The sequence below is a fragment of the Homo sapiens genome, chromosome 20, assembly GCF_000001405.40.
Source record: "Homo sapiens chromosome 20, GRCh38.p14 Primary Assembly".
In the NCBI taxonomy this organism is placed as follows: domain Eukaryota; kingdom Metazoa; phylum Chordata; class Mammalia; order Primates; family Hominidae; genus Homo; species Homo sapiens.
In genome coordinates, this window is record NC_000020.11 from 30,676,587 (window position 1) to 30,748,675 (window position 72,089).

General features: G+C 38.1%; 1 non-coding gene and 4 pseudogenes across 2 annotated transcripts; 3 read left to right on the forward strand and 2 right to left on the reverse strand.

Annotated features, from left to right (window-relative positions):
• Positions 1 to 4,625: 4,625 nt before the first annotated feature.
• Positions 4,626 to 47,330, reverse strand: ANKRD20A21P (ankyrin repeat domain 20 family member A21, pseudogene; annotated as a pseudogene). Its single transcript, XR_002958558.2, has 13 exons — positions 47,067 to 47,330; positions 43,293 to 43,466; positions 38,170 to 38,307; positions 35,493 to 35,548; positions 28,936 to 28,966; positions 26,198 to 26,267; positions 22,150 to 22,231; positions 19,330 to 19,358; positions 19,167 to 19,238; positions 13,163 to 13,233; positions 8,941 to 9,104; positions 7,378 to 7,571; positions 4,626 to 6,214 (listed from the first exon to the last, which is right to left on the reverse strand). The product of XR_002958558.2 is annotated as an ankyrin repeat domain 20 family member A21, pseudogene (transcript).
• LOC124904986 (U6 spliceosomal RNA) lies at positions 36,654 to 36,760 on the reverse strand. Its single transcript, XR_007067773.1, has one exon. It is a non-coding gene; the product is annotated as a U6 spliceosomal RNA (small nuclear RNA).
• Positions 47,331 to 48,909: 1,579 nt separating the features above from the next.
• Positions 48,910 to 53,031, forward strand: SOWAHCP3 (SOWAHC pseudogene 3; annotated as a pseudogene).
• MTCO1P32 (MT-CO1 pseudogene 32) lies at positions 68,392 to 69,445 on the forward strand (annotated as a pseudogene).
• MTCO3P32 (MT-CO3 pseudogene 32) lies at positions 69,750 to 70,345 on the forward strand (annotated as a pseudogene).

Below are 72,089 nucleotides of genomic sequence, written 5' to 3' on the forward strand. Positions count from 1 at the left end.
ATGCCCAGTGGCTATTTCACTTTTTACATTCTCTCAGGACTCCTAAAATCTCAAAACTTTGACCTAGATTCCCTAATCTATATTTCCAGCTCTGAACTTCTTCTTGAGGTCTCTTCCTTCTAGTACACATATTATAGACAATGTTCTCAACCACACGCTCATACATTGCTACTTGGTGCAGATTACTTTTGTAGATAGTGAATCTTGTCTATTTTATGTTGGCTCTCATTAATGTTACTTTGTTATTTTCTAATCTCAAAGGGGGACTATCTCACTGTTATGATACTAACCAGCATACTTTGTCCTTTTTTTCTTTCTTTCTTCTTTTTTGGACCAGTATACTTTGTCCCTTTTTTGTTTTACATTTTTAATTTTTTTTTTTTTTTTGAGACGGAGTCACACTGTGTCATGCAGGCTGGAGTGCAGTGACACCATCTCGGCTTACTATAATTTCCACCTCCTGGGTTCAAGTGATTCTCCTGCCTCGGCCTCCCAAGTAACTGGGACTACAGGTGCACACCATCACACCTGGCTAATTTTTGTATTTTCAGTAGAGACAGAGTTTCACCATGTTGGCCAGGCTGTTTTTGAAATGCTGACCTCAGGTAATCCACCCACCTCAGCCTCCCAAAGTGTTGGGATTACAGACATGAGCCATGGTAGCCAGCCCTCTTTTTCTTTTATATTGAAAACTTTCCCATGTGAATCAGATTATCAATTGTTTGCCTTTGTTTTCTTTTAAAGAAATTCCTTTTCCATAGAGATATGGCATGATGAAAGGTTTGTTCTAAAGTTTCTTTTGGGGGACATTTAACTATGTCATTGGGAAGCTTCAGTAAGTAGAGATCTCCCTTCTTCCCACTCAAGATTCTTCATCTCAAAATGGTGTCCACCAAATGTCTTAATCCAGGTTGTCTCTTGTTTAGAAATTCATGAAATAGGAACCTTCTCGAGAAGTTGGAGGCTATTGATTGAGATGGTTAAAGCTGCCCCTTATTATATGTTTTACTCCGAAGGTAGACATCAAAGTGGCTAATAATTCTATGTCTGATGTCTAACTCACTTCTATGGGAATCTATACAAAACGTTTTATTTATGAGACAGAGTCTCCCTCTGTTACCCAGGCTCGAGTGCAGTGGCTTGATCACCGTTCACTGCAGCCTGAATATTCCAAGCTCAAACGACCCTCCTACCACAGCCTCCCAATGTAGCTGGGACTACAGGCATGCAGCACCATGCCTCAGCTAAGTGTTTAAAAAAAAATTTTTTTTTAGAGACAGGGTCTCACTATATTGCTCCGCCTGGTCTCAAACTCCTGGACTCAAGCGATCCTCCTGCCTCAGCCTTCCAAATCCAGGTGTTTAACTGGAGACTAACATGAAGCACTTAGAAGACTATGTGGAACATAGTGAGCTACATAAAATATTTGCTATTAGCATAATAATTTTATTGTATATCTTAACAAAATTGTGTATTGTAGGCAGGTGGCATGCCAATGGAAGTACTCTCCTATAGCTGAACTGAATCATTCTTACCACTGAGAGTTGCAGCAAATGGGGGACATAATTTATAACTTACTTTTCTCTCTGTATGATTCATTAGTCAATGACTATGTATGTACTACAATGTAAACAGCACCTCCTGGATTGAATAGTACATAACTGACATGACCAGCAAAGACAGACTAAAGACACTGAGCTGAAAACCCTGGACTCTATTGCTAAATCAAGGCTCCTGAATCCGTTAACTCTGAGCAACTGTTGCTGTGGTGCTGCCTTCACAAGCACTCTGCTGAGCACTCAGATTGAGGGGCTGTGCTATCCGTCATCAGAGAAGCTACAGCCAGAACTGTTCAGCTGACAAACTGGTAACAGTCCAGAAATACAGTTCTGACTGCATAGTGAAAAAACGCCAATTTAGATTCTTTTTCATAGAGAGAAAAACATAAACACGTGATTGAATGCATCTCCTGTATTAGACTAATTGGTTTAGATTTGATATTTAATTGCTAAAAATACATTTAGAATATAAACTTTACTGTGTCAAGGTCTCAAAGCAGAAACAATTCGTATGGCATAAAGGATTGAATTGAATGCTGCAAACTTCTAAGCTAAAATATTTTCAATGTATGCAAGGATAGGTGGCATACATATTATATATTATTCCCCCATTAAGCAAATTTATAATGAGAGAAAATTATCTTCCATAAAAAAATAAAAGCCATGTAAAATTAAGGATTAAGTTTTTCTGCACAGACTAGACAACGATTGCTAACGCATAAAGTCAATGAGAGAACACTCAGAGAAAGCTTCATGAAAACAATAAATTGTCTGCCACGTCTGAATGAATGAGGCTAGATGAACAGAGACTGAGAAGGCAGAAAGGATAGCATAAGCAAGACAAGTGCTGATATCTGCCCAATTAACTCTGAGGATAAAGTCCAATGGCAGGGAAATAAAAACCCGTGTCCACATAATAACCTGTAAGTGAATGTTTGCAGCAGCATTTTTCATAATAGCTAAAAAGTGGAAACTAACCTAAAGGTCCATCAATCGATGAATGAATGGAAAACCAGTATAGCCATGGAATAGAATATCATTTAACTATAAGAAGAAATAAACTACCAAAGTGTGCTAAAACAGACATGAATTCTGAAAACATTATGCTAAGTGAAAAAGCCAGTCACAAAGGACTAAATATTGTATAACTCTATGTATATGAAATATGCCAAACAGGCAAACATATGGAGACAAAAGTAGATAGATGGTGGTTGCCTACAACAGGGGTAGGTGGAGGGACATGGAGGAAGGCTGCAGTCATGCCTAGGAGATGTGGGGTTGCTTTCCAGGGTGATGAAAATGCTGTGAATATACTAATAGATACTGAGTTGTACATTTTAAATGGTTGAACTCTCTGAAATGTGAATGTTATCTCAGTGAAACTGTTTTTAAAATCCAAAGGCAGGATCAAGATAATTTTCTCAACTCTCAATTTTTGATGTACATGCTATCTCAAATTTAAATATTTCTACAGTTTTATAGTATATTTTAAATAAAAGACAAAGAAAATGCCTAACTTTTCAAATAGTTTGTAAATTAACCTAAAACATGCACATTTCAAAGAATAGTATAATGGCCTTTCTGTACAAGTTAACCTAGAATCTGTGAAATAAATAGACACAGATTCTGTGTCCATTCACAAAAGTGAAGAAATAAGACAATTTTCTGGAACATTCCATGAAACATTCTCCTCTGATTTAATCTGGCCTGCCTCATCCGAGAAATACAAAAATTACTTAAAAATACTGTTTTAACAGGAAAAAAGTCAGTTTTCTATGAGGAATGATGTATAATTCTCAACTTTTCCAAGGGTACATATTGTAAGAGAAAACGTATGTAATGGTTTTTCAAAATGGTAGAATGAAAGTCACAATATAAAAAAAATAAGTACATTATAAAGATAGTAAAATGGAAATAATTCATTGTAATGAAAATAAAAAATCAAGCTTCTGCCAAAATTAGTATCCTAAAACATGTTATATAATTCAACTAGCTACAGAATACAGTTGACATGTTAAGCTCCATACATACTGACTTTCCACTTGAAATAATTTCTTCTTTGGGGCCTGTATCTCATCCAAATTAATGTGATAATGTGATATACCTTCCAGTGGAGACTCTAACATAGTTAATTTTTTTAAGCTGTCAGCCGCTTCTTGTTGAAGTTGTCTCACAACCACCTGAGAAAATATTTTTGTTACTAATTTTATAAATTGCCTTATTATTAAATTATGTTAATAATATTTAACTCTAACATACCTACTTTGAAAATTATCACCACACATATCAATTCACCTTCTTTTAATCACATGTACACATTTTTTATTTATTACTGAATTCAGTGAGGGATGCAGAATATGTTTTCTTCCTGCCAAATTGGTATTCTCTTACTTACACAACAGATTCATCCCACCATTCAATCATCTTAGAAGCTCAACTCAACCTCAAAGTTCCTAACATATTCAATCACCTGTTCAAATCCTTCCAACAGATTCCTATCTCAGAATAAAAGTAAAATTCCAATGGCCTTTGAGATCCTAGGTAAACAGGCCTTTACCTCCCTCTCTGACTTCAGAGCTCCTACAACTCCCTCCTGTGATTACTCCATTCCCACTGTACGTGAAGCCTGCCACCCCTCAGTCTGAACATAGGGATCTAATGCCTAACTCATAAATCACAGGCAGCTACAAGTATCTTTCTACTGAACAAAATTATATTCCAATGATAGTCATTGAGCCTTGAAATAAAAATTATCAGCTAATTATTAATATAAATATTCAAAGTAAACTATAAATACCAGTGGGAAGACTAAACCAAATATAGATTTTCTAAATATTACCACATGTATCCTAAATTATGATTTTATAACAAGTAGGTGCCTTTAAAATATTACATAGTCATAAAAATATGTAATTTGACATATTTTCAGATTTGTTAAATTAATATGAATAATAACAAAGATATACCAACTAAAATACATAAAAAGCTACTTAAAGCAAGGTATTACAAGACACAGCAATACACTTCAGTTCATCTGGGAAATCTAGAATTAAGTGTCGAAGAAAATCAATTAAATTTTAATTTGAAAATACTCATTTCAGGTGTAAACATTTCCATTTATACCTATATTATGGTCTTAACATGTGGCAACATAAAGTCATTAAAATTATTATTTCAGCAGTACAGAACTATCTACCTTAAAATATGACTTTGTGCCTAATAAAATTTCATAGGTGACACAATGTCTTTTCTCAAAGTAAATCATCTCTCACCTCTACCTTTTATTTCCTAGAAATGAGGCATGTTTCTAAGATGGCATAGTAAACACATTTTTCCTTTTTTTATTAAAACAGCTTTGTTGAAATATAATTTACATACTATAGAATGTATCTGTTTTAACTTAAAGTTAAAAGATTTTTAGTACATTTACTGAGTTGTGCAGCCATCTCTACAATCCAACTTTAGAGAATTTCCATCACTGCAAGATCCCTCACGCCCATTAGCAGTCACTACCAGCTTCCAGCCCCAGCCCTCTACAAACATTAATCTACTTTTTGTCCCTATACATTTATCTTTTCTGGATGCTTCATGTAAATGGAATTATACAGTATGGTAAACACACTTTTATCCATTGATTTTTATATTCCACTAAGTTCAACATGTATCCAGAACCAAATGTTTAAATTTTCTTTCTAGAAGTTTGAAAATATTTATCTTCCTTGATACTTACTACTCTTTCTGCTTTCTCTCTCTCATATTGAAAGAGACTTTCTTTTAAATGATCACATTCATTCATTAGCTTCTTATTTTTCTCTTCTAGCATGAGGTCTGTCTTTCCACTCTCAATAAAGCCTCTTTGGATATTAGTTACTATCTCTTTATGATCCTTTTTCTGATGAACATCATCTAGTTGCTGTTCAATGCATGGATTTTTATATTGGAGTTGACATATCCTGTCTTCTACAGAGCCCCACTTTCCAGTGGAATTACTCACTTTAGCTTCTGCATTTTGATACATCTCTTTCATTTCCTTTATTTGCTGCTGTGTTTGGCTTAGGTCGTTTTGGACAGTTTCTAAAGCCAATGACTTTTTTCTGAGAGTATCTCTTGTCTTACGGAACTTATCTTTTAAGGTATTGAATTTAATTTGTGTTTTAGAAAGTTGTTCAGTAAGAAACTCATTCTTATCTTCTACTTTGGGAATATCAGAACTCATTTTTACTTGTACGGAAACATCTCGTGTTCACTCTAAAGCAAGTTTTAGGTTTCTTTCTGTTTTCACACTTTCACTATGTTTACTTATAGCAGCAGCCAGTCTAGACTGATAAGATTCAATTTCAGCTTCCAGTCTTTTGTTGCTTTCTTCTTCCTTCAACAGTTTGGAATTGAGCCTTGTATTCTCAGCTTTGAGATCATTAAGCTCTTGTTGATACCGGAATGCTGTTTTTGTTATCAATTCCTCATTGAGTTTTATATAGTTTTCAAGGGCAGCATTTGTTTTTTTTAACAATTTTAACGTCCTTAAGATATTTATTTTCTTTTTCCAGGTTGTCATTTTTCATTGTGCATATTTCCTGTCTGAGTATAGCAATATCTGCCTTCAAAATGCAATTTTCATCCATCAGATCTTTTATTTCTTCGTGATTATGAAAATCCTAAATAAAACAAAAGAAACTTTTAGCTAGTACTCAATAAAATAACATATCATGATTACCTCTGAAGTTAAAGAATAACCTGCGCATCCATACACTAAAAAGGTTACTGTAAGTGGATGTCCAACTAGAGAAAAAGTTGAAGCAAAACTTTGAACCCTATAGAGCATAAATTCCAAAAAGTTTAGAAATTTATTTAAAAGTCAATGAATTTATAAAAGTAAACACGTATACACACATGCACACCAGAGAACTTTTAAGAATTTCAGAATTGGAAAAGCCTTTCCCGGAATTACAACAAACTCAAAAGCATAAATTAAAGCATTAACAAATTTGACTAAATTAAAATATATCAAAAAATTGCATTTACCCTTTGATATCTAACTCATACACCATCCTATAGTAAGAACCTTAGTTCACACGTATTTGGACAGATAAAATTTCCCAGAGTTATTACAGTTCTGTTTCACTGATAACATTCTATTTCAATTTGACTCTTTTAACACTTTTATACTCAGTTGTAAGAATTACATTTACTAAATCATAAATCTAGACATTATACTAGTCACTCCTATATACATTCATTGATGAACTCATCTAGTTACCACAATTTTGAAAAGAAATGTTGAAAATATAAGCAAGCTACAGAATTTTCCCCAGGACTTCTGACTCTACTTCTAGTTCTCTGACAGATCACAGTTACTTCTGTGGTGTAAATATATCAATACGAAAGAAAACTTTTATTTCAAAACACCAGTGGTAAATAAGATAAAATTTATAGAGCTCTTCTTAGAATATCATGAGATTATTTGTGATTGCAATAATTTGTTTCCTCTTTATAATATTAGGTACAGTAATCAATATGAAATAGGGAGAAGTACAAGGAACAATTTTACTGGGAACAAAATCTTTATCAATAGGTTATCACTAAGTATATATTATGGCATAATATTGTTTTCAAAAGCTCTTTGTAATAAAATAATAACCTACATGGATGCCAAGATTTATAATAAATATTAATAATTGTACCTGTAACTGTCATCATTCATTTTTTTAAAAATGAGATAACATTTCTGGTTTGTTTTAGACCTAAATATTACATATTAAATCAAGAGGATATTATAAGTAACATTGATAAAATAAAGTTTAAAATATAGAATTTTTACCAAAGATTGATTTATCTGATTTGGAGTATTTCTTGCAGTCTTCGGTTTCATCTCTAGTGATTGAACAGCTGGTTCAAGTTGTTTTGCTTCAACTTCTTTCTTATATTGTTTCTCTTTCCTTTCTAATTCTTCTCTATTTTTTGTACAGCATATTAACATTTGTCTTTTCTTCATTTTCTTGTCTTAAGATGCAGCTACAGATAAAGACATTTATCTGAAAATTCATTTTGTTAAAAAATAAAGAGATCATCCTGTGATCTACCTCTGCAGATGCTCTTTATCATCCTAATAAAATTTCTATATTCTGGATTATTTTTCCTTTGTAGTTCTCAGATATTTAATTTCTCACTTCAACATCTTCAAAAGAATGCATATACTTGAAAAGTAGTAAGGAAAGAATATTCTGCTAAAGTTTTTGTTACTAGTCACTCTAGTAAGTATTATAAAAAAGGATACTGGAAATAATTCAGTATAGTTAGAAGTTCAAAATTACCTTTTCAAATCACACAGTCATAATTACTCCCTGATTAGAAAAGGTCATTTACAATCAACTAAATTTTTAAAGTTACTATTTATTGACAAGCATATAAGTTCACTAGAAATAAATTTTTATCTCTATGAAATATTGCGGGTGTCTCTCCAAATGATTTACAGAGTAAGATGTCTCTCACACAAACTATATTTGCAGATGATTGTCATCTAAAACTAGGTTAAAGAGTCTAACATCTGTTTCCCCACACTTTTTATAATTCTTTCTTAATACTTCCAATTCACCTTCTTATTACATATATTTTATATATTTATTAAGCTATTGTTCATTATGTGTAATATATAATTAATGCCCTTAATGTGTGTATGTTTACACAAGTTATGTTTTCCTGTGAAATCTAGTCCCAGAAGTGGAGTTGTTGAGTTAAAGGGATGTCAGGTTATTTGAAATTTTGATACACAGCACTAAGTTACCCTTCAGAAATAATTTACCAATTTCATATATGAACAGTGTATGAGAATGCCTTTTTCCTCACATTTTCAATGGTAGTAATTACTTTTTCAATATCAGCATGACTTTACTAAATATATCTTATTTTATATTAATTTGCATTTTTCTGATTACCAGGCAGGGCTAAATATCCCTGGTAAAACTGTAAAACTTGTTAATCATAAGGAACATTAGTCCAATTTTGAATTAGTTTATAGCACAATGACAATTATCTGCTGAGAAATACTGCTATCGGTGGCTGGGCACGGTGGCTCACTCCTGTAAACCTAGCTCTTTGGGAGGCCGAGGTGGGCAGAACACCTAAGGTCAGGAGTTAGAGACAAGCCTGGATAACATGGTGAAACCTCATTTCCACTAAAAATACAAAAAATTAGCCAGGCATGGTGGCACATGGCTGTAATCTCAGCTACTAGGGAGGCTGAGTCAGGAGACTCACTTGAACCCAGTATGCATAGGTTGCAGTGAGGTGAGAACACACCATTACACTCCAGCTTGGGCAACAAGAGAGAAACTCCATCTCAAAAAAAAAAAAAAAAAAAACACACTGCTATAGGCTTACTCACCTATCGTGCTCTTCCTTCAGTTTCTTGGGAAATTGCTGAGGATACGTTTTCCCAATCTTTCTTTGTTTGGTTAATCTGTCAGCAACAGCAGAAGATGTACTATGATGTACATTTTCTGATACTTGTATTTTTTCACTTTTGTTTGTATTATTTCCTTCTTTGACCTCTAATAAAAGTAATATGAATAATAATTGTTATTATTTCATTCAATAAAAAACTTTTTCCCTGATTTTTTCACTTGATTCAGGTTAACTATCACCATTTTAATGATAAAAGTATTTTGTGCTTACTTTAATTTTATCATTATACATAATTATTATAATTATAATATACTCATCATTTTATCATTGAAATTTTTGTCAAGTCTTCTCATTTCTGTTTGTGTGAATGGAAGAATTTTCCAAAATTTCAAAAAGAGCTCTTCTCCATTTTGTGTTTTTATTCCCATCCACTCTTTGCTATCTGATATAAGTGTTTATGCTATCTGACTGGCAGAAACAGAGAAATAAAAAAACACAGGCATAACATATATCTTCTGTCATTGCCACCTGGATTTTACATGAAATAGCCAGATTAAGAGGATGTGATCTTGTAGGGCTTCAGGAACAGTAAAGAAGTTTTCCCTTTTCTGCACTGAGCTATTCTTTTCCCCACTGCCTTTTATCTCTCTTTTTTTTTTTGAATCCTGTGATATCAAAAAAGTGAAACTTCTCCCTGAACTATGGGAACCAAAGTTTGCCACAACAGAAGAAGCAGAGTGAAACTGCTGAGTTTCTAGTGCAGAATTCTGGAAAACGAGATGCTTCCCAGATTTCACATTCAATTACCACAAACGTTTATAGGTGGAAAACATACGGCACAGTTATCTACTTTAGTCCCATTATCTATTGAAAATGGGAGTCAAACCAACCAAGACATATGAAACGTTTCATCCAGAGCTCTTGAGGTGGCATTCTCTAGCATTTCATGGCACCAAATAACATGATACAATTCCATATTGCTGAATGACATAAATTACCAGATAAATTTATCAAATTAGTCAGATATATTAAAAGTCTAACTTGAGCAAAGCAATTTAACGCCTCAGAGGGTGGAAAAAGGCCTCATCTGCTTTTATTTTGAAAGAAGAAAATCTCTAGATTTTTGTCTATCTTTAGAACACAATGTACAGAACTCAACTTTCTACTAAAGAGTCAAAGGCTAAATTTTTAGCTAAGAAATTATGCTTCTTACATGATAAAAATCATACATGCCAAAACTTACCATACTTTATTAAACAACATAATGCAAGGTCTGATTCAACAGAAATATTGGAGTGGTGATTTTTTTAAATATGTGGAAATATATATTTGTTTTCAAAGTATTGGAAATAACCATGATGGAACTATAAATTCAAATAGTTTGAGCTAAGCAGATATACTTACATGCATGAAAACTCATTAAACAGACTCATTTGGCTGGGAATATTCATTGCAACCCTCAAGGCTAGACGTGTTTTTGTGGCTCATCTCAGTCATTGCTTCCCTCCCATTGTATCTCCATTTTATCATTAAATAAATGTAATTCATCTCTAAATGAATACAGAAAAAAGAATCTAGAATCTAAAGCTTATTTCTTTAGCAATTTCTTTATGTTGATCTGGTTCAGAACATCACAAGGTGTATGGCTGAATTAGTTTCCCAGCTCATATGCCACTTGGAAGACTGAGAGTGAGACTTAGGTTGATTAATGAACAAACATTATGAGAACATTCTCCAGAACCATTGTTTAGATAACAGGACTAATCTACTTAGACACATAATTACACATTTAGAAAATCCCACTGTAACTGTACACATGAGATTTTCTTGAATGGAAAATTTGACTAAATCAAATAATTGATAAAGAGAAAAAAGAAGCAGCAAGTGAACCTCTGTCTTTTTGAAGTTGGATTTTCTTTTTCTCCAAATCCAGGAACTCTACTTGTAACATGCCTACCTAATTCTTTTTTAGTATTATTATACTTTAAGTTCTGGTACATGTGCACAATGTGCAGGTTTGTTACATATGTATACATGAGCTATGTTGGTGACCTTGGAATATCTTGCTGTAAGTCTTCTAGCTATATTTTTGATGTTCTCTTACTATGTGGCAAAGAATAAGCCACATTTTATAATTCAAGATTCATGCTTTTGTAGTTATTAGCACTGGGACTGTCATATAGTGGCTTCTGGAATAAGCACTGTATTGGTTTTCTGATTTTACAAGTATCTATAGCAGCAGAAATCCTGTGGCTTTGTATCTGAATCATATGCTTCATTTCTTTGGGGTGGGTAAACCACAAATCAAAAAGACTTTCTGGATCTCTAGACTGAGGCCAATGCCTAATGTCTAATTTCCAATTAGTGATATTTGGGTTTATATTTTTTGCCATTTGCATGTCAAACTCTTAATCATCTTTCATTCCAATCATAATTACTGGGTTCCTTACTTTTCCAGTTTCTGTATCATAACAAAAATTTTCATTATCTGTATTAGAAACAAGCTATGTGTCTGGTTTGTTACCATTTTTATAGTCTGATTTATTTTAATTTAAATGAAGCTTAGAAGATAACTGGTAAGTGTATTTCAGGGACCTGCAGTGAGAATGGAATAAAAAGACATTTGACATGGGCTTCCTCTGTTCAGGCGCTGCCTGGACTGTCACAGAGTTAGATCCTCCAGATGCATTTTTCTCCTCACAATCAGGGACATGATTCATCAGTTTAGAGGGCACTCCTTTTTTGTTCATCCCTCTTTGGAGTTACTATGTAGGAGCTCTTCCTCAGGGCAAGCAGTAATTTTGGAGTTTTCAAAACTTTTACCAATATTCAGCTTGAATTTTTTTGTAATGAATTTTAAAGAAAGTCGTGAATATATAGATAGATTCCCTTTATCACAATTCTTACCCAGTTCTGGTTCTTGCGATTTTTTTTTTGGGGGGGGGGGGCAGGTGCAAAATGGAAAACAAATTTGCTTGTTTTGTTTCTCAGATGTCTTTTCTGTCAGAGTGCATGTTTTAAAATTAGCTTTAATCAAGTATAAACAAATAAATATTAGAAAATAATTAAATTTTAACTGTGAAACTTAATCTGTGTGTTGCTACTCTTAAATTATGGGATTGTAACTAAAAATTGAAAAATAATTTGCCTTGGCTTAACATAGGACAGAAACATGAACCAGCAAGCTGAACTATCAGCGTCTGTTTGTACTAAACTTAATGCAATATGTGTAAAATCTACCAGAAATGAATTCAAAGATGATAGGTAGTATTATAAAAGCTTCCTCTCTTACAAAGACTTTACCTCAGCATACCAGAAAGAGTGAGCCCCTACAATGCATGTTTGTTTCTGAAGATTAACTAGAGCACTAGGCAAACACTAAATTATTAAGAGCCAAACTGAACACCAATAAGAAAGAGAAGCAAAATTTTAAATTCTAATTCAAATGATATACTATGATAGTGTTATGTATCTAGATAGAATTTCTGCTTATATCCACTTCTAATATATTTTATGTTCCAGTAGTGACAAGGTTTGGATTTTTTAAATTTTAGTAATATTTACTATGTATTTATGTTGAAATAAAGTTATTGTTTGCACCCTGACACCAAAGGTCCCATTCTGCAAGGTAGGATTCTCTTAATAGGCAACTGGGTTGACTTTTATGACCCCATTCACTCCCTGAACACAGACACAGAAGTCAACTGGTGACCACGAAAGAGAATAAATCTTTAAACTCGGCACTGGTGACCAGCAATATAAAACTGCAACATTTGAACCACTGGCAACGATGACTCCTTTAACACTACTTTAACTCAGTGGACATTGTTGTTAAACTGTTCATAATTTCTATTCCTTAATAATATGACCCAATATTTCATGTTACCTTCTGTATTATGAGTAAGGTTATACAAATAAAAGAGCAAGATAATTCTGAAAATTTCTTGCCTCAATTCCAAGGGTAAAGACAGCTATGAGTTATTAGAGTTAGTAAGAATTACTAGAATAACTAGTAGTTACTAGAGATAGTAAGAATATTTTAAGTTTCATAACTGGTTAAAATGTTTTAAAAATTAAATATAAAATTATGATCTATTGGATTGTAAAGGTATAGTCTAAAAGGTCATATCATTTGGACTATGCTTTGTTACTAAAGCAAAAAAAAAACTAATATTAAACAAGAAACTTAAATTTTCATATACCTGTGGTTGCTTCTTTTCACTTCTTTCACACCTTCCTTTCTCTTCCTCTGAAGCCACTGGTAAGGCTTGTTCTGTTGACAAATTCACTGGTTTAGTTCAAATGAACTAAGAAGAGTTAGATAAAGACTATAATCTTTATAAAAATAAATAAAGAATAACATTTCTTTATATTTTGAGAGTTTAAATGAAGCTTAATGTTTACTGAAATATTTACTTCTGTAAGAAATACTTCTAATTATCCAAAACTTCAACAAATCACTTGGGGAGACACTAGATATCACCAGATTCAAACCATACAAAATCTCAGGGTCACTCACAAATTGTTCCACCCAACGTAAGTGAACAAAACTGTTGGAAACAAAACAGAATTTTGAAATACAGTCAAAATACACAATGTAACACTTTACTATACCTCATAACAGTATCTTTTTAACAAGATACTAATTGAGTTGGCAGTTACTAATAATTTGCAAAATTATCATTGTTTATATCTCAATTAGTGTGCACCCCATTTTTTACATCACAAATGTTTTCCCCTGCTATTCTGAAAAATTTATTTTCATCTTTTAAGACTCAGAAAGTAGGCTTGGCATAATAGCTCACATCTGTAATCCCAGCACTTTGGAAGGCCAAAATGGGAGAATTGCTCAAGGACAAGAGTTTAAGACCAGCCTGGGAACCATAGGTAACCTTGACTCTACAAAAAATTAGACAGGTATGGTGATATGTGCCTGTTGTCCCTGCTACTCAAGAAGTTTAGGTGAGAAGATCCCTTGAGCCCAGGAGTTTGAGGTTGCAGTGAGTCTCAATCATGCCATTGCACTCCCTCCAGGGTAATAGAGTAAGAACTTGTCTCCAACAACAGAAAAATAAAAGGCTCAGAATGCTATGTGAAGTATTCCTTGATTTTAACTATCTTTCTCCAAACAAACAGGTGTCTGCTTTGTTGGGGTCCCTTAGCACTTTGTCAATTTTTCTAGTGTCACTTTACCACCTGAACTGCACATCATGTCTTTACATGTTGATCCCCTTTGCTGCCAGACTGTAGAGGACAATCTTTTGAATCATGTTTGTATAAATAGTCTTAATTTTGCTAAATAATTAGTTATTGAGCTCCTGCTAGGTGTTAGGCACTGGGGAATAAGGAAGGAAAATAAAAGCTGTCAGGGATGGCTTTCCTAAAGATCATGCATGAGCTGAGACTTAGAGATGAGGTTAGCCAGATTAAGTGAGGCAGAGGGCAGGAAAGAGTGAGCACATGCCAGGAAGCAAAGAGAGAGAGAGAAGCCTCCAAGAGAGTACGTATTTCTCTGCAGAAGAGGAATGGTAAGGGGGCCATTACAAGCAGCTCAGTAATTCTAGAGAAAAAGGCAGATGGGGAAAGGGCTACAGATGGAGATTTGGGCAGAAATCACTTTCCTTTCTTTTCTTTTTTGGGACAAAGTCTTACTCTGTCTCCCAGAGTGGAGAGCAGTAGCATGATCTCGGCTCACTGCAACCCGGCCTCCCAGGTTCAAGTAATTCTCCTGCCTCAGCATCCTGAGTAGCTGAGATTACAGGCACGTGCCACTACCGCCTGCTAACTTTTGTATTTTATTAGAGATGGGGTTTCATCTTGTTGGCCAGGCTGGTCTTGAACTCCTGACCTCAAATGATTCACCTGCCTCAGCCTCCCAAAGTGCTGGGATCACAGACATGAGCCACCGTGCCCAACCCAGAAGTCAGTTTCTGAAATCCTTATATAAACCTTTAAGATGCTTGGACATTAGGTATTCAGGAGTGGTTCACGGATCTATTTGCATTAGGGATAATTCACTCTAAATACTGTGAGGAGCATAAAATTCTGAGGCATATAAAGAAATGAACAAAGATAAAATATAAGGCAATGTTGCAAAGATGATGCAGGCCTGAGGAGATGTTTTCAGAAATATTTAGGATATAGGTATCAGTGGCCATTATAAGAATGAATTTCTATTGAAAGAATAAATGTATATATCTGGGTCCCTGGAGAAATACACTCTGCTCATTACTTTACAAATTTTATCAAATGAGAAGTAAAATAATATACATAAACTCTTTCAGTTACTTGTATTTACTTTACACTTTTTCTGTTTCAGTTTTTTGGGTTTTGTGGTGGTTGTTGTGGTTGTTGTTGTTGTTGTTGTTTTTTGAGATGGAATTTCACTCTTCCTGCCCAGTCTGAAGTGCAGTGGTGTGATCTCAGCTCATGGCAACCTCTGCCTCCTGGGTTCAAGCGATTCTCCTGCCTCAGCCTCCCAAGTAGCTGGAATTACAGGCATGTGCCATCATGAACAGCTAATTTTGTGTTTTTAGTAGAGATAGGTTTCTCCATGTTGGTCAGGCTGGTCTCAAACTCCCAACCCCAGGTTATCTGCCCACCTCAGCCTCCCAAAGTTCTGGGATTACAGGCACGAGCCACCGCACCCAGCAACATATGGGGATTTGTTTTAAAAGTTCTGTTTCCTGGATCTACCAAGCTCATGAGAAAATAGAGCAAACAAGTCATTTGCATAGGTAAGAAACTTTGGATTTATAGCTTGTCATCACTACTCTAGAAGATTATCATTATGTTTTGCAAAACAAAATGTTAATTACAGACATAAGGGGAAAAAAATTAAAACTATAGGGGTGGGTGAAAAAATATTGCATAATTTATTACTGTTGACCTCATCATATGACTGATTAAGGGCACTGAATTTAACTTGTATGTGAAGTAGACCCCATATTAGCTGCAGTTAATCAGTAGACCAGGTGTTCTAGCAGAATTAAATTTGATGCTCCTGTGTTATCTTTAAATGACACAGCTTTTCTGAAAACCCATACTCGTAGTGCATGATTATCCATTAAGAAAAGGTGATGAAATATGTGAATACAGCTGAGGAGACACCACAAAGCAAATGCTCAATGGTTCCCATTAATATTGGGAAAATCCACACTATAAAACAGAGAGCCATAGACATTATTTAATATTTGGTTTTGGAAGGTATTTTTAGTGACTCTGCATACAGTTGTACCCAATAATTGCTAAATTAGAGACGTAAAAATAAAACAAAGGCACATTGTGTTTGAGTAGGAAATCTGTAGATATCTAGGTGGTTTTCCCATCCAGCCACAAAATTCTAAATATAATCATGGTACCTGCACTCAAATTTATGTTAAATACCAACCTCAATGAAATCACTCTTTCTTCTCATTCTCTTTGTTATTTATATGTTGTTTTCCTTAAGGGAAGAATAGAAATGCCTTGCTAAGAACCATTCTGTTTGGTTGTAGGCTGCATAAAGGGAGTAAACACAAAGTACATTTGACCAAAAAATGACTATTAAATGTCAGAACTATGGTAGCATGAAGCCAAACGAGGTAATCTAGAATAAAATTTTCTATGCTTCTTTCCCTTCTTTGCTCTCTTTCTACTCTAATAACTGCGATTCACACAGGTAATGAAGAGTGTAATTCCCTGATAGAAACACAGCTCCAAGATTAATCCTTTCTTTAACTATGAAGTTCACGTGTCCAAAATCTGTGGTAGTTGCTGTCTGATTTTTGATCACTGATGGTGATACAGATATTTATCATCAACTCACAACTTCCCAAATCTTTGAAAAGTCTTACTATTGATGATTCAACTAGTAGAAACATGATGTAAAATATCTGAAAATAAAGTTTTTATTTATTAGAATGTAAATAATAATACAAATTGTAATAAGGTGTAAAAGTTCTTTCTTCACTGAAGCAGTACCATGTTGTCCTGTACCCCACAAATGCACTACTCCCCCATGGTCTAATGTATTTTAAAAGTCCTGTAATTGCTATTAACTCAGACAAGTTTACTTAACTTGTTCTAAGCTTCTCGTATTTACTACAGTTTACTTTCAATCACTCAACCATCTCTGTTATATATGTTGTTTTCCATGAGAAATTTGTTTATTAGTAATTAAGATTCTTCAGGGATAAGAAAATATTTGAATAACTAAGTTTGTGCATAAACACATTAAGGTCAAATACCCATGATATTATTGTGTGTTTCTGTGTACTAGAGACAAAAACTTCAAAAAATATTTTAATGAATATACGTTAAATTAAAAACTGCTTTCATTAAACTGAGATAATCTTCCCTCAATGCATGAATACCTTCAGAATTCACATAGACCAAAGAATTGTATAAAATATAATAGCCTTAAAAATCTTATTTGTAGATGGCACAGTGGCTCCCACCTGTAATCCCAGCACATTGGCAAGCCGAGGTGGGCAGATCACCTGAGGTCAGGAGTTCGAGAGAAGCCTGGCCAACATGGTGAAACCCCATCTCTACTAAAAATAGAAAAATTAGCAGGGTATGGTAGCACGTGCATATAGTATCAGCTACTCGAGGGGCTGAGGCAGGAGAATTGCTTGAACCCGAGAGGCAGAGGTGGTAATGAGCCAAGACTGAGCCACTGCACTTCAGCCTTCGTGACAGAGCAAGACTCTGTCTCAAAAACACAAACAAACAAACAAAAAACCTAATTGTTCCCATATAAGTCTATGTTCACACAAGATCTGAAGAGCACACAACACCGTGAGACAGGACAGACATATATTTTAAAAGTTATATTCCTGGTTTCTGTAAAAATAAAACAGTTGAATTTAAGCTTTCAAGACAAGTCAAGGAAAAGAGCAAAAAATGCAAAAGTTAAACTCGAAAGGTCATTTCCCCGTCAAGGGCTCATGATCACTGGACATTCACAAACTATAGTGTTCAAAACATTAGTTCTGAATTTTGATCCGAGTATCCCTTTAGTAGCTGTTTCATTCAAGGATGTCCAAGAGGTAAAATAAGACAATATCATTTGCTATTTTCAGTTTTCTTTTCTGAGAACAGCCCAGCATTCTTTTTCAGAGAAATGAATTGTCCTAACTTCATAGGCTAAAGGCTCATGAGTCATAGTTCTAAGGGCATTAATAAAATATAGTGGTGCATGCTTGTATTCTGAACTTTTCAGGTTTAAACTCTCATATAGTAAATGCTAATAGATACAAACTGATTAAAGAAAAGCCCTCTTAATCTGACATTATTTTTATTTTTATTTCTTCATTTATCAGCAACAGGAGAGTCTAACTAAATGTGGTAAACTGGTATGAGGGAATACAATGAACAGTGTAAAATGAATTAAACCAGAGATAATCACACCAGTGTGGGTACAAGTGTAAAATATAATACAAAACACACCAAAGAAAGTGGCAGAAAGGTATATAAAGCGTATAACCACTCACGTACCATTTTAGGACACAAAAAATTCTGCATATTATTTCTGAGCATCACAATGTAGTTAAAGATTTCAAAAAGGCATTGAAATGAAAAACAACCAACTTATGATGTTGGTAGCCTCTATGCAATCATGTTTTAAAAACTTTAACACCAAAAAGTCTCAAAATTACCATTTTAAAAGACTGTGTCTACCAGTTATAAATGAATCATTACTTTCGTCATTTGTAATAGTCAAAGATGCCACAAATGCACGCATACACACACCTATATATACACCTACACACACAGTCTTGCTCGTTAGAACATCTGATAGGCTTCAGATCATCAGTGTAATAACACTAGCAACAAGCCTCTAAAGTTAAAACAGAAACTGACACTTTAAAAAGTAAAACTTTCGTCTAGGTAAAGATCAGAACTCCAACTAGCACTTAACTCACTGGAAATATCTTAAGAGTCTCAAAATTCACTGCTTTGAATCCCTGACAAGTATAAAAATTTTATACTGAAAACTTCATGCTATTCAAAACATTAAAACAGAAACATCTGACTTAAAGCTTACATTTTTAAAATCTTTTTTATGCTTCTAAATTTGTTTTTATTCAAATACGGATACCAACAATAACATTTATGTCAATGCCTTCTGTTCAATATTGAACAAATAGAATTAGGAATAAGAATAATGTGAGTACTTCCAATCATTGAATGTACTTATTTCCAGTATCCCATTAAATGTACCTGCTCTCAATGTCTGTACATCCTTTTTTGTACTGCTCCTTTCACAGCATGATCTTCCACTTCAGTGCTAGGCTGAATGGGTTTTAAAAGAAAATGATTCATAAATCATATATATTTTATACAACATGGAGTTAGTGATTCAAAAATATACATAATTAATTACTTTCAAGGAAGGATGTTTTGCAGGAGGCCCTACAAAGCAAAGGGGATATGTCATCAATTATATGTAAGTATGACAGGGCCAACCAAACATTCATGCAGTGTTACTATTGAGTTGAATTCTCAGGCATGGCTATAAAAATAATTACTTAAGGTTTTGAGGGTTCTTCTTGGCTTCTTGTTTTCATTGCCTAGGACAGCAACATGACAGAAACACAATGAGGAAAATAGGAATATAGGATTCCTAAAATGCACAGTTTACATTTCAGTAGTGAGATTATGTTTCAAATGCCTATACTTAAAATAGAAAAGCATTGATATAACCGTGAACACGTGGACTGATGAGGAGAAAAGGGACCATTAAACAGAGGGGCAAATCAAACCTGAGGGAATCAATGTCAAAGCTGATGGTGAATGTACAGAGTATTTTAACTCCACACACCAGAGGCATTGCTGCCAGCACAGCACAAATAAATTCCCCTTGTCTTGTCACTGAGGAAATACACAGTTGGGATGACAGTTCAGGTGAATGTGTGATTCACCTCTCATCAAAGAAAGGGTTCTACATTGATCAGCTAGGATACACACTTATGAAATAACAGCTAATCAAACTACTCATTTTTCCCATGATAACATGGGCTACTGCAGCACCTACATTTCTCCTATCCCCTCATTTGGCCTTGAGTTAGAGCTCCTTGATCCACTTATGCAAGGTGGTCCATAAAACACATCAAATAAACCATGTCGAATAAGCTTCTGATATCAAAATATTTATCAAAAAAGAAAACACTGAATGACCACAGACTTGCTGGATATGAATACATATTTATATTTCAAAATCAGTGCAGTATTTATTGAAAATGAGAATTTTGGTTTTCACAGAATGAATTTTATGATTATTTCTAAAATTAACTAAGTTTGGTATATTATCTTACACTGTAAAGGACTTTTATAAAACAGCTATCATATCAAAGAACTGGCTGTCTCAAAAAAAATTTGCCAAAGCATCTATATGCAACTTAATCACATCTTATTCACTCATGTCAGTGAAACTTCTCTCCCTGAGGCCTGACAGTTGTCAAGTAAATTGAGCTGCTGTGGTTTACCCCAACTCTAGCACTCTCTCCTGCCTCCAGTACTCTCCACAGCAATAACCTCTTTTGTGAGACTGGACATATGCTGAAGCAAATGGAAGTGAGCTGTCTCAAGTTTACTTGGCTTTAACTCCCAAGACCCCAGCAAATATCTTTCTTTCCTCCTTTTGTGTCCTTTCACAATCCCTCTTCCTTTGAAAAAATGATTATCAGAACTGTCATCCTGATGCTTCCCTTCCTAACTGCTTTTTATGGATGATTGTGACCACTTTTTTCATCTGTATTCAGCAGTAGTATACACCTGTAATCTCTCTTTTTTCATCTCATTTTCCTTCCCCTGTGGATAGAATCATGCTCAGAAATAAAAGGAAATTAAAGCTTTCCCTGGATTCTGTTATTTTTTAAATTGCTCTCCAGTGGTTCTTTTTCCAGATTTCTCTAAAGGAAGGCTATTCCCTTGCTATTCAGAGCTGTGTCCAAGGACCAGCACAAACATCACCTGAGTGCTCATGAGAAATGCAGACTCCCATACCTGCTGAGTCAGACTGTGCACTTTCCAGAAGCTCCTCAACTAATTCATGACAATTTGAATGCCCTGTTCTACACTGGTGTGCTTCCATATTGGTTTACCCTAATTGGCCTTTTTGGTCTAGCCTCAATTTCTTTCCTATTATGTCCCTGAATTTAATACTACATTATAAGCCATAATGTTTCTAATGAACTTTTAATCAGGCAAAGCTTCTCTAATTAATTTCTTCCCAATAAATCACCCAACACTATTCTTTTCAATTATGTTAATATGATACTATCCTATGAAGTTACAACATTTTCTATAAAAACAAATTATAGCCATACATGGCTGACCATTTACGGTGATGTTCATCTATGGTAGATAAAACACAGGTCTGCGTGGTAAAGTACCTCAATCCTTAATGCCTCCCCACTAGCGAGGATGACAGCAAGAGAAGGAAAATGTTACTGTAATTATATGACATATTTTGGTACTGGAAGCTCACTTTATCTTCCTTCCTATTTCTAACACCCTGTTCTTCCTTCTTCTACAGATCATTTTGACTTTACTACCCTCCATTACAGACATCCACTTTTTTTATTTATCCCATGTACACTCTGCCCTCCTCATTCTTTGTTTCTCTTTTATTCATTTCCTCTTCCCTCTCTCCTGACTTGCCTCAGGTCTTAGAGTATCTTAAAATGGAACTCATAACTCAGCTCCTTTAGTGGTACTTCAAATAGAATCAACTGCTGACCCTTGGTTAGAGACACCACTTATCACCATTTCACTTCTCCTTTACTTATTATACGGTTAGTCGGACATTTTCTTTAGCTATTAAACTCTATCAGTGCTCATATTTTAAAAGAAACATTCCATCAATGACTTTTTTTTTTTTTTGAGATGGAGTCTCACTCTGTCACCCAGGCTGGAGTGCAGTGGCACGATCTCCACTCACTGCAAGCTCCACCTCCCAGTTTCACACCATCCTGCTGCCTCAGCCTCCCGAGGAGCTGGGACTACAGGCACCCGCCACCATGCCCGGCTAATTTTTTGTGTTTATAGTAGAGATGGGGTTTCACCATGCTAACCAGGATGGTCTCGATCTCCTGACCTCATTACTGGCCCACCTCGGCCTCCCAAAGTGCTGGGAGTACAGGCGTGAGCCACCACGCCTGGCCTCCATCAAATGACTTTTTAAATAAAATACGGTTCTCACCTTCTCCTTTTCCATTGACTATTCTGTTTCCTTTTTCATGAGAAGGTCCACGTAAAGGCTCTGACACTTTCTCGGGGACACACTGCTAAGGTAATATCAAGAATTAGTTTCCATTTAAAATTATAATGAGTTGCATCAAGAGTTTCTTATCAATCTCTTTTTATGAAACTGAGTCTCACTCTGTCAACCCAGGGCTAGAATGCAGGGGCCTGATTATGGCTCACCGTGGTCTCAAACTCCTGACCTCAAGCAATCTTCCCACCTCAACTTCCTGAATAGCTGGAACTACAGGTGCATACCATCATGCCATGCTAATGTTTTTATTGTTATCTTTGTAGAGACAAGGCCTCATTATACTGCTCAGGCTGGTCTCAAGCTCCTGGGCTCAAGTCAATCTTCCACTTCTGCCTCCCAAAGTGTTGAGATAAGCAGTGTGCACCACCACACCCAGCCCTAATCAATTTCTTTAAATCAATCTCAATGTTGCCCAGGCATGGTGGCTCACACCTGTAATCTCAGCCCTTTGCAAGGCCAAGGTGGGTGGATTGCTTGAGTTCAGGAGTTTGAGACCAGCCTGGGCAGCATAATGAGAACACATCTCTACACAAAAATACCAAAAGGAGTCAGGCATGATGGTGTGTGCCTGTAGTCCCAGCTGCTTGGGAAGCTGATGTGGGAGGATCACTTGAGCCTGAGAGGTGGATACTGCAGTGAGCCAAGATCATGCCCCTACACTGCACATGGACAACAGAGCAAGACCCTGACTCCCCAAAAATTTCAATTTAAAATGTGAGAATGAAGAGAGATACAAACAAAAAACAAGCCTAATTGGTCAATGAAATATCAGCTTAAGCCAAGAAAGAAAACAAACAACATGAAGTACAATAAAGCACATGGGGAAATAGATCTATAACAGAGCCTTCGGTCTTTCATACCCCTGATAATACTAATTAATATTTATGCTGTAATTAGTTTTTTGTAAGTACTTCTGTGATAGCGTTTCTTACTATAAGACATTCAATTAGCTAAATATGGTCATCTACCACTACCTGAAAGAATATTATTATAACAGAAAGAGAAAACTGGAACTTTCCATCAACTTTCCACCCAGAAAAAGAATTGGTCACCAGAATTCTAAAGAGTAATGTATGGCAGACACATGAAAAAATACTCATCATCACTGGCCATCAGAGAAATGCAAATCGAAACCACAATGAGATATCATTTCACACCGGTTAGAACAGCAATCATTGAAAAGTCAGGAAACAACAGGTGCTGGAGAGGATGTGGAGAAATAGGAACACTTTTACACTGTTGGTGGGACGGTAAACTAGTTCAACCATTGTGGAAGACAGTGTGGAGATTCCTCAAGGATCAAGAATTAGAAATACCATTTGATCCAGCCATCCCATTACTGGGTATATACCCAAAGGATTATAAATCATGCTGCTATAAAGACACATGCACACGTATGTTTATTGCGGCACTATTCACAATAGTAAAGACTTGGAACCAACCCAAATGTACATCAATGATAGACTGGATTAAGAAAATATGGCACTTACACACCATGGAATACTATGCAGCATAAAAAATGATGAGTTCATGTCCTTTGTAGGGACATGGATGAAGCTGGAAACCATCATTCTGAGCAAACTGTTGCAAGGACAGAAAACCAAACACCACATGTTCTCACTCATAGGTGGGAACTGAACAATGAGAACACTTGGACACAAGATGGCAAACATCACACACCAGGGCCTCTCATGGGGTGGGCAGGAGGGGAGGGATAGCATTAGGAGACATACCTAATATAAATGACCAGTTAATGGGTGCAGTACACCAACATGGCACATGTATACGTATGTAAGAAACCTTCACCTTGTGCACATGTACCCTAGAACTTAAAGTATAATAATAATAATAAAGAGTAATGTATGGCTTGAAAAGGTATATTTAATAGAACATGAGTTGGGTCTAATAAAAAACTTAAGAAATGTTAATCTAAAATCTCAATGTTAAGATTCCAGTTGAATAATACTAGAAAATATATTGTAACCCTCTTTGCTACCAATGACCTATTTCTATTTTATTTTCTTTTTAATTATGGCATAATTTCTCAACATAACATATCAAAACTTATACACCCTTTAATATTAAAAAATAATACAATGTAAGCAATATTTTAAAAACGGTATTTAATTATTAGATACATTAGGTTTATTATATTACTTATAATATTCCATTATATAAAAATTCATTTGTCTATTTATTCAGATTAAACAACTATTAAAGCTGAATGTCTCATGCCTGTAACCCCAGCACTTTGAGAGGCTGAGGCGAGCAGAACACTTGAGCCCAACAGTTAAAGACCAGCCTGGGCAACAAGGCAAAACCCTGTCTCTATGAAACTCAGCCTAGCATGGAGACACAGGTCTATGGTGACATAGCTCTATTGTTTCAACTACTTGGATTGCTGAGGTGTGAGGATCACCTGAGCCCAGGAAATGGAGATCGGAGTGAGCCAATATCTCACCAGTGCCCTCCAGCCCGGGTGACAGAGTGAAACCCCATCCCCCAAAACAACAAATAAAATGCTTCTTACATGGAAGACTGTATTCTAGGTACTCCAGGATACACACAAATATGTTTACTGACCTCCAGTAGCTTATGGTATGCAGGAGCTTCCAATGATTATTTAAACAACTAAATAGAAAACTTTCTGACATTCAAAATTTCAGAATATGATATAAGGACTTTGAGTGGTTATTTTATTTTATTTTATTTTATTTTATTTTATTTTATTTTATTTTATTTTTTAAGATGTAGTCTTGCTCTGTCACCCAGGCTGCAGTGCAATGGTGCAATCTTGGCTCACTGCAACCTCCACCTCCTGAGTTCAAGCGATTCTCCTGCCTTGGCCTCCTGAGCAGCTGGGATTACAAGCATACACCATCATGTCTGGTTAATTTTTGTGCTTTTTATTTTTTTTTACAGACAGGGTTTCACCATGTTGGCCAGGTTGATCTTGAACTCCTGACCTCAGGTGATCTACCCACCTCAGCCTCCAAAAGTGCTGGGATTACAAGTGTGAGCCACCACACCTGGCCAAGTAAATATTTTAAATAAACTACAATGACAAAATTACGATGATAAAGTCTTACCATATTGGTATTAAGAGTCTCTGCTTCTAGAACTGGTTATTTGCAGCAAAATACATGTTATTCAATTAGATGACATGTTTTATATAAACTCTTCATGGACAACTCAAACCACACAAAAATCCCTTTGCAATACAAATCTTGAGAACATAAATTTAAATTTCTACATTTCCACAATTTATATTTTTCAATCAGATACAATATTGCCCAGGCTGTTCTCAAACTCCTGGGTTCAAGCAATCTTCCTGCCTCAAACTCCCAAGTAGCAGGGGCTACAGGGGTAGACCACCAAACTCAGCTGTTTTTCTACAATTTTTAATATTTTTTAGTCTCACTACAGAACCAATAATATAAGTAGAGAAACAATTTCTCCTAAAAACTATATCACACCAAAATAATAAGTTTCCAAGAACAAAAGCTATATGCTATGTGCTGAACATTTTTGCCACTAAAAATTACCAGAAGATTCCATGATTACTGCAAATAATTTGATCCACTGAAGATTTATACAAGCATAAATATTAAGAAAGTCACACTTGTATGATTTAAAAGTCAAAGTATTAGTATTTATCCATATAAACCTTAACCAAATTTCATATTTCCTCTACTGGAGAAAGAATTTCCTAATGTGATTTTCCTGCAACTACTTATTTTCCAGTTCATTTATTTTTCAGCTCCCACCCTGTCACAGTACTTATCAATCTCTGTTAGTTACCAAAGTTAAGCACATTTTTTGAATCAACTAGCCATATGTATGTTTTTCTCTGAGCAACTTTCCATTACCACCATAAAACAATTATAGGTGAACCACTGCTAAATTTGAAAAGTAAACACTTGCAAAACTACATTCAGAGTGAGAAAATTAATTTTACAAGAGACCACTTTACCTTAGTAGCAACACTCAAGTCTTCATCATCCAATGCAGGCAATAAATCCACACACAGTTCATGCAAAATGCTTGAGAGCAAAAATACACAATGAAAATGAGCAAGTTGATTTCTTTACAATTTTTTTAACTGCCGGTTTATATCCAGCTTCCCCCTCAAAAAAAGGAAAACATAATCTGGGGAAAGGTCAGTGATCTATATATTAAATTATGATTCTTGATATAATTAAAATATGTCCTCTGTTCTAAAAATAGATTCTATTTACCTACTTCTGTCTCCACCTGTCTAAATCTATAAAATATTCAATGAAAACTAACCTTGAGCTTTATAACAAATAGTGACAGTCAATACATTGGCAGAGCCTGACAATACTTTGCCCTCACAAATTATCTGTTCTGAAGCTGAACTTAAAATTCAATCAGTGGATGACATAAATTTTGTTATCTAAACTGGAAGAAAACTGATGACCTAAAACAAGTTAGAAAGATCCACTGTCTCTTTCCCATGATCTGTCTCTGGATAAAAGACTAATCTGCATCACTTCACAATGGCAGTCTTGATTCCTCGGCATGGATCCAACTTAGGAAGGTCCTATTGCTTTCCTTTGCCCTAAATCGGTACAGGAAAGCCCCTACAATATTTGAAATGTATGAAAGCCAAATGTACAGAAGTCAAATAACAAAGGTGTATGTTCTTATTGAGAATACTTTTCCCAGAAAGATTAAAATATTAACAATTATAAAATCCCATTATTTTCACTCTATAGGTCCTACCTTATTCAGGTCCACATAAACTAGCAAGCCCTTAAAAATTTTCATAGGTACTCAGACACCCAAGGAGAGAGACTGCCAGAAAAAAACCGAGTCCTCATAGTTGTACCTCTATTTCCCTAAGTATTATCTAAGCATCTTTCTTCCTATGGGCTCCCACTTCCAGATTCCACTTCCACAGGGCTCCACGGAAGTCTCCAATCTTCAAATCTTCAGTCTATGAAACCACAGATTCCTGAAAGGATGGCCTCAAATAACCAGGAGTAGGAGCTCTCTATATCCCTGCTCTTGAAAAACAAGCTAACTGGAGTCTCCATCACCTGCCCCCAGCTATACACACTACCAACTACACAATTGAACTCCATGACTGATTTGCCAGCTAATCATGCCCCTGACCCAGCCCACATGGACATGGGAAGGACATCAGTGAACTGGGAAAACAGGAAGAAGTGAGGAGACACCTACCCTGTGCCACATGTCTATGTAGTTCAGCAATTTCCAGCCCCTTAGTACTCCAGGGGCTCTAAGCCACCCTTTTGTAAGTCAGGATGGAAGTAGATGACACCTCATTTGTATCTGCTGTAGACACTCCTCCCAGTGTCTCAAAATGTTTTAACATCTTTCAGTAAAAATCTTCAAGTTTGTCAGTCGTTGATTTAAAAAAAAGCAGCAAACTTTTTAGAGCTCCCTTGAACCTTCTATTTTAATGTGCCTTTGTAGATAATTCCCAATATCTTGTGTCCTTCATTTTTATAATTTATCTTTATCAAACTTGTCATAAACCCCAATACTTTGATCTCTTATAGAAGAGTCCGTACTCCTATCCAATCCAGTGCTGTTTATCTTCAAACTTGGACTTCCCCAGCTCATTCCATTCTTATCTACTTCCATTGTGTTCACCAGCTAATTCCATTCTCATTCTATCTACAGACTCACTCCCGTTTGTATTATTAAAACACATGCCAATAGTATACAAAAAGAAGCAAGAGTACTGGGCTTTAACATGAGTTCAAATCTCATTTCTGCCAATTCCTATGTCTAAAAAAAAGCATCCTAATCTCTTTGAGCTTCACATCCTCTATCTAGAGAATCACTTGACCAGAGTTCAACACAGGTAAAAATACTAGAAAGTATTTTAATTCATTCCAAGATTCCTTAAAATCCTGTAATTCTGTGTCCTCTTGATTCTGTCTATAGAAAAACTTGGAATACATAGGCAGCAGAGTTTGAAAAAATAATAGAACAAAAGAAACACCAAGAAAAGCAGAGAAGAAAGTTTTAAAAAATGAAGACAAGGTTATAGAAAAGTCATGGAAAAAGCAACAAGACTAAAAAATGTATTATGGAAGTAAGCAGAAATACTAGCCTAAATGGAAAACCAAACTGGGAAGTCAAATAATTTGTCTCTAAGACTTGCCTAAACTTGCTGTGGTAAAACTTACAGTCCTATGGCCAAAGCTAAGTCAGATCTGCCCTAGAGCCTTTGATGGTAAAAATAAGATACTGGCTACCACTGAAATTGTCAAATTTATTAGGACTAACCACATTCTAGCAATAAACTTAAATGAGAGTTCAAGGTATTTAAACTCTCATTAACTTAGACATTAATCAGATTAATGAATCTGATTAATCTGATTCAGACCTATAACTTGATCCAAGGGCTGCACAGATATCTATCTATGCTGAGGAGCAAGAGAAAGGATTTGGAAGGCAGGCAGGCTAATGGTCAAACTGTAGGCCAGCTACTTTTTTAACTATGGGATCATGAGGCAATTAATCAGCTCTAATCCATAGTTGTTTATTTAATAGTAGGTTATAGGAACACAGATGTTATGATGGCTTTATGAGATGATAAATGAATAGAACATATTAGGATGTCTAGCCAAGAATACAACACTCAATAGATATTGGTTTCTTCCATCTATATTTTCTTAGTTAACATAATTTTTTAAATCTATGAAATCTTACCTGACTGCAGATTCATCAGAAATTCCAACATCTATTAAAGAAAAAGGTAAAATGCATTTTAAATCAACAATAAATGTACAGAATATTAAAAGCATAAGAATGCACAGTGACGCATGCCTCTAATCAAAACTACTTGAGAGGATGAGGCAGGAGGATCACTTGAGGAGCCCAGAAGTTTGAGACCAACTTGGGAAACATAGTAAGACTCTACCTTCATAAAAAAATTGTGTACACTTGTGTGTATGCTTTAGATCCTGTTTTTTGTTGTTGTTGTTGTTGTTTTTGTTTTGGTTTGGTTTGGTTTTTTAAAGCATAAGACTGATGCTTTGTTACAGAGCATTCCTTTGGGAGCATGCCTGGGACCTTATTAGAATTAACATTCATCATACTTATTGGTAGGTAATTAATGCAGTAAGAACTCTTCCCTTTGTATTTATTAGATGCAAAGAAGAATACATTTATTAAAACTTGGTATCTACAAGTGAACTGCAGTATACAAGTCATCCTAGTCAAACCCTATGAGATTGAGTAAAAATGGTATTGTTAGCAGAACAGGTATGATGAGTCAACAGTGTCAAAGAGCATGATTTCTGGAACAAAATATGAGGGGCCATTAAAACAGAGTATACAATAGTACCCCTTATCCACTATATGCACAGAAAGACATACTTGACAAGTTTTTCTCTGCTGTCACACCACAGCAACAATCATCAGCAAAGAAGGCTTCTGTGACCAAATGTGTGGAGAGTTTTTCCCCACCAACAAGTAAGTAATCATTCCTGCTGATGACACAATTCAATTCTCACACCCTATCTACAGATAACATCAGATTTAATTTAATTTATAAATTAAAGTTTATCATAGATATGTATGTATAGGGAAAAACAATTTGTGATTCAGTACTATTCATGGTTTCATGCATCCACTGGGGGTCTTGGAATGTATCTCCCACAGTTAAGGGGGAGCTACTGCACTTATTTTGTTATAACACAATACAGCCTCTCTAGTTCTTCAGTTCAAACTGTTTAGTTTAGAATAAGACACGCTATCACCAGAAACCAGCAAAACATAGGACTCAGACCAGAAACAGGAATCCTTGCAAAGACTTTCTAGCCACCAGCGGAGAAGACCTCAAGAGATATCAGTGTGTTACTCTGGCTAATACTCTTCTGGGGAAGGTGCTGGGTGGTTTCCTTAGTTGTAGCTATTTGCTCTGGCCTACGTATAACAAGGCCCAAATTCACCTGCCATTTTACCTCCCACAGAAAGAACCACTGGAAAGATCACTCCTTTAAGAGCTTATCCACATTCAGAGAGAAGCTGAAGAAACACTGGGGAGGTGTGGCAGGCTGCCGGGCAGTATTATCTGATGTGAAAAAATATATAGAAAGAAAACTATCAATGCCCTTTTACTATCAGAACGTTCTAATGCTTGCCATTCTCCCTAGTAGGAGAAAAATATTTTTCACCTCACATAAAGCAAAACTCCCTTGTCATCCCTCACAACAGAATCTAGTTGTAGGTGAATCATGTCATCATAATACACGCTGTTGTCAACCTCATCCCTCAAAGGAAGAGGATCAGTGAGGAACTTATGTATTTACCTAATAGCATTCACTGCCTGGTCTTATTTCCAATCAAAGATAAGTATGAAAGACTTTGTGATTCCAGTTTTATAAAGTACAACCCTTTGCACTTGTCCCCTTCCATTGCTAGAGAGTCTATCTGGACCCACCTCACAGAGCAAGATGCTCCAGGTTGTGCTGTGTGGTACGGCGTGGTGTCCTTTTCCTCAACCCTTTCTATTATGTTCCACATATATATACTAATCATGTTTTCTAAGTATGTAAAGCATATCTCATCATAATATACCATTCTTTACAATGATAAAGAAGCAAAAGAAAAACAAAAGGACAAAGAACATCTTAAATGACTACATTCAACTGCCATGGAGCTTTAATTTTCTAACTATTCAAAAAGATATCCACTCTTCTTATTCCAACTATATGACTCTTCTGAAAAAAGTAAAACTATGAAGACAGAGTAAACATCAATGGTTGCCACGAGTTGCTAGGGAGAAAGGGAGAGATGAAAAGGCATAGCATAGAGAATTTTTAGGGCAGTGAAACTGTTCTGTCGATAATATTACAGTAATAGATACATGTCATGTCATTATACATTTGTCCAAATTGACAGAATGTACAGCATCAAGAGTGAAGCCTGATGTAAACTATGAAATTTGAGTGATTATAACGTGTCAATGTAAGTTCATCAGTTGTAACAAATGTACCACTCTCTGGTGGAAAATACTAATAATGGGGGAGGCTATGCGTGTGTGGGAGGCATGGGATATATGAGAAATCTCTGTACCTTCCTCTCAATTTTGCTGTGAACCTAAAACTGCTCTAAGAAATAAGGTTATTGATTTAAAAAAAATATTCAGCTGGGCTCAGTGGCTCATGCCTGTAATCTCAGCACTTTGGGAGACAAAGGTGAGTGGATCACCTGAGGTCAGGAGTTCAAGACCAGCCTGGCCAACATGGCAAAACCTCATCTCTAATAAAAATACAAAAATTAGCTGGGCATGGTGGCTGGCACCTGTAATTTCAGCTACTCAGGAGGCCAAGGCAGGAGAATCGCTTGAGCCTAGAAGGCAGAGGTTGCAGTTAACCAAGATCACACCACTGCACTGCAGTCTGGGAGACAGAGTGAGACTCCATCTCAAAAAACAAAAAAGATATTCACTGTCTATGCATCCCAGGATCTCCAGAACAACAATTAAAATAAATAAGTAAAAAAGATGGCTGGGGGCAGTGGCTCATGCCTGTAATCCCAGCACTTTGAGAGGCCAAGGTGGGTGGATCACCTGAGGTCAGGAGTTCGAGACCAGTCTGACTAACATGGTGAAACCTCATCTCTACTAAATACAAAAAAATAGCTGGGCATGATGATGCATGCCTGTAGTTCCAGGTACCTGGGAAGCTGAGGCAGGAGAATCATTTGAACCTGGGAGGTGGAGGTTGCAATGAACCAAGATTGTGTCATTGCACTGCAGCCTGGTCAACAAGAGCAAAACTCTGTCTCAAAAAAAATAAGTAAATAAAATAAAAAATAAAGATATTCACTGAACCTGTTACTATGATATATTTAAGCAAGACAGGGTGAACCTAAAAATTAGAGATCATTGAAGACCAAAGTAACAACATGTGGTCATTATTTCTCAAATTGAAGTACATAAAATATATAAAATAAATAAATTTAATTGCATGCTTAGGTAAGAAAATATTGATAAAAATGATTGAATATTTTTATCTTATTTCATAATTCTAAGCAGGGATTTATCACAATATGAAAACTAGATTATTCATGTAATCAAAATAAAAGACAATTTTTATTCTAATTTTAACTCAGAAAATATTTTGCTTATTTAACAATTTTACTGAAAGGTAAACGAGTTAAATAGGACAGATTATAATTACCTAACATTGCTATGGTAACTTATGTACAAATAGCTGTTCGTCACTGAAAGTAAAAAAAGTAACCAGCACTGAAACTTAAGATGGATCATACAACAGAAATTAGTACCAAGTTACCTTATCTTATAATATTATGTTATTAAAATGAAATTTTAAAACAACACCAAAAATTAAGTTGGGGCTATACAAAGTGTGCAGAAAAGATTTCATATAACAGGCAAGAGAATTCCATCCTTAGAAAGGCCTGCATGCAAGGCTGGCCCTTGGCTGGTGTTTAGGAAATTGGAATTAGGAGGGTTTCCACCATTCCCTGAGAAGAGTGGCTCACTGTGTCTAAAGTGTTTATAGAAACAGTGTGTTTTCTCTGAACAGCTGCTTTCCTTGTAAGAGTCTGGAATTTGGGTACATGAGAGGGAGAGTAACCTCCATAGAAAAACTTGGGCACTTAGTCTCTAATGAGACTCTAGTACTGGTAGACATCGCTGCACATATGTTGTCAAAATGTGAGCCTGGGAGAATTAAGCAGATCCTGGGAACTCCACAGGACAGAACTCCTGGAGGCTTGTGCCTCGTTTCCTCCAGAATTGACCACATGCACTTTTTCCTCTACTAATTTTGCTTGTCCCTTTTCTTGTTATCAATTAAAGATCTGAGTATGACTATTTGCTGAGTCCTGTGAGTCCTTCTAATGAACCAACAAACCTGGGGTGGTCTTGGGAAACCTTGACACAAATGCATTGTGTAAGATTTGTATTAAGTTGACATGATATATGTAACTGTAATCAGATGGTTATTTCACAGAATAACTTTCCCTAATCTGTTTTTCTTTTCTTTTTTGCCCTTGATATTTGACTTGGAGATTCTTGTATTTCTATATCTATCCAATTGAATAAAACCATAAAAGGAATAAATGAAACAATAATGTCGGAAAATAATGTGAAATAAGCAGCAATCCTCTTTTAACCGAACAAAAAATAGAGAATCTGGGTGATTGACAATATGTTCTACAATATGAATGTTTTTAGAAAAAAAAAATGAAAAAATAGTCAATTTTCTGCAACTCAACTGGGCTTTATTCCTTTTTATAATAATTGTGCAGGCCAGGTGCAGTGGCTCACACTTGTAAATCCGAGCATTTTGGGAGGTTGAGGCAGGAGGATCACTTGAACCCAGAAGTTCCAGACCAGCCTCGGCAATATAGTGACACCTCACCTATTAAACAAACAAATAAACAAACACCCTTAAAAAGAAAATTAGCCAAGTGTGGTAGTGCATGCCTGTAGTCCCAGCTACTTGGGAGGCTAAGGTGAAAGGATCATTTAAGTACAAGGATGCAGAAGTTGCAGTGAGCCAAGAAGGCACCACTGCATGCCAATACTGGAAACAGAGGGAGACCCTGTATCAAAAATAAATAAACAAATAAATAATTGTGTATCAGGCCAGATGTAACCACACAAAACTGTAGTCCCAGCTACTCAGGAGGATGAGGTAGGAGGACTGCTTGAGCCCAGGAGTTCAAGGCTATAGTGAGCTATGATTGCACCAATGAATAGACACTGTATTCTAGCCCAGGCAACATAGAGAGACCCCCATCTCCTATGATAATAATAATTGATTAATTGTGCATCATTCAAGTAAATTGTATAACTGGAGAAAAACCTATGACTATCGAGTATACTATTATAGTCTACTACTGACCATAGAGTTCCCGTTTACTTGCTTCTAATCTTTTTCTTCGTTTCTTATAAAACTAAAAACATGATTTAAACCCATTAAAGGCAGTTCATTGCAAAACAAGTCAAAAAGTCAAAAGAATTGCATCCAAACAGTAGGAAGTGTTATCCACCGCTTTCTGTGAACAGTTGGACTTGGTCCTTAAGAATCAGCAGGACTTTTAACTTTGTGTCTGTGTGCACACGTGTGTGCACATGTGCGTGTGTGTATGTGTACGTATGTGAACTATGACAGATAAAATCATTTTGCTTGTGTAAGAATATGTAATATAACTTGTGCTTCTCACAAAGGAATTGCTTTTCCATCTTCTGTGTTCAGTTGCTATCTTGAAAAAATAATCTCCTATTTGTATGGGTGCCCGCTGGTTCAGTTCTACAGTTCTTATTGCCATTTATTTATGGTACCAGAAAGGGATTGCTGAGTTCCTGGTTCTAAACATAGTTACTTTCTTAGTGACACAAATCAATATGTAATACAGTTCACCCTTGAACAGCAAGGGTTTCAACTGCAGGGATTCACTTATATGCAGATTTTCTTCTGCCTCTGCAATGCAGAGACAGCAAGATCCACCTCTCCTCTTCCTCCTCAGCCTAATCAACCTGAAGATCATAAAGACCTTTGCCAGGATCTACTAATGCTTTATGAAAAGTCAATATGTTTTTCCTGATGACTTCCTTTCTAACAGCTTCATTTCTCTAGCTTATTTTATTGTACAAACACAGTATATAATAATGCAGCACAAACAAAATAGTTGTTCATCAACCTTTTATGTTATCAGGAAGGCTTCCAGTCAATGGTGGGCTATTAGTAGCTAAGGTGAAGGAATCAAAAGTTATACTCAGATTTTCAACAGCACAGGGATCAGGGTCCTTCACCCCCACATTATTCATGGGTCAACTCTAGTTATTTGTTTACTAAATGTAAACAATTTATTATAAAAATGAAATAGAAGATCCATTTGTATAACAAGTCCCATTTGTTATAATGTGACTATAGAGGAAACATACAACATACTAACTTAAACATCTTTTTTCTTATTTATGCAAAAATATTATGTAGGATTTTATGGATCATAATTAAATAAATGAATGTTTTTAGACAATAATATTTGAGATTATAAATTAGCTACAACTACCTTCTTAAATAAATCTGAATTTCAAACTAAAGAAGTTAAATTTAAAAAATTAATTTACATATGTATATACATATATACACATTCAATTTACACATATTGTTAAACTGGTCTTTTTTGACTGACACTACCGTAATCTTACATCTTACTTCTTATTTTCTTATCAAGAGTAGGACCACCAAGAGAAGTAAGAAATTCACTATCAGAAGCCTTACCTGGTTTGTCCTTTTTAAGTATCTTATTTTTATGTTCCAAAATTTGTTGTTGAATTCTAAGTATACAAAAGTAATAAATAAAATTGCTATTTTAATACTGAAATAAAAAATATTTACCAAACATATTAAATTCCAAAACCATTTCAGACAATATCAGACCTAATATCAGAATTTTAAGGTCCCATACACTTCAAATTTTTAAACCTTACAAGCTTATTAAGCTTATAATTAAAGAAGAAAAGAAAGCGAAGTGCCCATAAATGGAGGAAGCACAGCTCAGTAAATTAACTCTAGTTAGCTGGATATCACGCAAAGTGTCCTGCACTCACAGTAAGTCCTCACTCTGTAACCAAAATACCTCGTTATGTAGGTATTTTGTTTTCAGACAAGTTGCTTCTCTTAGGCTCCGTGGTTTCTTCTAAAAAATAAGGATTCTGCTACCTTACTTCACTAGGTTGTTTAGAAGATGTAATGAGATTACATGTTTAAATGTTCAGAGAAATAGTAAAGCAATGGAATAATTTATTCTTGAACCTTATTGCTGAAACCATTTTGGAATCCCAAATAATGCTCGGTGTGTGTTTTTCTATAAGTTCTAATATTCAAATGTTACAGTTTTCAGAAAATGTTATTAAGTGCTAATTTTGGTTATTACTTGCATTCATTGTGGCTTGTAATTCAGGGCATTTTACCTAATTCATAACTTATTACTAAATTTATATACATATATAAATTTAGTGAGCTCATCACTGAGCTCATCAATCACACCAAGGGCAGAAAACTAATAGGTGTCAAAACCTGGCTTGGACAACTACCACTCCTTCTCTACCTCCTCAAACTCTGAGCCAGCAGATCTGTGCTTGGCTGCTGGATCTCCATGGTCCTCTCCAACTAACACACAAGAAGAAACCCTGCTATGATTGTTTTTCAGTTCCATGAAGGAAATGCAAGTTGACATTTTCTCATTTCCAAGACACGTACTAGCAACATGTAACATCCCCTTATTACTCAGCTCTGTTCCCATTTCAGAGATCACCGTACATCAATAGTTTCACAGTGATAATCACAATTTCAATATTGCGTGTCACCTGTTTTGGTTTTGCTCACACTGCTTCCTTGGAGCTACTCAACAAATAGTCAAATGGCCTTCCTGGGACTATGCAAAATATGGAATTCTTTCTGAATTTGCGTGCCATTCTTAGGCAGTAGCCATGCTTATCTGCTCTGTATTGATCCAATTTTAAAATATGTGCTGTTGAAATAAGTACAAAGCCCTGTTTGATACATGGATACTCATGAGTCATGGATGAAGCTTAGCTCTGTTAAATCCAACTCACTTACTTCAGATTCAGAGAATTTTATTGAATGGCTTCCTGTGAGGAGGTAGAATTTTAAAATATATTGAAAACTTGAGGAAGAGCTGCAAGTAGCCCAGGAGATTTTCATGATTATAGAGACACATTAATTGAGGGGCCAACTGCAAGCTGGTTCCCACTACTCAGTGGAAAGATAACATGGAACATTCTGCTATCTAACCAAAGCTGCTTCACAGGATATAAAAAAGCCTCAAGGTACAGATCTGATAGCAAAAGGGAAAGGGAACTCTGATCTCTTCCTGTAACATTATTTGAACATCCCTGACTATTGAGAACAATCCCAACTAATATTGGTTAAAGGAAAGACAAGCATGGCTCTCAAAGGATAACATACCATGAAGGCCTAGGCAAAGTCTAGCTAAGAGGCAGGCTCCATATAAGGTTTTTAGTGTAAGATGAGCATCAACTTGCTCAATATTTGTGTGGATAAAGCTAGGAGGCCTAGCTGCCAGAGCACGGTGCTGGGAACAATGACTGAGCACAAGTACATAAACTATTAAACACCGTAGCTTTGAACTGTATATATGAATCACCATGAAAACTGAGAGGTCTGAATCAGTGAAGGCATCCTAGTGGCAAAGATCAATCATTAACAGATTGCAGGACCGGTTACAATGGCAATAATACAGCAAGTGAGGCCATGGAAATAACAGAATGATTAGAATGCCCTTTTTTCCCCTTCTTCTGACTTGTAAAGAAAGATTGCCTTCCTTGGACTTAGGAAACCCCTTAGCTTCTTGGAAAATTCAAAGAAGGAAGGCACAGGAGAGAGCCCCGGGGACAATACAAGATTTTCTGCTAAATTGGACATTACAAGACTCAATAACTAATTAGAAAAGTCAGGCCAGTCATGGTGGCTAGCACTTTCAGAGGCCGAAGCAGGGGGATTACTTGAGCTCAGGAGTTCAAGACCAGCCAGGGAAACAGAGTGAGACCTTGCCTCTACAAAAAAAAAAAAAAAAAAAAAAAAAAAAAAAAAAGAAAAAAAGGAAAGGAAAGGAAAATAAATCAAAGATGTGGCTCTTTTTATCCCATGCATGGGGATTATACTTAGAATAAAATGAACAACATTGAGATCCCTAGGGATAAAGGTCTCAAAAATCCAGAAAAAATCTTGCACTCTACTTCTAGCTAATCTAGACTTCTGCTTGATTTCTGGCTAAAAGGTAGACTAACTCATGGCTATTTCAAACTATCTGAACCAAACTATGAACTCTCACCTAATGTATATAAGATGGAGTAGTTGCAATTATTTTAAACTTCAATTTAGTATTAACTGGATTTTTAACATAAACACTTACTTTGTCAAATGATGAGAAATAGCGTAATCTTCTGCATCTCGTCCACATATGTCTTTAGCGAAGACATCAATATTTTGCTTAAGAAGGATATTTACAATACCTGGTGAGTCATAGTGTATAGCAAGCAAGAGGGCTGACCTAAAATAACAAAGAAATAACTCCACTCAAGAACTTTAATAAAGACTTTTTTAAAAAGCTAGTTCGATACACTTTACCAATTTAATATCTGCCTGTCAGTGTAGACGTAATAACCATTTGTATGTACTAGCTTTGGTCTATAAGCATCTAGGGTGCTCAAGTGTTCATCTTTGTAAATTGTCACCAAGGCTAAAAGAAAGGGACAACAGGGAAGCCTCTTGTCCCGCTGGGGTAAGACATAATACAAGTTGTCAACTTATAGTCCTTTGATGGCCAAGAAACTGTGCTGAGGTCACTTATCTAAAGTAGGCAAAGATTTAGATGAAGATTCCCCCATTGCTTTCCTAGTTAAATCAGCTAGGGGTCAGATAAGAGTTATCTGCAGGCTGAAAACAACAACAACAACAATGACAATAATAATAATAATAATGACAATACTAGTAGTCATAAACTAAAAGTCCACACTTTAAAAATTAATAAAACTGGTCAGGTGCAGTGGCTCATGCCTGTAATACCAGCACTTTGGGAAGCCAAGGAGAGCAGATCACGAGGTTAAGAAATCGAGACCATCCTGGCCAACATGGTGAAATCCCATCTCTACTAAAAATACAAAAATTAGCTGGGCATGGTGGCGTGCACCTGTAGTCCCAGCTACTTGGGAGGCTGAGGCAGGAGAATCGCTTGAACCTGGGAGGTGGAGGATGCAGTGAGCCGAGATCACACCACCTCACTCCAGCCTGGTAACAGAGCGAGACTCTATCTCAAAAACAAAAAAATTAATAAAGCTAATACAAAACGCTTTAGCTAATAAAAGATTACAGTATCAAAAGCATCTGATTATAAATACCAAACACTCTATATTATAAGAGAAGATGAATCCTACTATATACTATTCTTTATGTTACTCAGTCCAAATATTTGCTGGTCTACCTGATTATTCATGGTGATATTTTTCATTATATGCCAATAATTATGTTAATCTTCTTATTAATATTTCTGACTTGAGTGACTGTTACCACTCTAGAATACTCAGGTTTTATTTTTAAAAAAAGAACAACTGTACTGTCTCAGCCTATCAACAGCATGTGTACTTGCTTTGGTTTTCAATAAAAGTTCCACCATTTTCTCTTTCTTGCAAATTATGACAAATAAAAGTGGGGTATTATTGTCCTATGAAACAGCAGAAAAAAATTAATAATTCACAAAATTACATATTTCTCAACTAAACTGAAAATCTTCTCTGGGATGCTTTGAACTTCAACATACAATATAGAAAGGAAGTAAATGAAAAGCAGTCCCTTCCTTCTCACTCCTCTGTGCTTTCTGATGTGCTGCGCTTTGCCTTGCAACAACCCTCCTCTGTCTCCCCGGATTAACTGTGGTCATTGCCAAAACTCACTTTAAACGTTTACTAGTCCCAAGAATCCTTGCTTTGATCACAGCACTTAGCATGGTACATTGTAATCATTTCACTGTTTCCCACTGAAACCAAGAGCTTCTTGAGGCAAGGGCTGTATCTTTTGTCTCTATAGCTCCAAAACCCGAAGACATAGTAGCAAACATTTTAAGTTTTTTACATAAATTAATGATCTAAATTATTCTCACTAAAGCAGTGTTTCTTAAACTATATTCCAAAGAATATTTGCTTTACCAGAAGTATTATACCCAAAGAGAAAGACTCCATGACCATCTGCATTTGAGAAGTATTATAAAACTGTATGTTATGTCCAATAATCAAGAAATCTCTTGAATTTTACCTAATCCCCATTTCACAGTACTATTTGTGGCAAACATTAACATTTGAGGAATTAAGAGTTTTAGGGGTACAGTTGCCAGAGCTTCCCAATGCCGGTGGAGGTTTCTTCTGGGTGGTACAAACTTGCTTGATTCACTTCTATCAATGCTGTCAGGATCCCAGATGACAATGTCAGGCACTCCTGCTCCAAATGGGTCACTATGGAAATGAGCTCTGAATTAAGAGAGATTGGCTTCAAATGCACTTATTTTCCTTATTATTAAATAGTCCATGGGTTTTTTCCCTAATACAAGAGAATAGATTTTTATCTTTACTGTTAGAAAGCTCAGTATGTTCTGTGTAAGAGAAATAGGTTTAAAAAACTTAAGAACAAATATTTAAAAAACCAAAGCTCAGTAAGAAATACTATTCTCAATTTTAATGGTAATCCCAGGACCCCAGGGCAGCTCTACCTTTTAAATCCATTTTTATTGGCTTCCACTTAAAGGGCTACTTAAAATTATTTTTTATTTTAGACAAAATATAAATCAGAAATAAAAACATAATGGCTTATCAATAAAAGTTCTCATACTGATCCATATGAATTATTTCTGGCATAATAAAAGCCAGTAAGTCACTGGCATTTCTAAGGAAGAGCACTGATGAGAAAGATGTAATGTCTGCAATATTCATAAATTATCCAACTATAACCAGGAATAACCTAAAAAGGCTTCTAGACATTCTTATGGGCAGATAATTATTTGTGGTATATATAAAGAAAAGAGTTTCAAAAACTTCTAAATTCTAAAATTCAACTCCATAACTGAGGGATTTACATACTCTATAGACTATATATTATAACAAATACATGCTGACTTAAAAACCTTGAAATCTTTATCAAAATATACTATAACATAGGAGTTGTAAACTCAGATACTTACAAGGACAAAGGAAGGTTGCCTGAGTAAAGGAAGTACTAAGGTGGGCACAGTAGCAAACTGGAGAATACATGCCTTCTCTAAAGGGGCAACCTCTGCACAGCAGACCAAACAGTGATAGAAACTCAGGGGACACCAGATTTGATTTTTTAGAATAAGCCTGAAGTCCAGATATCTACACCAGTCTTCTAAATTTTACATGCTGATTCAACTTATAGAGGAAAACAAACAAATCTGTGTACCACATTAGAATATAGCCCTTGTGTTTTTATATTCACTATTAATGTGTTACTAAATGGTTGTGTATAATCCAAGTATTTGCATGTAAAATACTTTCTTTCTCTAGTATCATATGTTTTACCAAAAAATCAGGCTCTCATATATAATAAAAATTGCCAAAAAAGACTCATAATACCTACTTAAAAAATTTTTCCAACATTTATTCATTTAAAATATATTTGTATATAATTTTCCCAGATTGTTAACCAAATAGATAATTGGTTCATAGGACTGTTAAAACTAAATTATTAAAAGAATTCATATCTGTATTTTTATTAACTCCATGGACTTCAATGTTTAAAACTGACATTTTGGGTATGCTAAAGCTCTATAAACTTAACAAACATACTGAGCTAGTTCATAATAAAACTTCAACTAAACGAATAGTTTAGGATTTGCTACTATTCTAATTGAGAAAGCCCAAATTGTAATGAACATTTGTTGACACATAATCACGTGCATGGTGACAAAGGGACATCAAATCATGAAAGAGCCAGCCTCTGCTTATTGAATGATTACCCATAAGCAAATTTCTAAAGACTCTCTGAATGTTAGTGAAGGATTCATGGTGGGAAGGAAAAGGTGCTATTCTGTAAACTGAGAGATATTGCCAGTAATATTTCCTTTCACTTCCCAGTCACAGATGTAGAGAAAGACAGATAAGTCAGGCTAATATTACTGAAAAGGAGAACTTTGAAGGAAGTAGCACCTATCGAATGCCAATTCTTCTAGAGATTTCTTACGTTTTTGAGATACAGAAATTCATATGTTGCACTTATCTATTCTGGGGTTCTTAATCAGGACTGTATCCGAAACTTGAGGGTTTTTTTTTTTTTTTTTTTTTTTTTTTTTTTTTTTTTTTTTTGCTGTTATTGTTGTTAGAGGCAAGAGTCTCATTATGTTGCTCAAGCTGAACTTAAACTCAGGCTCAAGCTGGGACTACAGGAACATGTCACTGTGCCCAGCTTCAAGAAAACATTTTTTAAAATGTTCAGGCCTTATTAGGTCTATTACATCAAAATCCTCAGGGGAAAGCCTACAATTGTAGATTTTTAACAAAATGTCATCAGGTCACTGTAATGCACAATTCTGAGAATTGGTGCAGCAATCACTTCAGTCTCATCTCTCACCCGCATGGCTAATTCCCTTTATCAGTTGGACATGTGGCCAAAAAGAGAAAAGAGTAAGAGATAGTGTCATTTATTAAAATTCCAATTAAGTTTCCTGGGTATGGGTAGAACACAGACAAATAAACTCAAAATCCCACTTGATTTTGCTATTTACAAGCTCCTTATCTCCCACCTTCCCACCAAGACATTCTAGGTTTGAGAGGAGGCTTTAGACTCTTATCTAAGTGGCTGTTTCTGCCAGAATGGGCAATAAGTCAGTTAATAATTTGTCCTACCTTCTGCTGAAGTTTTTCTCACTTCATCACCACCTATTCACTGCCAAACTGGTTCCCTCAGAGTCTTCCTGAAATTAATCTCTAGGCAAGTTTCAACTCATTCTTTTTCAAACCAAAAATTATTAGACCCAAAGCTAAAGAGCACCTTATCTCAACACATAAACTGGAAGAACAACAAACTAAAAAAAAAAAAACAAAAAAAACTCTTCTTGTCGTTTTCCCTCATTACCTAATTTCCAAGTGACCTACATATTTCTCATTGCTCTCCTTTTCCCTACCCATTTTTCCCTCTTAAGGCTTGTGCCACTGAGAGATGATACATCAGTTTTTCAGAAAATTATCAGCAGCAGCAACATGTCCATTTATTGTAAGTTGCTTTAGTTTTGTTTGAGTTTTAAGATAAAGCCTAGTTCCAGGGCATGTTTTCTTTCCTGTGTTGTTTTACACCAATTCGAGGGGAAAAAAAGGAAAGAATAACCCTGCATAGAAAAAAAAATTGAAAAGGTTTTACCTTTAACATATTCACAAATATTCAGGGAATGGTTGAGCTTCCAAATATAAAAAATTGACCCTTACCTATGTCAATGTTAAAACAAATATTTTGGAAAGAAAGTTGATTGATCTATACCTTGTCCAGTGCTTCAATATTTGCACCATGGAAAAGCAGTTTTTCTGCCAGTGAGGTGCTCTCACTATACACAGCATACTGGAGAGCAGTGTTGCGGTAGATATCCTTAAGGTTTGGATTGGTGCCATGTTCCAGCAGAATAACGGCGCAAGCCTCTTCCTGGCAATGGACAGCCTGTCCGTATTAGACCAAGAAATAGATTGTAAATTCTAAGAAATTCAAAATAAACATTCCACAGGTTTCACCAACTAGTTGTATTTAAATGAGATCAATTTATTTCAATTCTATGTATGCAAATCAAATCCATGTCATGCTAAAAGAGTTGGCTCTAATATACCTGTATCAAAAGCATTCTATTTTCTTTGTCACAGATATCAATCTGGCATTTTCTGCTAACCAGGAGAGTGACCACTTTCACATGGCCACTGGCACAGGCCAAATGTAGAGCAGTTCTACGAGAGTAAGAGGACTTTTTAGGAAACTGTAGTGCAACATCTCAAAACATACAATCATTCATGTAACTATAAAAATTGAAGAGCATGTTTTTCCTCTGCCTTCAAAACAAATACTTAATTTTTTTGAAGAAAGCACAATACTTACTAGCTCTTATTGCTCAGTGCCTTAATAAAAACAGTAGCCTATTTGAATAGAAAGAGCTCAGTCTTTGGATTCAGTTCAACTAGGGCTTGAGTCCTACTTTAAACCCTGTCTCTTACCAACTATTGCTTAGCCTTTCTGTGTCTCAACTTCCTCATTAATAAAGATGACAATAGTAGCTATCTCACAGAACCCCACCGTGATGCTTAAATGAGAAGCTATGTATTTAGAATAGTTCCTACAACAACTCAATAGTTGTAAGATTTTTGTTTTTTCAGACAATGTCTCACTTTTTTGCCCAGGCTGGATGTAACTATAGCTCACTGCAGCCTGGAACTCCTGGGCTCAAGCGATCCTCCATCCCCAGCCTCCTGAGTAGCTGGGACTACAGATGTGAATCAGCATGCCCAGCTATTTATTTAAAAATTTTTGTAGAGTAAGAATCTCACTTCGTTGCCCAGGATGGTCTCAAACTCCTGGCATCAAGCAATCCTCTCACCTCAGTCTCCCAAAGTTCTGGGATTACAGGTGTAAGCCACTGCACCCAGCCAGATATTATAATTGTTACTATTACTACTACTTAACAAAAACATTTTAATTAGGTAAAAGACACAATTATACCTACTTTGCAGGATGGCTTAAAGAGTAGGTCACATTTGAACACTTCTGACATTGGAATGTCACTTATATAACTATAATTGGTAGCATTTAAAAAATTATCTTATCTATATATAAAATAGTGGGGCATCTCACAATCCATGAGACCTTACATTAAGTAGAATATGGTGTACTAAACAGGTCTAGGGCAGTTCTAGGCATATAACTGGTACATAAATACATTTTAGTTCTTAAAGGTACTATGGGGATAGAACACTGAAATTATAATAATGCATTTTTTAAACAAATTAATTCTTTGATTTTCAAACAAATTGACAAAGGAAACTCATGATTCAAGTGAATACATATGGCTCATTTTATTCAATATTTATGCTTACAGAATATATGCAAATAAGACCTTCCAATGATTAATATTAGCATTTAAGACTGATAAACTTTTGAATGGCAGTTAAAGGTTATCTTCTACTATTTTCTAACTTCAGAAATGCTTTTGTTTGAAAGTTGGGAGACAAACTTTCAAGGAGATTAAGTCCCAATATTCCTATTTTAAATCTCTCAGCTTGTGCAGGCAGGGCAGGTAAACACGAAGTTTTTAAGGATAGAAGGGTCCTGAGAGATAGCAGAATATGTCTGCTACATAACAGGTACTCAGGTTATGTTTGATGAATAAATGGAATGAAAGAATGGATAAATACAGTTGGGAAGTTCAATATTTTTAAATAACCTCCTATAAAGCAATATTTTTGCAATAGTAATTATTCATATGTTATTTTTATTTTTAAAGAATACAATTAAAATGAAATGATTAATCTATCATTGTTTGCATAAATTGAATGAATACATAAGAAAAACGTATGTACATAATAAAATATATAGATAATAAAATCTGGAAACAGATAAAAACATTCCCTTTTTACTTCTGAAGAGGCTAAAAGTTCAAAGAAGATAACAATACACTCAATAATGATAAAAAATAGAAAGCGAGAAATTATTTTTAATATTGTAAGATTCATATTCCCCTCTTCCCAAGGATTATTCCTTTACTAATAAACTTTACTAGAAGTTTTGTACATGCTCACTGCAGCAATCACAGATAAGAAAAAGGAAAAGAACTTTACTTAAAATACAAATGCTCAGAAATTACAAATTTTATATTTTGTACATATTTTTTGCTAAAACAAGACCATAGTATGTTTGTATGTATAACTTTATTGATTTTTTTCCTCACTAGCTATAACAAAATACATCTTCACACATCAATATACTTCTGTATCTATTGCCACCTTCAATGGTCACACATTATTCTATCCTGTGGATGCAACTGAAATTTATTTATAGGATCCATTCTATGGGTTCTTTTTAAAATAAGTGCTGTGAAAAATAAAGTGCATGTATCTTTATTTCCTAAGGGTGTTTTAGTATAATGGAATTGATGGGTAAAGGGCATACATGTTTTTTAAATGTACTACTTACCACCAAATTATCTATTTGAAAAATAATCAGCAACTTAAACTTTAAGCAGGAGTATAAAACATCCTCACAAATATTGTGGATAGAAAACTGTTTCATTCCTCTTTTAATTTAAATTCTTATACCAGAAATGCGAAGGACTTTTTCCTATGTACACAAGTAACTTGCAGATCTGGAAAAAAGTACTTTGCCCAATTTTAGAGTGTTTGATGATTTGATTTGAAAGAATTTCCTGTCAAATGAAAATGTACTTTTCATCTAATGTGTATATATAACTGATATATATGACATATTATATCTGGTATATACGTATAAGTATCAGTCATATATACATACATATATATATAAAATGATATATAATAAGCAACATAGGCTGGGCGCGGTGGCTCACACCTGTAATCCCAGCACTTTGGGAGGCGGAGGAGGGAAGATCACTTGAGGTCTGGAGTTCGAGACAAGCACGGCCAACGTGGTGAAACCCCCTCTCTACTAAATATACAAAAATTAGCCAGGCACGCTGGCACCTGCCTGTAATCCCAGCTACTTGGGAGGCTGAGGTAGGAGAATTGCTTGAACCCAGCAGGCAGAGGTTGCAGTGAGCCAAGATTGTGCCATTGGACACCAGCCTGGGCAAAGAAGCGAGACTCCGACTCAAAAAAAAAAAAAAAAAAAAAAGAATGTAATGAATTCCCTATAAAATAAAAACATACTTTTCATCTGAAAAAATATATATATAGTATAGTAAATATTTTTCAAGTAAGCTCTCTTATCTGAGAACTTTTCGCCTACTACGGTATTTTTGATAGGGGAATGAGTTCTCTCATTAGGCACCTCCTATAATGTATATAAACCATGTTTTAAACGTGTACGTTAAAAATAACAACACTGTGTATGCTTAACTTTGTGAGTTAAATCACTCAAATTCTCCAACTGCTCCAGCCAGGGAATTATGAGGGATGGAAAACAGCTGAGAGTCCTTTTGGCTCCGCCGCTCCGAGGGTGCCCGGTGCCCTGCAAGGCCCCATCCCAGGGGCTGCGGGGAAGCCGGGCCTGGGGACCCCATCCCATCACGGGCTGAGCCCCCGCTACCTGTGCTGCTTGTCCAGGGCGTCCAGGTCTCCGCTCCTGCGCGCCAGGCAGCGCTCCACCCCCGCGGCGTCGCCCTTGACAGCTGCCCTGTGGATCTTCTGCAGTTCGGAGTCCCGGATTCGGTATCCGGAACCCGTGTAGACATGTTCTATAGAGCCCTGGGCCGTCTGGCCCCTGCGGCTCCCGAAGGCGAATAACTTCATAGTGGTGACTTCTCAGACCCCCAACCTCTGGCTCTTGAGCGGGGGCAGCTCCCTGTCACCTTTTCACCAACCCCCTCCCCCGACCCCGGCCGACCCAGCCCCAAATCCCCTATCCAACCCCAAATCCCTGATCCAACCCCAAATCCGCGATTCAACCCCCAATCCGCGATCCCAAATCTATGATCTACTCCACAATCCGCGATCCAGCCCGGTCCACCACAGCCTTCAGCAGCGACACTCGCAGCCTCCGACCTCTCAGACCGAGTGAGACTTGAAAAGCCGTTGGGCGCGCGCCTGCACGGCGGTTGCTGCCCGGCTCCCGGAAGCCGCTCCCTGGAGGCGCGCGCCGGCAGGTGGGGCTGCAGCTCTGGGCGGGCGCAAATGGGCTCGCAGGTCCTCTTGGGATCGCCCGGGCGGCCCCAGGATCTCAGGAGCGCCGCCAGCCCGGCCTGAGAAGGAGAGCCTGTCTGGCCTTGCAGCCCACCCCGCTCCTCCTCGGAAGGGAGATAGGGTGCTGGCAAGAGCACTCCGCGGCCACCTGGGTGGCTTCGCGGATGGCCCGGCTTCACGCTGAGGCTCTGGCCCTGGAGTCTGTGTGGCTAGTATCAGGTAGCTGGAGAAGCATGGAGGCAGAGTCAGGGGCTGCTCCTTCCCCCACTCGCCCTCACTGCTGCCAGTGCCCCACGCACAGTTTGCAGCTGCAGATCTGGCACTGGCGCTGGATGGCGGAGCTTCCCTTAGATGGCCTCAGGGTCGCAGAGCGCACAGCCCACCTGGGCTCAAGGTCCGCTCCTCTTGTACATCTCTCTGGATCCTGGGCCCTGGCACTGGGCACTCTGTATCCACACGGATGAAACTGAGCGGCTGCTGGCGGGGCCCGTCGCCTGATTTTGCCGCCTGGGGGTCTGGCCTCAGTATCCGCGCTACTGGGGGGCGGGCCTGGTCTGGGGTGTCCAGTCACTTGCTGCCGGTGCACCACATCTAGACTGCAGCTGCAGCTCCGATGCCGGCCTGAGCTGGCGGGCCTGGTACCTGATGTCCTCAGGGTCAAGTGCATCGCCCGCCCACTTGAGGGGTTGCAATGACTTGGCCTTCCAAGAACGCAGGGGCCGCCGGGGCTGGCTCTTCATGGTAACCGGGATGGTATCGAGCAGCAGGTTTTCACCCTGGTGCCGCTGCTGTGCGGACTGCCTGACTTGGGCGCCCAGGCACCGGCCTCAGGATCCGCGTGGCAGGTGTGTGTGCGGGTAGGGTGAGTGGCACGGAGGGTCAGGGGTTGCTCCGTCATCTCTGCCCGTGTGCAACTTGCAGTTTTGCAGTTTTCTGCAGCAGCTGAGGCGCTGGCGTGGGAAGGCGGAGCTCCCCTGGATGGCGTCAGGTCAGGTTTGCAGGCACAGAGCACAGCCCACCAGGCCTGAGGGTCCTCTCAGGGGCCATGGTGGTTGAGTTCTCCGTGGAAACTGGGATGGGGTGAACGGCCAGTTCCCGTCCTTTGGCCGCCTGGCCAACTGCCAGACTTAGCCGCTGCCGCCCAGGCATCTGCCTCTAGGGTTGCCGCTATTTGGATAGAAGTGGGGGTCGGGGTGGGGCATGGAGCGTCACCGGTTGCCAGGCCAGCACTGCCTTTGCAACATATTCAGATGGCGGCGGGCAGCTCGGGCACCAGCATGGGCTGGCGGGGCTCCCCTGGACAGCCCTCAGGTCGCTCACAGCATTGTCCCAGGACTTCCTCCGGCTGTGTCAGGTGGGCAAGGTAGGGGGGAGCTTCCAAGGCTTCTATCCCAACTCTACCTATTTCTAGCTATTTTCTCTTGAGTTATTTTGCCTCTATCTCAGTTTTATTTGCAAAAATAGTATATGCAAAATACATCGAGTGAATGTACATCAGGCATATAGAAGATCTGGCAGAAACACTTTTTCTCATGCCCATTTCCAGTCACTATTTGAACACAGAGGCTTCCATGGTTTTGATTCTTTCCACAAAAGGTTAGTTTTGTCTGTTTTCACCATTTACGTAAGTGAAACTATAAATTATATAATTTTTATGTTCATTCACTAAACATGTTTGTGACACTTATCATGTTGCTCCTATTGATTATTCATTAATTTTATTTTATAATACTCAATTTTATGACTATACCACAGGTTTGAGGCCTTTGCTTGTTTTGTTTTTAATCCATTCCACTATTGATAGACACAAAATCAGTTTCTGATTTGAGGCTATCATGAATAAACCTGCTACGAACAAATCAGATATACACGTTTTTCTGTAATAATATTTTCACATTTCTTGAGTTTAAGTACATAACAGTGGATTTTCTGGGTTATAAAATAAGTATATATTTGGCATTGTATGAAATGGGGAGACATTTTCCTAAGTGGTTGTGCCATCTTAAACTACAATGAAAATGTTTGAGAGAATCAGTTCCACTTTCTAACCAACACTTGATGCTGTCAGTTGTTTTAGTGTTATCCATTCTTATGGGATATAACTGCTGAGTAGCTGTCTGCCTTCCCAATAACACAGAAAATTGAGGGCTCAGAGGACAGTTTTATTTTCATATTTGACATCTTCTATTATTTTTTATAGAAGGGTGATTTGGGTAGTAAAATTGTCTTTCAACTTTCTAGGTTGTCTCTGAATCTTACTGGGGTTCCTTGTCCTAAACCACATTCAGAAATTTTCACGACCAACTTCTTTTTATCTTTGTCATACCAGGCCAATGAGGGACTGCATTCCTGAGACTTTTTAAGTACTTTTTGTGTGTATGATGGTCTAATAATCATAGCCTTAAAACTTTCTGGCTGGGCATGGTGGCTCATGGCTGTAATCCCAGCACTTCGAGAGGCCGAGGCGGGTGGATCACCTGAGGTCGGGAGTTCGAGACCAGCCTGACCAACATGGAGAAACCCCAACTCTACTAAAAATAAAAATAAAAAATAGCTGGGCATGATGGCACATGCCTGTAATCCCAGCTACTTGGGAGGCAGGAGCTACTTGGGCTGAGGCAGGAGAATCGCTTGAACCCACGAAGTGGGGGTTGTAATCAGCCGAGATCACACCATTGCACTCCAGCCTGGGCAACAACAGTGAAATTCCGTCTCAAAAAAAAAAAAAAAAAAAAAAAAGAATCTCAGACTTCTGGGAGACACTGAATTTGTGAATGTGTACAGCATGTCACAATAACTTTTTTTTTTTTTTTGAGACCAAGTCTCACTCTGCTGTCCAAGCTGGAGTGCAGTGGCCCATCTCAGCTCACTGCAACTTCTGTCTCCTAGATACAAGCCACTCTCCTGTCTTGGCCTCCCGAGTAGCTGGGATTACAGGTGCTGCAACCACGCCTGGCTAATTTTTGTATTTTTAGTAGAGACAGAGTTTCACATATTGGCCAGGCTGGTCTCGAACTCTTCACCTCAGATGATCCACCTGCCTCAGCCAATGGGTGGATTGTTAACTCAAAATGCGCACCGTTGAATACTGAGGAAAATGTATAGCCATCAACACCAACAGCTGAGATGAGAGTTGAGATACCAGAAATGCCCCAGCATGTAACTCCTCTTTTAATTCACACACACACACACACACACACACACACACACACACACACACGTACACTCATGGTAACCAGTTCAGGATGGACACAGAAACAGTCACAGTCTTTTTTGGGAACACACTCCCCTGTGACACTTAGATCCTAATGCTGACTCCAATTCCCTCCCGGGACCTCCCCTCTCCTTGCAGCATGCTGGGCTTTCCCTTAGAAAACCCCATGTCATTTCATTCAATGGAACATCAATCAGCTTCACCCACAGTGTCTGCATGTCTCTGTCCATAGCAAATGTTTTTATTACTTTAAAATATAGATTTTTACCTTAACTAGCCAAGACTTAGGACCCTTTTTCCAAGCTCTTTTAGATGAAGTAATAAATGCAAATATTAGAGATGTGTATATGTGTATAAATATATGGAGAAAAGATGTTGCCTAGTTGTACAAATTAGCTTTAACAAAACTCCTGATTTAAATTATTTAATTGTGAGAAGGGCGATTCTAACTCAACACACCAATGAAATTAAAGCCTTATCCCTCTGCTCCGCCAAAATATACCATTTATAGCCTGCGTGTGTGTGTACACACACGTGTGCACTCATCCCCATCTGACCGTATCAAATTATTATTTAAACTAGATATTTTTACTTTGTTGCATAGTAGTAGTGGTTTCTGGAATGAAAAAAAAAAAACAAAAACAGGAGAATAAAACTGTTTAAATGTATCTCCAGGTGAACGCTGTGGCCACTGCACCGACCCAGCCGATGATGGCGCCCAGTACCTGCGTCTCAGGAAGAGGTTCTGGCGGGGCCTCCACCTGAGGCCGCGCCCCTGGGACCTGTCCCGCATCCACGTGAACGCGGAGCGCAGCATTCACCATCCGCTCCCTGAAACAGCGGTCCCCGAGGTGCTCCACAGGCAGGGCCGAGCTGGGCGAGGGGGAGCCCAGGCCCTGCACGGGCCGCCCTGAGCGGCGGGGACGCAAGAAGAGCTCGCCGGCTCCACCAGCCCCTACCCCAGACGCGGGACCTGGGACCAGAGAGGACCTGGAGCCCCCGCCCCACGGCTGCCAGGAGGCTGACAGGGGCAGCTCCTGGGGGGCTACCGCCCCGAGGCCGTTCCGCCAGAAATTGAGCCACTTGGGAAGGGGCAGCGCCCCACCCCTGAAGAGGAACCTGTGTCCTGGAGGCAGCAGCCTGGGAGCTACTCCTCTGAGGACAGGGCGGAGGCGAGTGACTCTGGTGGCGCAGCGCAGGCTTTCCCGTCCGTGGAGGAGGAGAGCTGCGGGGCTGGGTGAGCTGGACCAGGGAGCACGGCTGGCTGCTCTCGGCCTCCGATGGGGAGTGGACAGCTTAGGAGGTTGCCCCCGTGCCAGCCGGTCTGCTGGCCACGCTGAGCTTCATCACCGCCTCACCTGCCTGCGCAGGCGCCTAGCACCGCAGGCTGGAGCTTCTGGCCATGCTGGTCAACTTCCCCAATGAGCCTCCGCTTGCCTGGGAACAGCAAGGCCAGGGCTACACCGCCCTGAACTTGGCAGCCATGTACCTTGGAGATGGTGAAGCTGCTAGTGGGGACCTAGGACGCCGATGTGGACATCAGGGACTACATTGGGAAAAGGGCCTCCCAGTATGTGAGTCAGAGCATCACAGAAGAGATCGAGACCCTGGTGGGAGTCCTGGACAAGGACGACGGGGAGAGCACCGCCAGCAGCGGGGATGGGTACTGGAAGATTTAAAAGGTGCCCCCTCCATTTCATCACCTACAAACTCTCACAAGTCCTGGAAGATCGGGGGACCCTCTTCACCATCACCACTTGGCTGAAGGTGGTTCAGAGGTGAAGCCAAGGATTCCAGGGCACACAGCCTCGGGCAGGACTAATGGACTTAAAAAACACAGGCTCAACAAAATCCACTTCACAACCCAGATGGTTCACATCACACCCTCTTTCAGGGACCCAGAGCAGCCACTGGAAGAGAAGGAGTAGGAACGCTCTCTTAAAGGCCACTTATCCTATTCCTTCAAATTAAGACCAAAGTCCAATGTATTTAGGTAAAAATAATTTCTTTTAGAAAATGCTAAGGTTTGTCTTCTGAAATTTAATAACAGAAACAAAAAAAGAACACTAGATGTAAGGAAGTGGGACCAGAAAAGACAAACTAAACTATCCTTACTAGGTTGGAATGGATGGGGTGGAGTTCCCATCAGGCTAGCATTCTGGGGAAAGTGTTTTTTTTTTTTTTTTTTTTGGTGGGGGGGCACGGAGTCTCGCTCTGTCGCCCAGGCTGGAATGGCCTTTGACATGTCAATGTTTTATTGTAAATCGTGACAGACTATCTACATAGAATACTCATGATTTACAATTTGAGATTGTCAACCCAGCCAGTAACCTATGTAGCACTGAATTCAAATACCAGAAAAAGGACCCAGATTCCCTCACCACCTAGCAGAGCTCAAGTGAGCTACACAGCCTGGTAGGAAATGGGGAGTAATTAAAAGGTTGTAAGCAGGTACTACTATAGTCAGATTAGTTTTTGACAGGTTATTCTAAAAGCACTGAGAAAAGAAAACTGTTGTAGTATTCCAGATAAGATCATATGGTCTGTAAAAGGACAGTGTCAAGGATATAGAAAAGAACAATCAAGGAATTTCAAAGGGTAAACTGGATGTGATTATATAGTACCACATCAAATGAACATCAGGCTCAAAGAAGGCACGGGGGAGCAGGAGGCTGCTTTCCCCAGGTACTCTCTTTCCCAGGCTTGCCCAGTAGTCCTGGCAACTGACATATATATATATATATATATATATATATATATATATATATATATGGAAACCATCATTCTGAGCAAACTATTGCAATGACAAAACCAAACACCACATGTTCTCACTCATAGGTGGAAATTGAACAACGAGAACACTTGGACACAGGATGGGGAACATCACACACCGGGGCCTGTCATGGGGTGGGGGGAGGTGGGAGGGATAGCATTAGGAGATATACCTAATGTAAATGATGAGTTAATGGGTGCAGCACACCAACATGACACAGGTATACATATGTAACAAACCTGCACATTGTACACATGTATGCTAGAACTTAAAGTATAATAAAAATAAAAAATAAAGTCTTCCTCAAGTTTACCATCAAAAAGTGCTACACATGATTTGCAAGTATTTTCTTCCATCTTGTGAGTTGTCTTTTCACTTTCTTGATGGTGTCCTCTGAAGTGCAAAAATGTTTAATTTTGATGAAGTCCAATTCATCAATTTTTATTCTTGTTGCTGGTCTCATATTTAAGAAAACTGCCAAATTCAAGGTCATGACAATTTACTCCTATGTTTGCTTCTCAGGATTTTATAGTTTTAGTCCTTATGTTTATGTGGATTAGCTCAAAATGGGTCCATTTGATCCATTGTTTTTGCATCCACAGTTTTTGTATATGGTGTTGGGTAAAGGTACTATTTCAGGTTTTGCATATGTTTACATATCTAGTAGTCCCTGTGCCAGTTTTCAAACATCTTTCCCCACTGAATAATCTTGGCACCCTTGTCAAAAATCAGTGTTTATGTATGTATGGGTTCATATCTGACTCTCAATTCTATCCCACTCGTCTATACATCTATACTTCTGCCAGTATTATATTGTCCTTATTACCATTGTCTTGTAGTAAGTTTTAAAGTCGGTAAGTATGAGTTCTCCTACTTTGTTTCTCATTTTCAAAAGATTATTTTGGCTATTCTTAGTCCTTTGCAATTCCATATGAATTTGAGAGTCAGCTTGTCGATTTTACAGAGAACTCATCTGGGATTCTGACAGGAATGAAGTTAAATCTGTAGACGAGTTTAGGGAGGACTGCCATCTTAACAATGTTAAGCCTTCGGTCCATGATCATGGGATACTTTTACATTTATTTCGATCTTCTTTCATTTCTTTCAACTATGTTTTATGGTTTTCAGAGTACAAGTTTTACACTTCTTAAATTTATTAGTATTTTATTCTTGTTGATGCTATGATAAATGAAGTTGCTTTCTTAATTTCATTTTCTGATTGCTCATTGTGAGTATGTAGTACTCAGTTAAAGTGTGTCAAATACTATTGATTTTTGTATATTGATCTTGTATCCTGCAACCCTGAAGAACACAAGGGATTTGTGTCTGGCATACATAAGGAACAATTACAATTCAGTAATAAAAAAACAAAACAACCCAATTAGAGATGGATAATTCAAGAATGGATTAAAAAAACTGCAATACATGCAAACAAATGGAATATTATTCAGCAATTTAAAAAGTGAGCTATCAAGCCATGAAAAAACACAGAAGAACCCTAAATGTATACTGCTGGGTGAAAGAAGCCAGTCTGAAAAGGATACATACTACATGATATTATATGACATTCAGGGAGAGGCAAAATTAGAGAGTAAAAAGATCAGTAATGACCGGGGGTTTAGAAGGAAGAGGAGGGGGAGGAATGACTCAGTGGAGCACAGGAGATTTTTAGGGCAATGAAACTGTTCTACATAATGTCCCTGTATGACAGCTTTGAAGAGAGCAGTGGTTCTCTCAGCACGCAGCTGGAGATCTGAGAATGTGCAGACTGCCTCCTCAAGTGGGCCCCTGACCCCTGACCCGTGAGCAGCCTAACTGGGAGGCACCCCCCAGCAGGGGCACACCGACACCTCACATGGCAGGGTATTCCAACAGACCTGCAGCTGAGGGTCCTGTCTGTTAGAAGGAAAATTAACAAACAGAAAGGACATTCACACCAAAAACCCATCTGTACATCACCATCATCAAAGACCAAAAGTAGATAAAACCACAAAGATGGGGAAAAAACAGAACAGAAAAACTGGAAACTCTAAAAGAAGAGCGCCTCTCCTTCTCCAAAGGAATTCAGTTCCTCACCAGCAATGGAACAAAGCTGGATGGAGAATGACTTTGACGAGCTGAGAGAAGAAGGCTTCAGACGATCAAATTACTCTGAGCTAAGGGAGGACATTCAAACCAAAGGCAAAGAAGTTGAAAGGCTTGAGAACTATGTGAAGAATGCAGAAGCCTCAGGAGCCGATGCGATCAACTGGAAAAAAGAGTATCAGCAATGGAAGATGAAATGAATGAAATGAAGCAAGAAGGGAAGTTTAGAGAAAAAAGAATAAAAAGAAATGAGCAAAGCCTCCAAGAAATATGGGACTATGTGAAAAGACCAAATCTACGTCTGATTGGTGTAGATGGGCAAGTGATGGGCAGAATGGAACCAAGTTGGAAAACACGCTGCAGGATATTATCCAGGAGAACTTCCCCAATCTAGCAAGGCAGGCCAACATTCAGATTCAGGAAATACAGAGAACGCCACAAAGATACTCCTCGAGAAGAGCAACTCCAAGACACATAATTGTCAGATTCACCAAAGTTGAAATGAAGGAAAAAGCGTTAAGGGCAGCCAGAGAGAAAGGTCGGGTTACCCTCAAAGGGAAGCCCATCAGACTAACAGCGGATCTCTTGGCAGAAACCCTACAAGCCAGAAGAGAGTGGGGGCCAATATTCAACATTCTTAAAGAAAAGAATTTTCAACCCAGAATTTCATATCCAGCCAAACTAAGCTTCATAAGTGAAGGAGAAATAAAATCCTTTACAGACAAGCAAATGCTGACAGATTTTGTCACCACCAGGCCTGCCCTAAAAGAGCTCCTGAAGGAAGTGCTAAATATGGAAAGCAACAACCAGTACCAGCCGCTGCAAAATCAAGCCAAAATGTAAAGACCATCCAGACTAGGAAGAAACTGCATCAACTAACGAGCAAAATAACAAGCTAACATCATAATGACAGGATTAAATTCACACATAACAATATTAACTTTAAATGTAAATGGACTAAATGCTCCAATTAAAAGACACAGACTGGCAAATTGGATAAAGAGTCAAGACCCATCAGTGTGCTGTATTCAGGAAACCCAACTCACGTGCAGAGACACACATAGGCTCAAAATAAAAGGATGGAGGAAGATCTACCAAGCAAATGGAAAACAAAAAAAGGCAGGGGTTGCAATCCTAGTCTCTGATAAAACAGACTTTAAACTAACAAAGATCAAAAGAGACAAAGAAGGCCATTACATAATGGTAAAGGGATCAATTCAACAAGAAGAGCTAACTATCCTAAATATATATGCACCCAATACAGGAGCACCCAGATTCATAAAGCAAGGCCTGAGTGACCTACAAAGAGACTTAGACTCCCATACATTAATAACGGGAGACTTTAACACCCCACTGTCAATGTTAGACAGATCAACAAGACAGAAAGTCAACAAGGATACCCAGGAATTGAACTCAGCTCTGCACCAAGCAGACCTAATAGACATCTACAGAACTCTCCACCCCAAATCAACAGAATATACATTTTTTTCAGCACCACACCACACCTATTCCAAAACTGACCACATATGGAAGTAAACCTCTCCTCAGCAAATGTAAAAGAACAGAAATTATAACAAACTATCTCTCAGACCACAGTGCAATCAAACTAGAACTCAGGATTAAGAATCTCACTCAAAACCGCTCAACTACATGGAAACTGAACAACCTGCTCTTGAATGACTACTGGGTACATAACGAAATGAATGCAGAAATAAAGATGTTCTTTGAAACCAACGAGAACAAAGACACAAAATACCCGAATCTCTGGGACGCATTCAAAGCAGTGTGTAGAGGGAAATTTATAGCACTAAATGCCCACAAGAGAAAGCAGGAAAGATCCAAAATGGACACCCTGACATCACAATTAAAAGAACTAGAAAAGCAAGAGCAAACACATTCAAAAGCTAGCAGAAGGCAAGAAATAACTAAAATCAGAGCAGAACTGAAGGAAATAGAGACACAAAAAACCCTTCAAAAAATTAATGAATCCAGGAGCTGGTTTTTTGAAAGGATCAACAAAATTGATAGACCACTAGCAAGACTAATAAAGAAAAAAAGAGAGAAGAATCAAATAGATGCAATAAAAAATGATAAAGGGGATATCACCACTGATCCCACAGAAATACAAACTACCATCAGAGAATACTACAAACGCCTCTAGGCAAGTAAACTAGAAAATCTAGAAGAAATGGATAAATTCCTCGACACATACACTCTCCCAAGACTAAACCAGGAAGAAGTTGAATCTCTGAATAGACCAATAACAGGATCTGAAATTGTGGCAATAATCAATAGCTTACCAACCAAAAAGAGTCCAGGACCAGATGGATTCACAGACGAATTCTACCAGAGGTACAAGGAGGAACTGGTACCATTCCTTCTGAAACTATTCCAATCAATAGAAAAAGAGGGAATCCTCCCTAACTCATTTTATGAAGCCAGCATCATTCTGATACCAAAGCCAGGCAGAGACACAACAAAAAAAGAGAATTTTAGACCAATATCCTTGATGAACATTGATGCAAAAATGCTCAATAAAATACTGGCAAAACGAATCCAGCAGCACATCAAAAAGCTTATCCACCATGATCAAGTGGGCTTCATCCCTGGGATGCAAGGCTGGTTCAATATACGCAAATCAATAAATGTAATCCAGCATATAAACAGAGCCAAAGACAAAAACCACATGAGTATCTCAATAGATGCAGAAAAAGCCATTGACAAAATTCAACAATGCTTCATGCTAAAAACTCTCAATAAATTAGGTATTGATGGGACATATTTCAAAATAATAAGAGCTATCTATGACAAACCCACAGCCAATATCATACTGAATGGGCAAAAACTGGAAGCATTCCCTTTGAAAACTGGCACAAGACAGGGATGCCCTCTCTCACCACTCCTATTCAACATGGTGTTGGAAGTTCTGATACAAAATCAATGTACAAAAATCACAAGCATTCTTATACACCAACAACAGACAAACAGAGAGCCAAATCATGAGTGAACTGCCATTCACAATTGCTTCAAAGAGAATAAAATACCTAGGAATCCAACTTACAAGGGATGTGAAGGACCTCTTCAAGGAGAACTACAAACCACTGCTCAATGAAATAAAAGAGGATACAAACAAATGGAAGAACATTCCATGCTCATGGGTAGGAAGAATCAATATCGTGAAAATGGCCATACTGCCCAAGGTAATTTACAGATTCAATGCCATCCCCATCAAGCTACCAATGACTATGAAGAAATTTTAAATATCATCAAGCATGTTGAGAGGTGCTAGCGAGGGCATGGAGCAAGGAATCAAATTCCATAGGTGATTGTTTTCTCTATTTTTGTATAAAAATGTCCTTGCCCCAATTAAAGCCTCCACCAAGTATAAAAAGAAAGCGTTTGGTGATATTAGCAAGCAACAGTTTCCCAAATCTACCTTGCCCACCTCTTTGGCCTAAACTCTGCAGGTAATTTATTCAAAAAAGAGAAGTGTCCTTTGGGTAACAGATGTATCACTTCCTACTCTCTTAAACCAAACTCTGATGCTGCATCTTAGATAAAAGCCCTCAAATCTGGCCTCCTGAAGTCATGCTGTCATTTAACTTGGCTGCAGGCCCCTGATACTCTCCTGCAGGGAGAGAGTCTGCTCTTTGCCCCAGCCTTTACCCCATTCCTACTTTCTTTCACTCAGTCCCCCTCCACTCCCAGCACACCTCTGGCGGTATTTTATTATTAGTAGTAAGCTTTATTTTTATCAAAAAGGGGGTTGGGGGTATTTTTGAGCTTATGTTGCAGAATACTTTATATAACCCTAAAATATACATTCTGTTCATTAGATTTCTAGCTGCCCCAACTACATAAGCTGAGATGCTTGGTAGAAGCAATGGAACAAATTTCTCTAGTTTTACAAATATAACATTTGACTAATTTAGAACAAAAATTAATTATTTTCAAAATATTTAACTTATTTTAGCTTTTTAGAAAAAAAAAACTGTCTGAGTAAAACAGGGTACTTCCTATTTCATTTAAGGAGAAAGCCAAGCTGATAATGCCATCATACTGCCTAGCTTTCTCATGCATATGACACTGATTTGACTTAGAAAGAAAAAAGTTTTAATACTCTCTTCTACTTCCCACTAGCAGGAAATTCCATTCTTGCCTTTCCTTTTCACCATTTCATCTACAATCACCTAGAAAAATGATGTCTGGTGCATATTAGGCCCTTAATAAAGGAATAAAGAAATGTGTGAAAGGAATTTCTTGAATAACTATTTTAAAACTTTTTGAACAAGAAGACTGTTATTAAGAGTGTTCCCGTGAGCAGGCAACAAACAAAGACAAAAGCTATTATTCAGAGATAAAAATGTCCAAAACATGGTTAGGATATAACTCTCTATCAGTGCATGACAGGTATCTATCAAGAAGTCTCAGAAAAAATACCAAGAAACATCACAACCAAATGCATAAATCTTGAATGAAATCTGTCTCTAAACAAACAAATACCAGCTATAAAGATATTCTTGGTAGCACTTTGAGGGGCCAAGGTGAGCAGATTGCCTGAGCTCAGGAGTTCCAGACCACCCTGGGCCCAGTCTTTACTAAAATACAAAAAATTAGCCAGGCATGGTGACAGGTGGGCCTGTCGTCCCAGCTACTCAGGAGGCTGAAGAAGGAGAATCGCTTGAACCCGGGAGGCAGAGGTTGCAGTGAGCCGAGATCGCAACACTGCACTCCAGCCTGGGTGACAAAGTTGAGACTCTGTCTCAAAAAAAAAAAAAAAAAAAAAATTCTCCAGACACTTAGGGAAATTTAAGTATTAACTGCATATTAGGTGGCATTATGGTTTTATTTTTTTCTTTTTTGAGACAGAGTCTTGCTCTGTCTCCCACGCTGGAGTACAGTGGCTCAATCTTGGCACACTGCAAGCTCCACCTTCCAGGTTCACACCATTCTCCTGCCTCAGCCTCCCAAGTAGCTGGGACTACAGGTGCCCACCACCACGCCTGTCTGATTTTTTTATTTTTGTATTTTTAGTGGAGACGGTGTTTCACCGTGCTAGCCAGCATGGTTTCGACCTCCTGACCTTGTGATCCACCCACTTCAGCCTCCCAAAGTGCTGGGATTACAGGTGTGATCCACTGCACCCAGCCAGGTGATATTATGGATTCTTAGGTTTAATAATGGTATTGATGTTATGGAGAAAAATGTCCTTATTCTTAGGAGATAAATGCTTATATATTTAGGAGTGTCACAAAATCTGCACCATACTCTCAAATGATTTGGCAAAAAACTGTGTGTGTGTGTGTGTGTGTGTGTGTAGAAAGAAAAATCAAGCAAATATGGCAAAACATTAATGATTATTCAATCTAGGTGCTCACTATTCTGTTCTGTATGTTAGAATTTTTTTCAAAACAAAAAGCTGGGGAGAAGGAGAAAAAATTCTAAGAGTCAAAGAAACTGTGTAATCCCCATTTTTATCACTTTTTTTGTGACCAAGTGATTTCACTCACCATTTTATTCATCAGTTCCCTATCTACACACTTAGAGCAAATGAGATAACATAGAATGCTTTGCAAAGTAAAAAGCATGATACAGAATACATAATGTCATCGTAACCAACAACCTCTGAAGTTTAATCGCATCCAGACATCTGGCTTCTTTTTCCCTACCTTCTTATGGTTGTAGATTTCACCATTGTAACAGAGCCACATATATGGATATGTCTTCACTTAAATTGTCTGCATTCCAAACAGCAGGTCAACTACCACCAATGGGTGAAATCCAAAGCAGCAGCTGGTGTATCCATTGACATTCTCAAAACAGGATGCATCTGGACCCCTGTGTGCAATCTTCATAGCACACAGACACTAAACAGAAAGGCAGTCATTGCTGCCAAACAGGACCCAAATGCCACACACAGTGCAATGAAGCTATAAGCTCCCTATGGAGAGAAAAGTAGACAAATCAAAAATATTCAATATCCAATCCAAGTCCACGTTAAATCTTGATTCCAGAAACGTGCATAAACCACTTCAAAGACTAAAATTTAAACCATCTTTTCTATAGCGATTTCCCATTTGGTTGGCAGGCATACAGGAGTAGAGAATGATTTAATTTACTTACAAATATTCAGAAAAGATAGTGACCTCTACATTCAACCAGCTACAGCAGCTTAGCACCCAGCCAAAGCCTGCATCTCTCCCACCTTAAGATTTAGTGGTTGGCTAGAGTTAGCAGCATCCAGGCCACATATATCTCTGCATTCTAAGTTTGCTTCCAAGATAAAGATACAAATGCAGGCTGGCTCCAACCTAGCCAGAGATCCCAACCCCACTCTCTGCATCCCAAAATCCCTCAAAGACCCAAGAGACTTTCCAGATTTCTACAGTCTCCTCTCAGGTTCCCTTGACAGTTAAATGTCCACTCTTTACCTCAACTAGCTGCAGGTAGAATATAATGGGTACAACAGAAAATCACTGTAAGTGTAATATGAAGATACACAGCCCTTTTAAGCATTTCATTATATTACATCTAGCTTACTTCTAAGTGATTTATTCAGATGTGACTGAAGAAAGTCTAAAGGGAAAAAAAGCAATTTAATTTGATAAATTAACTTATCAATTATAGCCAAATTATTTGGCTATAAAAAATTAAACATTTTAAGCTGACAGAAGATGCAAACATTTTAAGTTGACAGAAGATATAAAATGTTCACTATCAAAATGTCGCAACTGATAAAAATGTTCTCAAATACTTCTGTCTCAAAGTTGCATTGTTCATTAAGGAAGCAAAATAAGTGGGACATACACAGCAACAACATCCCTCAAAAAACAACTTGGCTCATTCCTATAAGCCAGGCAGCAAATACATCATCCTTACATATGCTAATTACCTTCCAATTTCAAATTCTCAACTGTGAAATAAAGGGCCATTTTATTTGGCTGCTGCCAGTTCAAAATGACTGTTTTTATTAAAACATCTCCAACTTGAAAAATATTTGGTATTTTCTAAAAAACTGCAAATTGCAGCAAATGGCCAGACAATTTGGAATAAACACCCTACAGAAAAAATATATATTCAAGTTTCATAAGTCACTTTGAGCAATCCTTTGAGGATATTTCATTTATATCTAAATGAACCACAAGTTTAGCTGGCTTTTCCGGAAAACCAGAAGCAAATAAAGTATGATTATAATGAAAACCATCTCAAGCAATTTGGAAATGAAGTACCACATGTCCTATGCTGTCCCTTCCATACACTTGACAAAACAGCCTATAACAAATTGTTTACTTTGAGATTTAGCAGGAAAATTCCATGAGATTTAAATGAGATGACTACTAATAAGCCATCTACCTTTGACTCTATTCCAATTAAAAATGGGTTAGGAAAGTGCTTTGAAAATCAAGTGTGTTCATCAGGGAATCATTTACCTAAGTCTTCTTAACACTGCTTAGTGAATATTAAGCCTGATATAGTATATACACTCTAACCACTAAATTGAAGGGGAAAGAGGGAGAACAAAGAGGCATGTAAAGTACACTTACTTTTTCTAGTAGGAAAAAGCCAATTAAAACTATCACCTATTGGTTTTATTGGAATCAGTCTTACAGGAGGTCAAACTTCCTACTCTCGCTACCTATTCTCAATATTTTTCTTATTTCTTCCTAAACTTCTAGAGCCGTGCTGTCCAATAAATATGTGAGCCATATATGTAATTTTAAATGTACTAGTAAACCCCATTAAAAGAAAAGGTGAAATTAATTTTAAATATACTTAACTCAGTATGTCCCAAATAGTAATCATAGTAATAATTTTAACATGCAATCAATATAAAAAATTATCAAGCAGATATTCTACGCTGTTCTTCCCACTCCAATGACAAAATCCAGTATATTTAACAAAACACATCTCAATTAGGACTAGCCAGGATTTCAAGTGCTCAACAGTTACAAGTGGCTAGCGCCTACTGAATTGGACACTGCAGTTTCAGTGCATTGAATTTCTATCCCACTTAGCGCTAATTAAAACTTCACCCTCTCACCTGACAATTATGTTAAGATCTCAGTAAGTAACCAACTACAGGCAGTTTCAAGCCCTACTTTACCGCTAATTACTCTTACAGCAATGCAATGAATCATGATTTAAAATTAAAAAAAAAAAAAACTGCTGTTAAATTATTAGTCAAGTGCCCAGGGCAATGGACAGTAAAGAAATAATGTAGGCCATGGGCCGAGATGACAAAACGGTCCTTTTATTTATTTCAAGCTATAACAATAATCTGAAGCCAGCCCTGTAAAACAGACATCCATTGAAAAGGGCATGCTAGTTCTTTTGCTTTTTTGTGTACTTGGCCTCCTGTGTCCCTAAACAGACCTCTTCTCAGCAGGGTTTGCTCAGCAAGTCACTTGTTGAGTCTTGCGGTCTACAGAGGGGGTGGGGAATGGCAGGGGCTGGCATAGGAATGAGAGGGGAGGAGGCAAGGTGAGGGGGGCAAGGTGAGGAGGGGGGCACTTAAAGGGGAGTTCAAGACCAGCCTGGGCAACATGGTGAGATCACCGCCCCTCACCGCCGCCATCTCTGGTCTCACTCTGGTCTCACACACATGCACAAATTAAATTTAATGTAAAAATTAAAAAATTGTTTTAAAATAAGTGAAATATTTACATGGATTATGTGTACATTCATTTTGTAGAACTATACATCCCATGTAACTGGGAACTCTTTACTCTTCTAACACAACATTTATTTAGCCACAAATAAAAGAAGACCAGTGATGTAGCCTGTACACAAAAAAGTAAGAAAACACTGGTTAGGCTGGGGCAGGGGTGGGGGGAAGAGATCTACAAAATTAAAATTTTATTGGGAAGAATCACTAATTAGAATCAGAACAATTACTGCTAAGTAGTTAAGAACAGAGCACAAGGAACCCAGCGAAGAAGCAGATATGATTCAGAGCAGAGCTCACAGAGCAGATGGTATCTGAGCCAAGACTGATAGAATAACATTAATAAGGGCCTTCACGGCCATTTATTATCACTTAACTGCAATGCATTTTGTATAAGTTATTTCTACTCTTCATATCAACCATGGAAAATAATACTTACTCTTCTCTTTTGAAGTTAAAGAAGTGGTAAGTGGTCTAAGAAGATAAATTAACATACCAACACCAAATAGCTCAAGTTCAGTGACTCAAGAGTGCCCGCGTCTCCCCAAGAGGTTGCTCAGCAGGCAGACGAGGTAGAGAGCCCTTCCAAGAAGTGACAGTGAGATGTGAAAGGTCTCAGTGTGTCTCTGAGAACAACAGAAACCAGTACGTAGACCAAGTGGGAAAAGCCACGGAAGAGGCAGGGATTTCCTCTTAAGAGAGCAAGAATAAACAGAGCAGGGCTGAGGGAAGCGATGGAAAACGGGCAGAATACCATGCATTTAGTGAGAAAAAAACAACTTTTACTTTAGAAAGGGGGAAAGAATGGTGGTGGTCTAGGTAAGCCTAGAAGCAGAGGAAAGGGCAGTGGAGAAAAAATAAACAAAATGTATGAGTCAGGGTTCTCCAGAGGGACAGAACCAACAAGATACACATATATGTATAAGGGAGTTTACGAGAGAGAATTGGTTCACACGGTTAGAAGGCAGTCCCACAATAGGCTGTCTGCCAGGTAGGGAAAGAGAGAAGCTAGTAGTGGCTCAGTCCAAGTCCAAAAGCCTCAAAACCAGGAAAGCCCGCAGTGCTTCAGTATGAGGCCGAGGGCCTGAGAGCCTTGGGGAAGCGGCTGATGCAAGTCCCAGAGTCCAAAGGCATAAGAACCTGGAGTCTCATGTCCAAGGGCAGGAAGAAGGGAAGCAAGTGTCCTGCACGGGAAGAAGAAAAAAAGAGAGCCAGAAGCTTCAGCTAGCAAGGTTATCCCACCTTCCTCTGACTGCTTTGTTCTATACAGTGCAGCGTGTGTACACCACTTTTGTGATATTATTCCTAATATCCATGGTAAGAAAGGGTGATGTTACTCCCAATAGCGCATGGGGGTGTACATTCCCTGTGATATTATTCCTAGTAGGCAGGGGCAGGGAAAGGATGACATTACTCCCAATATTGCAGAGGGTGTACTCCCCGCCTTGTGATATTGTTCCTAATATTTAGGGGATAGTGGGTGATATTACTCCCAATATCACAGGGGGTGTGCACCCCCCGTGGTATTCTTCCTAATATCCGGGGGGGGGGGGGAGAGGTTGATATTACTGTCAATGTCACAGGGGGTGTACATCCTCCCGTGTTATTGTTCCTAATATCTGGGGGGGAGAGGATATTACTGTCAATATCACAGGGGGTGTAGACTCCTTCGGTGATGTTGTTTCTAATATCTGGGGGGGAGACGATGATATCACTGTCAATATCGCAGGGGTGTACACCACCCGTGGTATTGTTCCTAATATTCAGGGGGGAGAGGAAATTACTGTCAATATCACAGTGGGTGTACACCTCTTCTGTGATATTGTTCCTAATATCCGGGGGGGAGAGGTTATTACTGTCAATATCGCAGGGAGTGTAAAACCCTTCTGTGATATTGCTCCTAATATCCGGCGGGGGGGAGAGGATATTACTCTCAATATTGCAGGGGGTGTACACCCCTTCTGTGATATTGTTCCTAATATCCAGGTGGGGAGAGGATCATATCACTTTCAATATCGCCAAATGTGTACATCCCCATTGTGATATTGTTCCTATATTTAGGGGATAGTGGATTATATTACTGTCAATATCGCAGGAGGTGTGCACCCCTCCCCCATGGTATTGTTCCTAATGTCCAGCAAGGGAGAAAACACTACTACTCCCAACATGGCAGGGGGTGTACACGTCCTATGCGATACTGTTCCTATATCCATGGGGGAAAAGGATATTGGGAACAATATTACAAACAATATCACAGGGGGGTGTACATGTCCTGCGATATGAGGAGTAATATAACCCTCTCCCCCTCTGGATATTACAAACTGTATCACAGAGGGGTGTAAACCCCCTGCGATGTGGAAAGTAATATCATCCTCTCCCCCACTGGATATTACAAACAATATCACAGACGGTGTACACATGAGGTGTTTACAATATTGGGAGTAATATCATATCCCCCAGTGGATATTATGAACAATATCACAGAGGGGTGTATACACACTCTGCCTTATAGGGAGTAATATACTCCTCTCCCACCCTGGATATTACAAACAATATCACAGAGGGTGTACACACAGGGTGTTTATGGTATTGGAAGTAGTATTATCTCCCCCATGGATATTACTAATAATATCGCAGGGGTGTGTACATCCCCTGTAATACAGGGAGTAATATCATCCTTTCCCAGCCTGGATATTACAAACAATATGGCAGGGGGCAGTACACCCTGGCGATATGGGTAGTAACATCATCTCCTCCCCGCATGGATATTACGAACAATATTCTAGGGGGTTGTACACCCCCTGCAATATGGGGAGTAACATCATCCTCTCCCCCACTAGATATTATAAACAATATCACAAGGGGAGTGTACACTTCCTGCGATAAAAGGAGAAATATCATTCTTTCCCCCCAGAGATATTATGAACAATATCGCAGGGAATTGTTCTCCCATGCTATATGGGGAGTAACATCTTCATCTTCCCCCTGGATATTATGAAAAATAATGCAGGGGAATGTAAATCCCCTGCGATATGGGGAGTAAAATCATTCTCTCTGGCCAGGCGCGGTGGCTTACACCTGTAATCCCAGCACTTTGGGAAGCCGAGGCGGGGGGATCACGAGATCAGGAGATCGAGACCATCCTGGCTAACATGGTGAAACCCCGTCTCTACTCAAAATACAAAAAAATTAGCCAGGCGCGGTGGCGGGCACCTGTAGTCCCAGCTACTAGGGAGACTGAGGCAGGAGAATGGTGTGAACCTGGGAGGCGGTGCTTGCAGTGTGCCCAGATCAGGCCACTACACTCCAACCCGGGTAACAGAGCGAGGCTCTGTCTCAAAAAAAAAAATCAAATCATTCTCTCCCTCCCTGGATATTATGGACAATATCACAGGGGGGTGTACAACGAGTTTCTAGAATATATTTGAGGAGGCTGATGGGCGGTGTGTGCGTGCTTCATGGCCTTATTCAATTAAACACTCTGCTCTCAATTTATTGCTAAATCCTCATTGAGCCCTTAGATTTCATAACGGTTGTCGCGAGATTTTTCTGGATGTAGAAAACGTTTCCATTTCTTGCCACCTCATGGGCTACACCTTGACCTAACGTTTTTATGTAGATACTTGTGCTTACTCTGTGGCCTTTCCAGGGTTTGCTGAAGATGGAGGTATTTAGGCTGGGCAAGAGGTGGTGAGATAAATTGGGGTTTATCGATTATAGAACAGGCTCCTTTAGAGGGATATAAAGCATGGCCAAGTCCTTTGAGTTTTAAGCTGTTGCTTGTAGTGTTCTGGCGAACAGTTTTGTTGATCTAACTGTTCGAGTTTAGGGTTAAGCATAGCGGGGTATCTACTCCCAGTTTGGATCTTAACTATTTTGTCTTCAGAATATTAAAGGCACCTTCGTAGTTATTTCAGCTGGGGTTATTTAGAACTTTTTTACAACTTATTTAGAAACTTTCAGGTTTCTAAATATATGAATGAACCATAATATAAGCCTCGGCCAATACAATGCCGGTTAGGCCTCCTACTGTAAAAAGGAAAATAAATCCCCGGGCTCACAGCATTGCGGGGGATCATTTGATATTACCGCTGTGAAGTGTAGCTAGCTAGTCAGCTAAAAACTTTGACGCTAGTAGGAATAGCAATAATTATAATAGCAGAGGTGAAGCAGGCTCATGTATCCACATCTATCCCTACCATAAATATACGGTGGGCCCATACAATAAACCGTAAGAACCCAACTGATCCTATAGCTCACACTAGGCCCATATACCTGAATGGTTCTTTTTTTTCCAGAATAGTATGTTACGACGTGGGAAATTATCCCAAAGCCCAGTGGGATGAGGATGTAGACTTCAGAGTGACTAAAGAATCTGAATAAATGCTGATATAAGATAGGATCACCTCCGCCAGCCAGGTAGAAAAAAGTAGTATTAAGATTGCGGTCAGTTAACAGTATAGTGATGCCGGCGGCTAGGACTCAGAGACAAAGGAGTAGAAGAACTGCTGTAATTAGGACTAATCAGATGAAGAGGGGTGTGTGATATTGGGACATGGCTGGGGGTTTTATATTAACAATTGTGGTAATAAAGTTAATAGCCCCTGAAGTAGAAGAAACACCTGCCACGTGGAGTGAAAAGATAGTGAAATCTACAGAGGCGTCTGCATGTGTTAGGTTTCCTGCTAAGGGAGGACTGTTCAGCCGGTTCCAGTGCCGGCTTCTACTATAGTGGATGTAAGTAATAATAGGAAGGAGGGTGGGAGGAGTCAGAAGCTCATATTATTTATGCAGAGAAATGCTATATCTGGGGCACCAATTATCAGGGGGACTAAGCAGTTGCCAAGACCTCCAATTATAGTATTACTATAAAGAAAATTATGACAAATGCATAGGCTATAACAATGACATAAATTTGATCATCTAGTAGAGTTCAGCTCGAATAAGGCTTAAAGCTGTACTGACTATCCCTGCTCATGTGCCAAATAATAAATATAATGTCCCGATATCTTTATGGTTGGTTGAGAATAGTCAACTGTCAGCCAACATAAATGAAGTGAGAAAAAAGGGTAAAATGACTGAGTAGGGCATTAGACTGTACATCTAAAAACAGAGGTCAAGTCCTGTTTTTACCAGTCCCGAGGTGATTTTCATGTTGAATTGTAAATTCAAAGAAGCAGCTTCAATCCTGCTTCTCTCACCTTTTTTCCCCCAGCAGCTGGAGAAGTAGATTCAAATCAGTTGACTAGGGAGTTTAGCTGTTAAGTTTTCGTGGGTTTAAGTCTCATCAATTTAGTAAGGACTTAGCTTACTTAAAGTGATTGATCTGTATTCAATTGACCAAGGGTGATCTGTATCTGAGAAAGTACATTTCAGGGCCACCATACAACAGCCGTTCAAAAAGGCCTCCAATATGGGATAGTCTTATTTATTATCTCAGAAATATTTCTCTTTGCTGGATTCTTTTGAGCATTCTACCATTCTAGCCTAGCCCCTACTCCAGAATTAGTAGGACATTGACCCCCAACAGGTATTTCTCCCCTTGACCCCCTGGAAGTACCTCTTCTGAATCCATCTGTATTACTTGCATCAGGAGTTTCAATTACTTGAGCCCATCACAGCCTAACAAAAATTAATCAAAAACATACAATCCAAGCACTACTTATTACAATTATATTAGGTATTTACTTCACCCTCCTACAAGTCTCAGAATACTTCAAAGCTACCTTTGCTATTTCTGATGGTATTTATGGCTCTACATTTTTTATAGCTACAGGCTTTCACAGACTTCACGTCATTATTGGATCAACATTCCTCTGCCTTCTCCGCCAATTAAAATACCACTTTACATCTAGTCATCACTTTGCCTTTGAAGCCGCTGCCTGATATCGACACTTTGTAGATGTAGTATGACTATTCTTGTATGTTTCTATTTATTGATGAGGATCTTACTCTTTTAGTATAAATAGTACCATGATTTCCAAAGTTTCGATAGCATCCGAAAAACAGTAATTCACCTAACATTAACTCTAGTAATCAACATCCTATTAGCCCTGTTACTAATAATTATTACATTTTGGCTTCCACAACTTAATATATATATATATATAGAGAGAAAAATATATATATATGTATAAAATAAATATATATAGAAAAATCTAGCCCTTATGAATGCAGATTTGACCCTCTATCCTCTGCCCACATTCCCTTCTCCATAAAATTATTTCTAGTAGCCATCACATTTCCCCTATTTGAGTTAGAACTCACCCTACTACTACCCTTACTGTGAGCCCTTCAAATAAACTGATACTAATAATCTCTGCGATATGTGTAGTGACTTCATACTTCACCCCCCCGATATTACAGCCAATATCAGAGTGGAGTGTGCACCCTCTGCAATATGGGAAGTGATATCATCGTCTCCCCACTGGATGTTATGGACAATATCACAGGAGGTTTACTTTCTCTGCGATATGGGGAATAATATCCTCCTGTCCCCGCCTGGATGTTAGAGATATTTACAGGGGGGTGTCCACCCCCTGCAATATGGGGAGTAGTAATATCCTCTCCTGCCCTGGATGTTATGGACAATATATAGGGAGATGTACAATCCCTTCGATATGGGGAGTAATATCATCCTCTTCCCCCTAAACGTTACGAACAGTATCACAGGGGGGTGTACAGCCCCTGCGATATCTGGAGTAGTATCATCCCCTTCTTCCCTAAATGTTACAGAAACTATCACAGGGGTGTGTACACCTTCTGAAACATGGGAATAATATTCTCTTCCCCTCTGGATGTTATGGACAACATTACAGTCGTGTGCACCCTCTATGATATGCGGAGTAATATCATCCTCTCCCCCACGGATGTAAGTGACAATACCACAAACGGGTTTACATCCCCCGTGATATGGGGAGTAATATAATCCTCTTTCCCACTGGATATTAACAATATCACACGGGGATGTACAACCCCTGTGATATTCAGAATATCTTCGAATCCACTGAAAATTATAAACAATATCACCAGTGTACACTCCCTGTGATACTGGAAGTAATATCATCCTCTAATCCCTTAAAAATTATGAACAGTATCACAGGGGAGTGTATACTTCCTACTATATTGGGAGTAATATCATTCTGTCCTCTTCTAAATATTATGAACAATATTACAGAGGATGTAACACTCCCTGCGATATGTGGAGTAATATCATCCTCTCCTCCCCTAAATGTTGTGAACAATATCACAGGAGGTTGTACACAACCTGCGATATTGTTTGTAGTATCCAGAGGGAAAGAGGATGCTATTACTCCCCATATCACAGGGGGTGTACACCCCCACTGTGATATATTCAATAACATCCAGAAGTAATATTACTGACAAAATTGCAGGGGGTGTAAACCCCACCTGTGATACCGTTCCTAATATCCCGGGGAAGAGAGGATGATGTTATTCCCAATATTGCAGGGGGTGTACACCCACCCTATGATATTGTTCTTAATATCCAGGAGGGGAGACAATGGTATTACTCACAGTATCAAAGAGGTTGTACAGCCCCCCTGTGATAGCTTCTAATATCCAGGGGGTGTACACACCCCTTGTGATATTGTTCCAATATGTAGGGGGAAGGACAATGATATTACTGTCTGTATCACAGGGGGTGTACAACAAGCCCCCCCGGGATATCATT